Below are 72,089 nucleotides of genomic sequence, written 5' to 3' on the forward strand. Positions count from 1 at the left end.
GGTTTATTTGAATACTATTTATTTAAATATCCCTGCCATAAGTATCTGTTCTGCACCAAAAATGCTAAGAATTGATGAAGCTTCTGACAGAATAAAAATGCTCAGAAATGGAGGAAAAAACTGTTACACCTCTGAGCTATTCCCTGTAACTGAATCTGCAGTTCGGTGTTTAGGCACAAGATTGTAAAACAACATTAGCAGCCATTGGAAAACTGGGGCTGAAGCAATAAGCAGCATTTACAAGTATTATGTGCTCAGTAGAATTTCCCAGTATAGAATAGTATTTCAGTCCTCTTGGGCCTATTTCATGGAATTTGAGTTGATTACGTAGTCTTTATGGGTCTCATAGAGGCTATCAAAGAAATGTTTGAAAACCAAATTTTTGTATTAAACAGCAAAGGCAGGTTTATAGTATTTACATTATAGCATATTTTACTTATTAATGAAGTACTTTTTCAGGTTTATCTAACAGTTATAAGAAAAACTAAAGCATACTTTTATATTGATAATTTTAATAGAATGTATACTTTATTTACGATAGAAAAATATTCCCCCTAAAAAGAAACTAGGTTGTTCTGAACAAATACAAAGATGAATACTTTTCAAATAATACATATTTCAGTTTTCAAAGCAAAGAGCTAGTGAATATGTTTTAAAGTAGCTGCTTTCAAACCATTGTTGTTAAACAACTTTTCTTAAGTCAAGCATACAAACCATTACATTCAACATCTCACAATTACTTTTATAAGGCATTTCTACTGCCTATATATTTGAAAAGCTATCACAGTAATGTACAATGATATTAGAGTTTCCAGGTAAATGGATTACTGAGAAAAAGATAACCATTCTGAAAGAACAGAATGTTTCTATCTGGGCATCTGGACTAATATTAACACTGGAGTGACTATTTTTTCAGTTTAATTTTTACTGGTATGAAATTGAGCTTTGTCAATGATTTTCAACAAACTTAAAATCTCAGGATGACTTGACAGATGTTTCAGGTCAAGTCGCTCTTGTAAGTCAAGTTTTCAGTTGACAAACACAATGACTTTGAGAATATCTACATAGCTGAACAGTTTGCAGGTTTGCCATCCACCATTATGTAGTCAGGTTTAAGTTAAGAGGTCATCTGGAAATTGTAAAGGAAAGATTTTTGCGTTCATAAAATAATTCTAGAAGCTAAAGGAGAAAAATATTTTCTGTCTTGGCCTTAATGTTTCTTAACATAATACTTAGTAACAAATACAGCAGACTTGTGCTTTAGGCAAATACTTTAATAGTACTTTTGAACTCTTTTATGGTTTTAAAAGCGAAGTATATTAAACCTAATGTAACATATAAATACTTATGGTTATTGTAGTTGCCTGATATTAATAATTTATAACTTAAGATGCAAATCATGAATGAAACTGTTAATTATTTATTAACAGTAGTCTACTAATGAGAGGATAATGACAATGTTCAAAACAAGACAGAGTGTCTCTTAATAATCTGCAAAAAATATAAAAGTCACACTGCTAGCTATTTCTGCTTCAGAGATTAAAATTTTGTTTCATTACAATGTAAGGAGAAAATTGAGATGGTCTTTCTTAATTCTTAACACCTACGTTTTTCCCTATTGATTACTGACAGAAGATAAAACCAAGCTTCAGTTTAGAGAACTGCAGTTTACTTCTTTCCTCCTGACCAGTCCTAATAGAGTCATAATTTATATTGATGCAGACTTCATTTTTTCTAGTAATTATGACCTGAGTTAGCATTTTGCAAGAGCGTCTGCCAAAATCTGTTGACTTTGATGCTGATTGGTGTAAAATGTGGAATTTACAATCCATTGAGAAATCATTCAATGCCATGCCCTGCAATTAAGAAGAAGTCAAGCAATAATAAAATCCAATTAACTGTATGCCTACATTTAAAATTTTCATGCTATAGTCAGAAAAAAAGAATATAAAGTCGAGGGCAATAGTTTAGCAGGGCTGAGCTTGGGAACACTTAGGGGAATAAGAAAGCCCAAGCATAAGACAGCCTCTTTCTCTGTCTCTATATAATTTCTTATCTTCCTTAGCCATTTTAATTAAGATGTTAATAAATTTGCTCATAGATTTAATACTCAGTGACAATTATGGGTCATAAACTGAAATAAAATCCAATGCAATGGATTTGTAATTCGTAAAAAAAAACCCAACTCTGTTGCCTAGTCAACCAGACTAGGTTTTTTTTTGTGTGTGTGTGCTTTATTTTTTTCCTCCCTGAAGGGAAAGATTGCTGTTTAGAAAAAGATTTAAACTTTAGCCCCCACATATTAAGCGGAATTAATGATCTATTTGCTTAGACACCATATATTACTTCTAGTTTATCCATCCACTGGGTAAACGATAGGCACTACTTGGTCACAGTGATAGATTTGAATGCAGGCTGGGACATCAATCAGTGCTGGCAACTGATTAGTTGTTTGTGTCTTTGACAAGCTCTTCCATCTCACTGAATGAAAGCTTGCTGATTGCTCTCACTTCGCTCCACATTCATTGCCCTCCACCGCCACTATATTATATGGTTAATGCTGATGGTGGAAATACTCCTTGACAGTTAACACTGAATATCTTCCATTCCCTTATCATTACATATACACTATTCCGTGTTCCTTTGAGGACTAGAATTTCTAAGTGAGGTCATCCATGCCATTAGATATACAGAGGGCTGATTCAGTAAAGCTGGAACCTGCTGATGAGAGAGATTTTGTGTATGAGGAAAGCAAAAAAAAAGACATTGCCTAATAACAATAATGTGTGTTCATAATTTAAGATATAGTTATTGAATATGAGCAAATTGTGGGTAAGAAGGGAAAATTTTCAAGAATGGAAACAGCTGGAAGGATGTGCAGGAGGGTAGCTGCATGTGATGTTAAAGACACAATGAGAAATTCAGTCTCCTTCTGTGGACAATGGCAAAAAGCTGGAATCTTGCCTGAGACTTTGAAAGCTGTTCAGGAGACCTAGTTGATCCCTACCAACTAAAAGTATTTAAAAAGTTTCAACCTTTGGCAGTAATAGACTAGATTTATAAGATAACTTCAGCATCGCTGCATTATCATCATATTTGCTTTTCTGTAACAGATGGAGAGAATACATTAGCTGAAGTATTTGAGGAAGTACAGAAGATATGAATGTTGACTTTCATGACATCCAACATTGTCTGGCATATGTTTGACATGTGTGATTAGGCATCAGGAGGACTGGAACAGCAATAAAGAAGATCAGTGATGCTTTAATTGGTTCTAAAGTGAATACTGAGGACACGACAACAGCAACATGCTTTGAAGAGTCTTTTGGTTCTTCTAATAAGAGAAACAAAGGGAATATTTACACCTGCTTTAGACAATAACAAATTTTTTGATGAAAAATAAGTGGGGATTTTTAGTTCTGGTCAGGGTTTATTTTTGTTGGGTTTTTTTTTGTTTGTTTGGGTTTTTGGGGGGTTTTTTGTGGTTTTTCTGTTGTTTTTTGTTTCGTTTGGTGTTTTCATTATTATTAGTAGTAGTAGTAGTAGTATTAGTAGTATTATTATTACTACTACTATTACTACTATACTACTACTACTACCACTACTACTACTATTACTGCTATTACTACTACTACTATATTTTCCTAAGATAATCTTTCTAAATATTAATCAGATACAAAAACCTGAATATTGTTTTACATATGAAAAACTAGATTGCAATGATGGATATCTAATGGAAAAGAAATGCAGGTGTTATTATACCTGGTTGAGTATTTATGTAATGCCAATTGTTAAAAAAAAAAATAAAGTTTACAGTATCTCTTAGCTGCACATGTCAATTCTCTGGAGGCAAATACTATTTCATTTGTCAAAGTGGAAAACTGAAGGGGGAAATGAAGAGAGGATCACTCCATACAGCTAAAATCATGCAAATAAATGCATGAAATTTCAGTATCACTAAGTAATAATTTAATGCAAGATCACTATTATATGTGTATTCCTGCTTTAATTGGGAAGTTGATACACATGGAAAACACATCTGTGATTAATGGCCTTTCTTATTCCAGGCACATGTTGAAAACCAAGCCTAAGCCTCTGGTCACTTTTGCAGTGAGTGACCCCACCTCCTGCTTTGACTTTCCTTGCTTATATTCTGGTTGCCCAACTAGGTATGCTAGAAAGGATGGTCTCTGCAAAGAGAAAACTATTTGGTGGTGATTTCTGATTTGCCATGGTTCTTTTTGATATATTAGATCATTGAAGGCTATACAACCCTTCAGAGTAGATTTTCTAGTTAACAGATGGATTCATACAGACATTCAGTGTGATGAGATGGTTGGACAGAGTCATTTTCTCTGGTTCATGCAAGCTCTGACAGAGGGTCAGGAAAATAAACAGTATGAGTGCAAGAGCTTTGGAATATCAGACACCATTTGGTAAAGAAACAAAACAATAGCAACTGACAAGATCAGTACTGCAGCCAAGTGAGTTATGGCTCAAGAAACGTCAGCTCTTGTCCTGTATCCATTAAATGAACACCATTAAAAGCCCATGCCATTCATACTTGTTGTGCTTTATTACTCAGCTGCAGTCAAGGAATTCAAACATTGTGCATTACTCTTAGTTTGTAGATTTATCTTTAAAGAAATAATCACAATGTTTTTGTACCAGACATTATTTTCCACATTGTGTATTTCAGATATCCATCAACACTTCTATTTATGGGGAAAGGCCATGAAATCCTTTGCATCATGCAGCTTCAATTTCAACCTCTAGTTGTTACTTCTCCTATGTGTTTTGCCCAATTCTTGTGGACACTTGAATCCATTCAAGCTCAGGTTTCAGGTTTTCAAGTATTCTAAGACTTCAAAGTCATGCTAAATATTCCTATATTGCACTGCACTGTTCATCTTGAACATGGATGTCTAAGACTTACTATTCCAACTGTGGTGCAAAACAGACATGATGTTACAGAAAGGAGAGGCTCAGCATGCACCCCAAGGAATCTGCAATCTAAATTACAGGATTGTCGCAGTATACATAGAGTCATAGAACCAAAGAAATGTTGAGATTGGAAAAACCTCTAAGATCACAGAGTCCAAATATTAACTTAACACTGCTATGTTCACCCCAAACCATGTCCCCAACAACCTTTTGAACACTTCCAGGGATGGTCATTCTACCACTTCCCTGAGTAGCCTGTTTCAACATCTAATCACCTTTTCAGAGAAGCAATTTTTCCTCGTATATACCCCATATATTACGTTTCCTCTCTCCTATCATTTGCTACATGGGAAAAGAAACCAACCCTCATGTCACTACAGCCTCCTTTCAGGTATTTGTAGACAGTGGTAAGGTCATTCCACAGTGTCCTTTTCTCCAGGCTAAACACTCCCAGCTCTCTCAGCCACTCCTCACCAGCACCACTGTCCTTCTCTGGACACATTCCAGCACTTCAATGACCATCTTGTAATGAGAGACACAGAGCTGAACACAGGATTTGAGGTGTGGCCTCACCAGGGCTGAGTACAGGGGACAATCCCTGCCCTGCTCCTGCTGGCCACACCATTGCTGGTCCAGGCCAGGATGCCATTGGCCTTCTTGGCCACCTGGGCCCTGCTGGCTCATGTTCAGCTGCTGTCAGCAGCACCCCCAGCTCCTTTTCCTGTGGGCAGCTCTGCAGCCACTCTGCCCCAGCTTGTGGCACTGCCTGGGGGTGCTGTAGCCCCAAGGAAGATTTGGCACTTGGCATTGTTGTACTTCATCCCATTTGCCTCAGCCCATCAAAACTGAAAATTTTCCTGCTCTCTAGGAGCACTCCAATTTAACTTGGTGTAATCTGCAAAATTACTGATATCTCACATTTTTATAAATAATTGCTATTCCAATTTTGCATTTTGAGTTAAAACCCCTCCAAATTTAGTTTTTCGTAAAAAATTTAAAAAAAAACCCTGAAGCAATAATTATTATGCAAAGGGTCAGACTACCTATATTTTTGCACACTTCTTTAAAATGTCAGAGACATATTTATGTATATATAGAATGTGATTGTGTCTATGAAATAAAGTAATTACTGGAGCTATGTTGCAGCTCAATGTGTTTAATTTTAATGTTATTTCTAGACTACTGTTTGCAGATTAGTAATAACATTACATATCTGAGTAAGGAAAACACTACTACATCCTCTTTATTTCCATCTTTGTTTTAATTATCCTTTTTCTCTCTTCTCTTTTATCTAATGGGAATTTATGACCTTGAATTTAGATTTCCTGTTGGATTAAGCTGTAACAATGTTAATGATACTTACCAGCTCTTTTAAAGCCTGGCTAAGCTTTCAAAACTATTAGAACAAAGGACAGAAAACGCTTATTCCCTTCAGCAACACCTCATGGGCCCACTATTTAATAGCAGGTATTTATTAATATGGTTTTATTAGGTTTTCAGTGTTGTCATATTACTAAGTTTCTTTGGCATCATACTTTACACAAATGACTTAAAACTCAACTGTTTTTATGGAATATGATAGACTATTAAGTACTGGAAAACTACATTGGAATGGATCTTTTCCATGAAGTCATCTACCTTTTATCGCTTTTGTGCTCTGTGCAGAATACTCAGAAAAATTCTTATTGTTATAAAAAAAACAAATAATATACAGTTACTGCTGGAAAATAAGAGGAATGGAAATATTTTAAAGATTTAACACACAGAAACATGTAACTTTGGAGTGCAAATATACCTTTCATTAGCTAGTTATCAAACTAGTATTTTGTTTTTAGCTTGGAGTCTAAAAAAGAAGCATAGAGAAAACATTTTTCACTTATATATAAAACAAAAATGCATGAGAATCATGTTGAGTCTGTATTTTCACCTTGTGTTTCTGTTTACTCAATCAGTAAAAACAGAATGGAGGTAAAAAATATATGTCTATATAAATATATCTTCTCTACAGCACAAAAACAGCATCCATAGTTTAGGTCAAAAATGTTACAATGACAATTTTCTTTAAAAGTAGCAGTACACTGAAACTGTATAGCAGTTTTCAAGGTTATGACATTACTTTCTCTTTGGGAAGACTGGTGAAGATACGGATTTGGAAAATGAAACATGTTTTAATAGCTTCTCTCTTAGTCTATGCTTTGATTGAAACTGCTCACAGAGACAACCCCTCACAGTGACACACCCTTTAAAATACTGCTGTTGTAGAGACACAAGCATTGAAAAGCAATGAACCAGATCTTCCTGTAAAAGTCACTGGGAATGATGTCCCTGAGTTCGCTGAAAGTAACTTTATCCATCATGAATAGTCATATATGCCAATGAACACTGAAACTGGATTGCAGCACAAGTTATTTGGGATACTTTTTAAAAGAGTTGCAGCAGCTGAAACTCCCTACATTCTACTTTACAACTGAAATTAGCATGTCAGATAGGGTATGCCAGAAAGCAGCATAGCCAGCAGTACTCTTACAAGCTTTATACAGTAGATTTGAGCTATTTTGTGTCAATTACACATACTTTCTTTTAATGTTTTGATAAACAAAATAAACACAGTATGAAAATGCTTTCTGAAAGTTAACCAACTTTGCCATGAGCTACAGAAAAAGGCCAGTAGAAGTTTACTTTCCCATAGTGTAATCAGTAAGTTATTGTACATAATACATGTGAAAATCCAATGAAAATTTCCTTCTGTGTGTTTATTCAGGACACCAGCTTTGCTATATCTCTTCCTAATGAAAATCAACCTGATGGGATTACAGAAACTCTATTTATTGGCTTTGATCTTCAGCTAGATTCTGGAATATTCATTATAAGGAAATGTCCCAATTTCAATGGAATTAACTCTCTGAGTACAGTTTATTTTGATAAGGTATCTCATTTTTGTGTCATTTTCCTCAATGGAAACAAATCACAGAAAAGTACAGTACTCACCTTCTCCTCCTTCAAACACAGAGATACTTCATTTGCCATTGGTATGAGACATATTTTCAATCAAACACATTGCAGTACCCAAGCTTATATTTTTCTAAATTCTCCTGCTTGTCAGATATCCAGCTGTGCTGATGTCAGAATTTTCAGGAGCTGTCCTTAAGAAAGAGATTATCGTTCAGAAACATCTTTATATGCAAACTAACTGCACTTCATAAAGAAAAACAAAATAAGTGTCTATATTGCCCTTGTCTGTCTCCTCTGTGCTGCATATATATATCAAACCTTTATCCTGTATCATGAAACACATTAAAATTTCTGATATCATTAACAAAGGAAAAAGAGGTAAACATTTTTTTAAAAGGGCAAAATCACTAATTTTCTTCAAAAATATTTTCACTGGAAATTATTTCTCTTATAAAGACACCATAATCCAAATGTGATTGTAAACACTTTTAAAATTGAAGATAATTATCAAGGAGGATGTGGGAGATCAAAAATTATTAGCAAAAACTACATTCTTAAGGGCACATACTAGTGATTTTGAAAAGTTTAATGCATTCTAATATTTTCATAGCCTTAATTTATGGAAGGACAGATGGCAGATACCATTTGATGGGGGCATTTGAGGGGTTGTAAGGGATGGTATGGTTAAACATTTTTATATGTATGGTTGATAGTTTTATAAGCAGCGCACCAATCACCATACAGAAGAACAGTATGGGAAAAATCAGAGAAAAGAAAAAGGACTATAATGAAAACTGTTTTTATTTGTCTATCAGGAAAAACAGAGATAAATAGAAAAGCAAAACAGGTCCAAGAAATCACAGAGGGTTGTGAAATGCCTTGAAAAAACGAGCAAGGCACAAAACAATGAGCACATACAATGAACAGTCCGGAAGAAGTCACCCAAGACACACAGTCAAAATCATGGATTTTTTTTCTCCTCTTTTAATAGCATGGAAAATATTTAGCAATGGTCATTCAGTGTTGAAAGGAGATCAAAAGCTAATAAAATGTCTGATAAATTTCACAGGGCATCTTTCCTTTTATTGTTGAAGACAATCTTTTCTCCCTGATCTAGGTCAGAGACATGGCTAGCTCATACCACTGTTAAGAGAAGTGCCTGCTGATACCTAAGCTCAAGGTCAGGTTTCTATACAGATTAGCCATATGCAAATCACCTAATCAAAACTGCACAAGGAGCACACCTGAAACTGACAGCAATTAATGCTGCTTCAAAGAAAGCTACAAAATTCAAAGTAAGTTAGAGAGAGAGAGAGATAGAATTAACATGGTATGGAAGTCTGTGACTTTCTGTTGACTCAAAAGCTTCTGTATGCATTTAAATGCTACATAAGAGAAATGGTAAAGCAAGCTGATCCACTTCTTGACAAAGCGGTTCTCCGTGTAATACCAGCTTTTGGAACTATGAATTGTTGTTTTGGAATAGGCAAAGTGCAGATGTTTGATATTAGAGTTTAAATCATTACATTCTTTGAGAAAAAAAATTGGATTGGTAATGAGTAATTTAACTTAATTTTACAAATGTGACAGCTGTTCTCATTCATGCTTCTATAAAGAGTTCAATGTGGCTCTAGAGTTATTGTAAACCTCAGGCTGAGCAGGTTAAGATTAATCCAACTTAATATTCTATGTGAAAAGTGACATAGCTCCCTGATAAAACTAGCAGTATACATGACCAGCTATCTCTCTCAAATACAAATTCTGTATTCAGTGCATAGCTGCAGGCTCACTCTGTATTCTGGAGCCATTCTCTTGTCATGCTCCAATAGGAAGATAATGCTGCTTCTAGTAATGGATTCACAAAGTAATGGGTCACAAGGAACTTCCAGAGATCACCTAACCTAGTCTTTGTTCATCGCAGGTCTAATCAGATACAGAGCCTCCAGACCTCGGTGTTCTGAGTCATGAATACTTCCAGTGATTCACGTCTTACAGTGTCTCTGAGTACTAGTTCCCTTATTTGATTTATCATGGTAAAAGTGTTTTCCTTACAGCTCATTGGAATTTATCAGAAAGTCTCAGACTTCTCATTGTCTCTTGTTTAGTAGACTTGTACAGTGCCATTTGGAGTCTGGCTTCATCTTCTCTGTGTTCTCCAACTAGGTAGTAACAGATACCTATCAGGTATCCCAGAATCTATATTTTCTGCAAGGGGAACCAGCCCAGCTCCCTCAGACTTTGTCTTTGGATTCTGAGAGCATTAACAGACCTTACTAGCCCTGAACAGCTTAATCTGGGGCCCTTGGGATCCTTATCCAAGTGTTCCTTATGTGTACAAGAATGATTGCCTCATGTTTGTCACCTCTCAAATATGTATTCATCTCAGTCTTTCTTGAAGTTTCCCAAGACTGCTGATAGAGTACCTAAGATCCAGAAGAGGTGAAAGGTAGTGTAATAGTGGGAAAAATACGGAGAACAGTCTCTTACCACTTTCACCTTTGCTGAGAACGCACTATGGATTGTCTCGGTCTTTGATATAATTTTCTCCTTGTCGTCACTTGACATTTATTTAGATACTGTCAGTAATCAAACATATATTGAGACAATGGGAAAAGGTAAGGGAACTATGTGAAAACATTGCTTATCCAAACCTGTGACTAAAGGCCTCTATTTTCCAGTTGGTTTTACTCCTGCTGCAAGCTGCTGATGTGAAACTGATTTACAAAACAGCAGCTGAAATGCACTACAGAGAAAGATCCTAGTGTCTGTTGAAAACTCTCTTCTCTGACAAGAAGTGGAATTGAAATTTATCACACCGTAGCTAGTACCAGTGTTGAGTATTTATGATAGGCTGATGATAATTTGGACACTACAACTAGGGCTGAATCATTTGTGTTCCTTAGAAAACTGTGTGCTTGTCAGCATGCAGAAAATCAATGTTGCTGTCCATTGATTTCAGTCCTGTCACTTTAAACTAAGACAATATAGAGGAATTGGAAGGAATTACATAAGTAGAAAAAAAAGGCAGAAAATAATTTTTCTTTTAGAAAATTAATAGCTTACAATTATTTCTTGTGCAGGTTGAGGAGTAAATATGCAGTAACAAATGAGAGACATTCATATAAATTACAGAACAAGACAGCACAATCAGTTCCTCGTACCTGATTCTGAAGCACTAAAACAGCTGCACATTTTTGTTGTTTTGTACATTAGACAACTCCACCTGTACTATTATTTATGTGTAGCTTCATTAGGCTGTTACACAGCTCTGTGTCAGCAAACAGGCATTTATGTGAGTGCCCTGGGGCTCCTAGTGCCATCATGCTCCTGAGCTCCTCAGGCCTCTGCCAGCCGGTGCACTCAGGGGCACCTGCTGTGTTTCTGACAGGTCACTGCTACAAACAGGCTGAGCCTTATGATATTAGGGTATTGCTTCATGCAACAAATTTAAAAGTCTCTCTACGTGTACATATAAGTACATATATATACATGTAGATACCTTTTGTGTTCTTTCTTTCTTTTCCCAATATGTATCCCAATAAAGCAGCATTATTGGTGGGGTAACTGATGCATGATGGGGTGGGAGTGGGTGTTAGTGAAGCAGTAAAAATCATTCCCCTTCATCAGTTGGCATTCTGAAACTTCACTTTCTTTTATATTTTTTTTCTCTTCTTTGTCAAAAATAACCTAGAGCATACATATATGTATAAATGTACAGCTGCTCTCTCACAATCAGCTCAAGCTTCTGCTTAAAAAAAAATTCAGCTGGATCAAAATTTGCAATAGGAGTATTTACATTTTCAGATAATGACTTTAATGTTAATTTTCAATGGTGTGCATGCTAGAATATTTATCTCTTACAAATGAAAGTGGAAATGTGTCAGTATATTGGAAGCTGCCCTACTAGGGTTACAAGCATCAACACACAAGAGGTAAGGAACCACTTGTGAAACATCTATCTTCTTTTGGAGATAGAAAGGGATTTACTAGTAACTATACAGCAGAAGAGCAAATCGAGGATTAGGGCCCAGTTTTAAAGTTCTGTTCTATTTCCTTTGTCCTTTTTCTACTCTGTGTACCATTAAAGTCTCTGATATAAGAATGTAGAGAAATCAGCAGTTGCTATGAGACTTTTAAACATAAACTACCCCATGTATCTCTGCCTTCCTTAGATGTTAAGTCAAATGGAGTGAAACAGATGTATGCTGATGTAAAACGTAACCTTTGTTTTTTAACACTTTTCTTAGTTACTTTTGTGTCTTTAATTTTTAATTTTCTCATTAAAAAATTCCTACTGGGAATGTCAGTGCAAGATGGGTAAAGGCTGCTTTCATAGTTACTGTTTAGATGCCTTCTACTTAGATGAAGTATCATGATTTGTGCTTTTCTGTCCATTTCTTTTGTTAGAGCACCAGATCTAAAAGCACAAAATAATCCCTTCAGCTCCCTTTCCTGCCTCACCAATTAATTTTGTATTTGTAAATAAGACTCAGGAAGTGTGATACAATTTGGGAAAAGAGTTCCATCTTTAAATGCTGCTCCCTATTGACAGGAGACATAAAAACAGTATCACAAGATTAGGAGCTCAGTAAATTTATCCAGCAGCAGGCTGCTGTGCTCTCTCTTTTAAAAATGCAGCAATATTGTGAACCATTGTGGTTAAAAAAAAAAAAAGGAACAAAATTAAAGCAGGAAGATTCTTTCTGCTCTGAAAAGCATTCACTGAGAAAATTTCACTTGGGGAATAAGAAGCTAAGACAAAGCTTTCCTTTAATAGTTTTAGCTTAAGGAGAGGAGGAGATGTGTCTATATCCACCAGGAAAAATGTAGGACAATATAATAAGAAGATATCTATAATTAGCTCCTTGCTTCTGTAAGATCATAGATAACAGTGTAGTTATTTATGCATTTTCAGTGCCCTGGAGGCCTCATTCTACTGTAATTCAGTATATTACACTGTGTGTAAGGGAAGGCAGGTGGGAGTAATAAGGCAGGGAAGCTCTGGGGGAACACAGAACCTCTTGTCAAACAGATAGATACTCAGGAAGATCCTTAGGTCACAGTTTTCATAGTTTTGCAAAGTTTGCCTTTTTCTTCCCTGACAAAAGAGAAAGACAAAAAGATTGTGAGATAATCCCTCTTCCTTGGAAAACCTTTCCATAATTTTCTGTGCAGACACACTCTAGAAGACAGTACTTTTCCTTCTTTCTCCTTCCCACAGGAAGGTAAAGATAAAAAAAAAAATTAAATTTAGGAATTTGTGAAAGAAGAGTTCATCATATTTTTTTCATTTAACCTGTGATTTTCTGTCATTTTTATAAACTTCTATATTTTTCAAGCAAAGATCCCAATAAAATAAAGGTACCTATTTACATACCCTAGACTGTAGATTCACAGTATTAATGAAGAGCAATATGGCATTGATTCCAAATATAAATCAGCCAAAGGTTTTTCTGAGTCTTTCATGAGTCAGTAGAGAATTTTGATTGCACAATCTTTGTATCCCCAGTTCTGAGGCATGTGACAGCAGTCACATATTAACTGAACTCACACACTGACTTCTGGACTACAGCAAGAAAGTACCGATGGATTACTTTACATAACTATGTTCACTAAAATAATTATAATAATAAAAGACACAAAAGTTGGAATAGCACTTCAGATGGACACATATCAAATGTCTACAGCAATGATATGGAGGAATTTAATTTGACAAATACAAGATAACTCTCTCTTTTCAAAGAAAAAGGTAAACCAGAAGAGCACCTTCTTCCCTCTCCCCATGCTTCCTTTCTTTTTGTTTTCCTTATGACCTGAAATATTTTCTTTTTTTAACTATTACCCTAATGCATAAATTTATCCTCATAAATTTATCCTCATAAAGATCTCTCTGCTTATTCCTATTATAATTGTTTACTGTGTTAAAACAGTATTTGCATATAACAATAATCTCATATTCAGAATTATTGCCTTTACAAATTTGTATATAATTCTGTCTTAAAAGTGTCTATTTATGACAGTGGTAGAAGATTATCTATGACTTTAAAAATTAGAGCATTATTGTTAAAAATTTTCATATTGTTTAAATGGTATGTACTACTTGAGAGAACTCACTACAGTACTGTGAGTACATAATGATTAACAGCAGTCCTTTTCTTCAGACACTAGTATTTAAAGACGTTAGACTTTGAAAGGGAGTAAAAGTTCAGCATTCAGTTTTAGGCTAAGTGATCTTTAATATTGACCAAATATGACCAGATCTTTTGGATTAAAGAAAAGTGTTCTATCATACATGAAAAGAGAGGTAGCCTATTTCAAACTACTTTTAAAAATTAATATGTGTTTTTTACTTGAAATATAAGTGAATTCTTTACCAAGAAGAGACAAAAAATTTATTTATTTTTATATCTCTGTAAAATAGAATCTAAATCTAACTCCTATGTTATGTAAATTTTTTATTTGGTCTGTGCATTTGACTGCTGAACATGGTTGGTTTTGAAATCTGTCTCAAACAAGTAAAGTTGAACTTACTTCAACAGGTGCCTTGAAATAAATGTGCAACTGGATGCATACATACTTTTCCATACTGTTGTATAATGAAAATTATGTAATGGAATACGATCATGTGGTGAATCGATCCTGGGTGGACACCAGGTACACACCAAGCAACTGAATTAATCTACAGCTACTGAGTTAATCTCCTCAGCTGGAGAAAAGAGAAAAATACAAAGAAAGGCTTATGGGTCAAGATAAGGGCAGGGAGATCATTCACCAATTACCATCATGGGCAGAGCCAGCTTGGGGTAATTGATTTAGTGCCAGCTGGAATCGGAGTAGGATATGACAAATAATCCCAAATCTTAAAACCACCTTCCCTGAAATCCTCCTCTTCCCTGATTCTCTTTCATTTCTTGTTTTGTCTCTCTCCTCCCCCTGTGTGGTGCAGGGGAAGGTGTATGAGGGTTATGGTCAATTCATCACCTATTATCTCTGATGCTCATTTCTCCTCCTCTTCTGCTTCAGTGTGGGGCCCCTCCCACAGGGGAGAGTTCTCCATGAGCATCTTCAATATTGGTTGTTCCCACGTGCCTGCAGTTCTCTGCTCTATTGTGGGTCCTTTCAGGCATAGGCTGCTCTAGCCTGGGTCCCCTGTGGAGTCACAAGGCCTGCCAGCAAACCTGTCCCAGCCTGGGCTCCTCTCTCCTCAAGCCTACAACCTCTTCCAAGACCCTACTCTATCACAGGCTTCCCATGAGTTACAGTCTCCTTTGGGCATCCACCTGCTATGTGGGGTCCTCCAAAGGTTACAGGTGCATCCCTGCATCCCTGTGGCTCTCCATGAGAGACAGCACAGCTACTTCACCATGGGCTGCACCACTGATGGCAGGGGCTCCAGTGCCTGGAGCAACTTCTGTCCCTTCTTCTGCACCGACATTGGTGTCTGCAGAGGTGTTTCTGTCACAAAATCTTACTCCTTTTTTTCTCTTGTGTGAATTGTACAGATATTTTCCCCTTTTCTACAATACTTTGTCACAGAGTACCTACTTCCATTGCTGATGGGCTGGCCCCTGTTGCCAGTCACAGGTTCATCTCAGAGCCAGCTAAGATTGGCTCTGATGTGTGAAACTTCTAGAAGTCACACCTGTAGCTGAAAAAACCTCACCACACAAACCTAACTCAGATTATTTCTAAGATGTAATTCTTTGAAATAAGTTATTCTTAATTTTTAAAGAAACATGATTAATCACATGAAGATTTAATTGTACTTATATTGAAAGTTCTCTCCTTTTTTTTTCCCCCTTGGGGAATAAGATTAGTAGACTTAAAAATCACAAAGCAGAATAAGAAAACAGAAAGTATATGTGAAATATAAAAACACAATGACCTTGAAAAGATGTTGCACTTGACACTTCTCAGTGTGCAGAGGAGCACTGACAATTATTCATAGAAAGTAAATTATATTTTTGTTCTTGAGAAAAGTCATCATTCTTTCTACAATACTGTATTATCTTTGAGAAAACTGGCCTCCAGCTGGAGAACTGCATCCATGTCTGCAGTCCTCAATATAGGAAGGATATGGACCTCTTGGAAATGATCCGGAGTAGAACCATGAAAACAGTCATAGGCTAGGATACGCCTCCTATGAAGGAAGGCTGAGATCATTGGAGTTATTCAACCTGGAGAAAATAAATATCCAAAGAAAAATTATTGCAGCCTTCCATTTCTTAAAGAGATCTTATAGAAAAGATAAAGAGACATTTTTTACCATGACTTGTAGTGACAAGACAATGCACAATAGCTTTAAATTTGTAAGAAAGTAGATTTAGACTGAACCCAAGGAAGAAACATTCTATGATAACAGAGAGACACTGTAATATCCCACAACTGGAAGTGTTCAAGACAAGGTTGGAGGGGTCTTCAGGCAACCTAGTCTAGTGAAAGATGTCTGTAATTGTGGCACCAGACAGGATTAAATTATTTTTGATGATCCCCTTTCAATTCAAACCTTTCTATGATTCTATGACTTTCTATTTGACTTACATTTTTCTGTGCTGCTGAAAATCTTCAGGTGATTCTAATTTTCTTCAATATGTCTACATTTCACATTCTGCTTGAACTCTATAGTCACTTCTGTGGCACGTTTTTTCTGCAATTAGAATTAGTCTTTCTATACCTTGTTTTAAAACTAAATACATTGAACCTAGGAATTTAATTGAATGCCAAAAACTGCAGTCAGAGAATTTACTACAAAGAGGAATTAATTTGGAAGCTTCATGTTTTCAGTTTGGACTATCCAATCTGACCAGAAACCTTTGGGCTTTTGACTGTTTCTTTCATTTACAATAACACAGTTCTATCTTGGAATGATAAGCTTTTTCTTTCTTTTTTCTTTTTTCTTTTTTCTTTTTTCTTTTTTTCTTTTTTCTTTTTTCTTTTTTCTTTTTTTTCTTTTTCTTTTTTCTTTTTCTTTTTTCTTTTTTTTTTTTCTTTTTTCTTCATGAAAAAGTGTTGTCTGTAAAGAAGATTATTGTCTTCAACAAACTTGTGCTGGTGACTTCTGACCCTAACAATTTCTTCCATGAATAAAGTCTGTCACTCTTGACCGTAACTGAATGCTATTAACCTCCATCAGCTTTGCCATTTGAATATTAAAATAAAACCATAAACCATATTATATTTAAAATTAGGAGAAAACTGGAATGCATTGTAGGGTGTCACTACATATTAGCGTGAACACTTCATTAAATGCCATCCTGAATATTAATGTCCATTTTGCACTATGCATTTTTCATAATGCAAATAAATCTGAAAAATCTGATAATATTTCTCACTTTAAAACACCTTGATTATGTCTATCTAGTGACACAGTAATGTTTTGTTTGATCTTCTGTCACTGTTTCCATACCTGAAACAAGTAGTGCTTCCTAGTTAGGAATCATCTGAAGTCTGAGTAAAGTAGGAAAAATATGTTTTACTTCCATGAAGTTTGTGGAAATAGCATAAAAAATTCCTTGTAAATTACACTGGCTAATTATTATACTTTCAGCTTCGTGGATGAAATCTGTGTTAAAATAAAAGAATTCTGACTCCAAGAAGACATCATTTGCAGATACTCTGGAACTTCAGCTGCATTTTTTGGACAGTTCATCCTCAATTACACTTGATCCAGCCATCTCATAAATACCTTTTAATATAACTTTCTGTAACTTTCCTGCAACTTTTCTGCCACTTTCACTTTCTTCTCATTTTGTTCCCTTGTATCTAGGCATTCAGCAATTCATGGTAATTCTCTTTCTTCTCCATTCTGGTAGTTTTGTAATATCAGAGTGTTGGTCAACATCTGAAGTACTGAAAACATTCTGTTTTGTCCTGGACATTTTCTTTTCATTCCTAGGTAATTTAAACTACTAGTTACAGCAATCCTTCTGTGATTAGTGCCTTTATGTCACAATAGAGTATACTATTATTCTCATCTCTAAATTTATAAAAAATCTATGTTCTGATGATCTTTGAAACCCTTGGGGAAAATAGTCTTATTTCCCCTTGGATTTTGAAGATGTGTCTTCAGACAGCATCGTTTGCTAGAAAACTGGATTTGTGCATAGAAAAAAAAGTAGCTATACATCTTCAATTAAATAACAGATCTGTGGCCTTAAGGGAAAAAGATTGGAAAATAAGGCAAGGTAAGAACTCAGCTTCAAAAGCCTACACTGGATATATTCCATGACTTCTTTCGCAGACATAAATATGAAAGCAGGCATTTCTACTTTGTCCTAGCTATGCAGAGCCTAATAAAAGGATGTGAAATTAAATACAACACATTAGATAGAAACATAAATGTTGACTTCATTCTCATATTTTCAAAACCAATTAGACTTTTCCCAAGACAGATTATTAAAGCTACTTCAGATATACAAACAGTTCAAGGGAGCTAGTTCACAATGAAATCATATGAGTCATTGATTTTACTGAAAGATTTTGCAAAATACCTTTAGGGATTAATACATAGCTGCTGACCAGTGGGTAAAAATTCTAATTGAATGAACAAGGACAAGTTTGTAGATGCTCATTAGCAAGAAGTTTTATTTCATGTAGGATTCAACTAAGGTGACCTTTTCTTTAAAATCAGAGCAGAAACAGCTGTCGTGAATGCTATGTATTCTCTAGTCACTTTCAAACATTATCTAAGAACCTCTCACAAATAGTTATTTCAAAAATTTCTCCTTTATTTGCTCATACCTAAAATGTGTAGAATCCCACTGACTGTGGGAAGAAAATAATTCAAAATACCTTTTTCATTTTTTGTAAGTCAATGAAGTGCAGAAAAAAATTATGCTGTTGTATTCTAATGAAAATTAAATAAGGACCATTGAAAGCAACATTTGACATTAAAAAATTGGTTTAAATGAAGGCCACTAATAACAGAGAAAGTCAAAAATAACTGCCAGCATGATGTATAAAACTGGAAATATTTGTGCCATTGAAGACACAAATTTGGTACAAAAAACTCTCCAACATAAAAAACAACAAAAAGAAAAACCTTCCCCTCTCCTCCCACCCAGAAAACCCCAACAACCAACTGACAAAAACACTCCAAAACCCAGAAAAATCACAAAAAAGAAGTTGAATGAAAACTCTATGCATCATACTAACCCCAAATAGTCCATGGAAGAATGAACTCTCTTTAAAACTACGAAATCAGTAATTTCAAAGCAATTTTTTGACACTCCCAAAGCTTCAAGTTCCAGTTGTATTGAACCTGAAGTTCCTACTGCAGAACAGTAAATATCTGATAATAAGGCAGGGACTCCAAAGACTTCATGAACATATGAAACACTTTTCTTTTTCTTGTACAAATAAATTGGAAGGTTTTTTCAATCATTTGTAAAGAAAGGAAGTTTGTTATCAATTATTATAAGCCTTACAATGATGATTACTCCAGGCACACAATTAGTAGGGATAGGTAGTCAAGAACAGAAAAACTTGCTTTTCAGTAACGTGTATTGGAAGTTTTTAATTTACTTTTCTACTTCTTACCTGGCTTGCCATTTGTATTCTAGCAGTTTATTTAGAGAAATATTAAGATTCTTTGGGCTTTACACTTATGTACTCCCTCTATAATCTAATGATCCAGGTTGCATTATTCTGTATTTTTACAAGTTTATCAGTATAAATTATAAAAACTCATCTTCACTGTATTATGGTTATAAGACTGTAGATTTGGAAAAGCAGCACCAATATGCAATTAGGGCTATATTGACCTATTTCATCACCAATTTTATAGAAAGAATGCTACTGCTGACACTGTGTTTGATCATCACAAACTATTATAAGAATATGTTATTTGGGTTTTCTGCGTTTCTTTAATTGAAGCTAAATAGGAAATATACAAGACAAATACCTTCAAAATCTCTACATTTCAGTTTGAATCGCTGCACATAGTCACATTATCCAAAGGTTCTGATCTGAGCCAATGTGGTTTTTTCCTAAGCAAATTAAGTTTATCCTATACTTAATTTTGGTTTTCTGAATATGGGATTACCTTTAAACAAAACAATGAAGAATAGAAGAGTAGCACACTATGGAGTAGCTTTCCATATATAGTTTTGCTGAAAGGACAAAAATCTATGAGTATAAAATATTGGTTAATATGGAAAAGCACAATCTCTCTCCTTTGAATACAACCTGAAATTCTACAGTCTTCCTTATTTTTTCTTTTACATCCCTCTCACACAACTTTTTTTCAACAAAAACAAGCTCATTTGTAGATCTCAGACTTCAGAAGATCTTTGTTCTGTGTTATTTTCACCTTTTTCAAGTTTAAAAGGTGAAATTTAAAGTGTTGAACATCAAACCATGCAATTCAAAAAGAGGGGTCTTTAGAACAAGAAAGGATCTTTTAATAACTGTCACAGAATGGCAGTTCAGAAGTGTGACTCTCGCTTCCTAGTCAAATGGTGCTTTCTCTCCACGTTTCATGTGACATCTCTGTTAAGGGGAAATAATTACTTTGTAAGCTGATTCTCTTTGCAAGGAAGATGGATAAGTCAGTCCCTTCCAATGACAATGTATAGCTCTGATCCACTCTGTAGAATTCTTCATTTTTGAAATGTCTTACTAAAACAACTAGATTACAAAGCTGCTCACAAAACCTTTCTCGTGCTAGGTTCCTGAGAATATACATGCATTACAATACCAGTTTTTCTGAGATGATGGTCATGCCTCTTTCTACTTTTTGTTATTGAGTAAGGGAAAAGATGTTTTGGTTTCTTGGCCCTTTGACTTCTGCTCAGATAGACTGAACATTTTCAAACATCTGCAACTCAAAACTGAAGACTCTTATGTACCTAGCTGTCCTATAGGACTGTTAAGTAGAGTATAAAGCAGGTACTTATATGTATTTTAGAAAAGGCATTGTAAAACAAAACATTATGGAAATATTGGAGCAAAACAGGTGAAAATCGCATGCAGATCTGTGCAGATCAGTGTAGCACAAATAAATTCCTTTTTACATCTAAGGATATGTAATTCTCTAGACATTCAGGCTCTCACTCTTGAAAGATATCCAAGGTTATTTATAATGTTTTTTATCTAGCCAGAAATTTTCCATTGTAATTTATCATTTGGAAAGCTAAGTGCACTTGCTCAAGTAGGTTTTCAAAAACATAAAATTAAAACACTATCACTAAATATGTGGAACAAGAGATTATGCTTTTAGCATTGAAAGCACCACTTGCTTCCAAGATTTTTTAAAACATTTAAAGTTTAGATTTATTAATTCTTCTTTAAAAGATACTGAGTAGACACTATTCTTATTTTCCCAGACTACTTTTACTCTTATCCTTATCAACATTTCAATAGTAATATGAAAACATTTTGACACTTTTCAATTTCATATTACATAGTCTCTTCAGACATTGAATGCTTAGATGGAGATCTCAATGATTATGTCAGGAGAGAGACATAGTGTTCATACTGTTTGTGAAAAGTTATGCAGAACTGTAATAAAATATAGGGCAAAAGAGAAAAATAAAGTAAAATAGAATTCTAAATTAGAAAACAAGAAGGCATAATAAACCAGATTCTTAGACATTATAGAACACAGCTTCCTTACTAAAAGAAAATTACCTTTTCATCAGGTGCACATCCAGTTCCCCACCCCCAAAACATTGAGACAAACATGTATAAATTTTTAGAAGCACTTTTTTTTTTAAATGGTTCAATTAACAAGATTCTTTTTCAGTTCTTCATTCTTGCCACCAGGAAAGTTTCATAATCTAAAATTTTGACATTCTGTGTTCATATATCAGTCTGCATATTTATGAGAACATGTCTCACCAATGAAACATTGCTGAATACTAACAAATATACTAAAGCACTTAAATCTTTCCAGTTGTCCTTACTGACATACAACTCCACAACATTTCAAAGTCACAGAACTAGAGAGGGGTTGATGGTCTGACAACACTCCTGTTTATAGCTGGGCTTCTCACCAGGAAAGTTTAAAAATCACTAAAGAATGGGGACTATACAACCTCTCTGGGCAACCTGCCTATCTTTGGCCTTGCTCAATACTTTAAAAAAAAAAAAAAAAAGAAAAAAAAGAAAAAAAAGGTGTTTTGTGTTACTAATACAGAATTTTCTGCATCTCAGTTGTCACCCATTGACTTTTCTTGTGTCAATGGCATGACCAAGTTTGACATATGGGAAGCTTCTAGCAGTTTCTTACAAAAGTCACCGCAGCAGCCCCTGCCACTACCAAAGCCTTGCAGTGCAAATCAGCTTTCACCAACTGTATTAGTTTTGGGTAGGTCCTATAAATTAATTGTGTTTTTTCACACACAAATTCACACAATTTTTAGAGTTGTGATGATTTGGGAGAATTACAGTAGTCAAGCCTTTGAGGCTGGGATGTTGAGTTTAGGGGTAGTTTTTCTGGTTGGGTTTTTTGTTTGTTGGTTCATTGGTTTTGTGGGATTTTTTGATTGCTTGTTTTGTCTTTCTTCTCAATTCAATCATAATAAAACAACTTAATAAAATTTTAGAAGAAAAAGAATACATATAGTGGCCCAGGAAATTATAACTAGCGTCACGGTGTGAGGATCTCTCACACCATGACATCAGTTATAATTTGTGTCTGCTGTTAAATCCAACAGACAGTCACATCTTGAAACTTTGTTTTCTTTGTGAGGTTTGGAGTTAGCTATACTATGAAACAACAAAACTTTCAGTCTCACATTGTCACTAGATGTAATATCAGCATGTGAAAGTAAGATGGAATAAGCAGAGAGGGAGGCCTGTGGCAGAAAATACCAAAAAAAAAATTGTTGAAGGAAAAAAAATGCAGCAAGCCAAACACCATAGCTTCCCTTGTAAATCACCCATTTAGGTTTGTTTTCTTGTCAAGGAACATTTGAAAATGGCATGGGTCATACTAAAGTATGTCATTAGAATATCTAGTTGTTTAGTAGTTATTCACATCTTTAGATAACCACAAAATATTCAGAACTGTTTAGATTGGCTGTGCAGTAACTTCTCCAAACGTTTACTCAGTAAACAGATGGTGAATATGCTTATGCTAGACAACAAAACCAGCCAATCAACCAACAAACCAACCAAAGTCTCAATATTGTTATCACAATGTTATTTCTTTTCTATAACCCTTGACAGTCTGAAAATTTCTGAACAAAGATGTAGTGTCCTGTAGGTTAAGGCAAAAAATTGTGTGTTCTTAAATCTAACTGCTACTTTCTAAGCTCTGTCTAATTATGTGTTATTTTTCAGGGAGGATTGATAAGACATAATTACAGATTTTCAATCAAACTCATAGACAGCAAGCCCCTATAACTCACAAGACAAAATGGTTCAGACATTGGTGAGTTATACCACTACTTTATGAGTGGGATTAAAAAAAATTACAAATTTAATTATAAATTAAAAATAAGATATCAGTCACTCCCACTGGAAATCATAAATTAACAGAAAACATACATATTGCATTTTAATAAAGTTATGAGCTATGGATTTTATTTTTTTTTGCTGAATTTAAATCATGTGTTAAAATGGAGTACATAATCTATCAGGAGTTTTATGGGTGGATGAAAGGTTCTTGTTAGCATCAACCCTGACTACATCAGTGTTAATTTAAAAATTATTAGATATATTGCCTGATTTGAAGTAACATCTCCAATCTTCTGGTTCAAAACTTCTACCTTGTAATTTATGACTTCCAACTATTTAACCTAATATCAATTAGACAAAATGTTTTAATATCAAAACTATCCCTGAGAAATACATGTGTATATCTTAGTACATATATGTACTTCTATTTATGTAAGCGTAGGATATAACATGCAGATATATATTTGACATTGTAGAAAATGTGTCATTACTAGATATACATTTCTTTGATTGAACTATTGCAATTTTTCTGTCTAAAATGAACATTAATAATTCTGAATACCATAATATTATAATATGAAATAATGTACCATGCTAGTCTGGATACTTTCCATACAAATTAGAGCTTTCCATATATTTTTTCACTTACTAAAATAGGTTTTGAGTATGAAGCATGAGTATAATGAAAAAACTCAAAGTAATATTAATCTAAATGAATGCATTTTTTTCTCATCTAGGGTGATTAAAAAGGCCACGTAAAATGGTGTAAGATGTCCTTCCCTTCTGTATTCTGGTGTTAATTCATACCAGATTTGGATTGGCAACAGAATAAACCCACCAATTTATTTGACTGGGAGAGGAGATGGGAGAAATGTCCATGAGTCAATTGCTTCTTACAAACCACAAATCACAGTCCTGTTACAAGAATATTCAGCCACTTGCTGGGCAACCTTTGAATCTGTTTCTAACTCCTTTAAAGAAGAATAAATCTAGGAGGGAGGTACAATGCAATACATGATGTCTCTGAGAACTCAGCTAAAATTAAGGAAGGTCATGTCAGAGACAGTCAGTACTAGGGATTTCACTTTATGTGGGGAGAGTAGGTGCAATATTGAGTATTTACCTGTGGTAGCCCTGGGTAACAAGGCACTCAGCACTTTCTCATAATTGCTGTTCATAGGCAGGTAAGACCCTGAGACCCTCTGTGAACATTAAGCACTCCAGACTGAAGAATTTTGCAAGTGTTTTTGAGGATCAGATTCCGTTCTCACTATTATAAATTCCTATATTTGAAGCACAGATTGCCATTTGGGAAGAGACCATGGGCTAAAGTGAGGCTGTTCCAAGAGAGGAACATTTCTGTGAGTTGTCAGAATTCAAGATTAACTTGTGTTTATGTTTTAAAGACTGCAAAATGTGGCACAGACTTTCTAGAAGAGCTAAGAGATAGGTTGCAGCACATCTGTATCTAGCTGCCATCCCATGTTATCTTCTTGAATATATGTTTCATTGATTCATTGATTCATTGATACATATCAGTTGATTTACTTAAAATATCACGAGCAAAGACTCAGTACACAGGTATGACAATATGTTTATACGTCAAATGTGTCTATATGAAAATATAATTTAATGCCTGTATCCTGACCAGTTACAAATATTTATTTCGGTACTGTGTTGAAAAAAATACCTACAATTATACCTGTCTCTAAAGAGGAAGATGAAATGTAAAGAGATAATTACATAAAATCACGAGATTTTGCTGTAAAGATAAAATAAACTAAAAGACTAAAAACATTAAAATTGAGAAGTTGAAGTTGGTCAAGATTTTGTGGCACTCTCAATGGGAATGATCAAAAGCCATACAAAAGCCCTTGAGCATTTTAATCATAATTTGACACAGGCTAGGTACACTACAATCTGAAATCAACCTGATTTCAAATAACCATATTAAAGAATTATTGTTTCTGAGATATAATGTGAGTAATAGCAAATTTTATGCAATCTTTTCCTTTAAGTTATTCATGTATTATCAAAGAAAATTTATGAGGATCCTTCCAGTTGAAACCAAGAAATGTTGCCTTACTTCTGGAAGTTGAAGTGCGAAACTTCCTTGGAAGGAAATGGTCTTAATGTCTATTTCTAAGCAGTTCTAGAAATATGGCTCGTATAATTTTCTTCTCTGCTATAATGATCTGAACTAATATATACATTTTCAAGGCAATATCTTTAATTCATATGTCTTCAGTCAAAGCTAGACTCAACTGCATAACTTGGTTTTGGTAAACAAATATTAGAAAAAAATTTTTAAGACATTCCTTACATAAGAAATTAAGGCCCTAAAAGATAAAGATATTTAAAAATATATCTTTATGGCTCATCCAGTCAACAACAACATATATTCAATATAATATTTTGCTCTGTTATTCCTCTTGATGTAGCATTTGCTCTACACTTATAAAAATGCACAGTCAAAATTTTTTGAAAGAACCTTCCTGCTTTTACAGCCTTTTGAGTTCTCCAAGTCTGCTGGGAAAAGAATAGGGCAATAATGGCATGTTATCTGGGATATCCAACCACGAAGTTTGTCATCCTGGAATCTCTTTACCTTCTTTCTCAACTCCTACTTTCTGATGAGAAGGTCTCCATTCAAATTGCTATTTTTCTGTGTCAAGGTACTAATGACTAAATCATACAGTACTGGTGAGGGTCCTCAGTTCTTCATATTAAAGATCATTTATCACAAAATATTTAAAATCTAGATTTCCGTATCCTTAGGGGCATTTCATTCCTCAATATACTAATTGAAATGTTTTCAAGTTTGTGAGTATATAATTTGCACACTAAATTGACCATCATCTTATTTGGTGTAAGTATTTTCTAAAAAGATGCATGATCTCTTTAATGTGTGAATTACAATGTGCCTGGAGGGGAAGAAAAAGAAAATTAAAGATTACAGATTATGATTAATGGATTATACTAAGACTTTGTCCATGTTTTTTCTTTATTATTGTAAGTCAAATATTTTTTCCAATAACAGGCAGTAACAGCTTGCGTATAAATTCTATATTTCAGCTTAAACACATTGAAAGGGACAGTAATCACATCCATAATAATCAGGTGCTAAGACAAACTACCTGTGCAAGGAGAACATTGCAAGAACAAGGACTTCATATTGCTGTGCAGAAGCGTGCACCTTTCTAATTTTAAAGGATTGAAAATATGGTTTTTGTCACACCTCTTAGTGCAAGACTCAGTTTGGGAACACGGCAAGTCATCACGCATAGATTGTGTCCCCTGTGTTGCTCTCCTAATAATGCATCGAAGGATCTCTGCCCTGTGCTTGGGATAATCTGCAGTAAAAGGCACAGAGTCTGACAAATACAGACTTAACCAGGGAAATTTTTTTTCTAAACAATTTACACATTGTCCTTTTGAAAGAGTAATCAGTGTTCATGCAGTAAAATGAAGATTGTGTCTAGCTGAAAAGCTGGAGATCATTCAAGAGCAGTGCAACTAGCTTTCTAGAACACCATTAATGGAAATTTGCCTTTATATAGGCTGCCCCTCAAGCCACTTGGAATATGTTACATAATTTCAAGGGAAAAAGGTAGGTAGCTATGTTTTCCCATAAAAGTCTTATTTATTTTTAGTTAGCTGAGGCATGAAAAAAAGAGTTAATACTGAAAATACAAATGTTTATTATTTATTTTTTGTCATAATTGGAAAGAAATTTTAGTAATAAGAATGGCAATGCAAATTTGATAATCTGATTTATTACAGTTAGTTTGGAGTCAAAAATATTTCTGATCAAACAATAATGAATTTAGATACATCTATCTAAATGCAATGGATAATGCATTTAGAAAATAAAATCTTATGCTTCCATTTTATTTGCAAATTATTGTTTAGATTTCCCACATTCTCCCAATCTGTTGCAATTATATTTTAACAACTAATCCACAAGAACAGAATCATCACATTATTTGTTCAGTTTATCTGCATTAAAGAAAAAACCTTAAGCAAGAAGACAAGAGTTCAGTGTGAGTCAAACTATAGTCTTAACAGCTTGAAAATTATTTGTTTAGAAATGATACCATGAGTTGTAGTCAACAGTTTCCAATTATGGAATCTCATTTATACTTTTTACTATTTGTTTGGTTCTAATGCCAATAGGCAATCAGTCTTTTTCAGGAAGAAGTATGGGAAGCAGAAGGTGAGATCAGCACATTTCAGAAATGTGAGTTCTCTGTTGGGGGAATGTGATGCTGGTGGGGTGTCTTCTTCCTCCTCTTTTTGGGATCACTTCATATGTTTCCCAACATGGTCTTCTAACCAGGAATTTCTTCAATGGTGCTCAGTTCCACATTATATTCAAATTTGATTGTGAAGGAGACTTATTCTTTTGGATTTTTCTTACATTTGAAGTTGGTTGCACACAGATTCAAAGGTTATTCTCCTTTAATAAACCACTAATTACCATCTGTGCATTGCACTTATAGGCCTGCTGTTTCTCCTAGTATTTCCGAACCTTAGCTTTCAGCTCACGCTTGTATTTTGAGATCTCTGTTACCATGCCCTTTCTCTCTAATAACGCCAAGATATGGCGCCTCAGTGAATGGTTTCAATATAAAAACTTTTATGACAATTCTGTTTTAATTTAGTGTAAATTGACAGTTAGTATATCTTGGATTTATAATACCTTTATTTCAGAATAATTATTTTTTATTACAGATTGGCACTGGAGAACAGATTTTACCTTAAGATAAATTGTTGTTACTATTATGCTGACTGAAATTCAGTTCCGAATTTTATTATACATTTGGCATTTACTGTCTGATAAAGTATCAATCTCATTTAAGATTGTCTTATTGACAAGCATATTTTAAAAAACTTTAAACACCAAAACCAAAACATAACGGAGGAAAAGGAAAATGCAATTTAAAGCAAATTAAAAAAAATAAATTTAAACCACTTTCTTTTTTTTTTCAGTTGTGAGATCATAGCTCCTGCCAAAACCTTAGCCCAGGTCAGGAATGTTTTAGGTCCTTTGAAGCATCAACATTTCAATACTTCTTTTACCTAAACGAAATAAGAGAATATATTTCTCACATAATCTGTTTAAATATTTAAAGAAGTATTGTTTTTTTCTGGATAATTTTTCACTGTACATATCTTATGTAGAATTAAGGATTCAATCTAACTTGTTTTATGTGCAGTCAGAAGAAAAACATGAAAAGAAGGTCTCAAAGCATGTGTTAAAAACATAAGACACCCCACAGCTTTAAAAGTGAAAGTGAGTCCATTATTTTTGCACTGACTGAAATATCTTTCTACTGATCTATATTAAAATTTTCTTCACTCTTACAGGTGATAATCAGTTTCTTTAGCTATTTCCCATATGTTTGTGTATAATTTCTTTCTGTTTGTGATTCAGTGTGTTACTTGACTCTTTACATAATCTTAACTATCTAAATTTTCACTAACCATGTAATCTTGCCTAGACAATAATTTCACATTAATTCATGATAATGTATGCATATTCAGAACTTGAATTTAGAGGGATTTGAACTGTTATACTAATTATATGGGACTTGGATCCTAAATCATGAACTGTTCACATTCTGCACTCACATTATTTGCATACCATGTCTATGTAAATGCTGTGGGTTTAGAGCAGCACAAAAAAGGGCTAAGACTTTTTTAAAATAAGTGACTTCTTCCTTCTTTAAATATAAAAAATTATAATTAATATAATTATTATTCCTGCTTAACCATATGAAAATATTAATGTCATTTAGTGTTAATAATATGGGCTTAGTAGACTCATATAATTGCCTTAGTCACAGATTTTTCCCCCCACAGGTAATTAAAATTGGCTTGGTTGTAATTTGCTCACAATAGTAAGATTCAACCTGGAGTAGATTATAAGAGCCCTCTTTTAAATACAACCCAACTGTCACAGACATGAATGAAATTTAAATATAGTCTCCCACATGGTCTCAAGATTGAAAGAATATGTGGTTAATTTATTCTTTGATTGGTGCATGGCATGACCAGTAATTAAAAAATCTTGGCCATATGGCTGGGATTTAAAGTTTTATAATATAAGTCAACTTTGAAGTAAATGAGGAAAGGACTTTTCAGGCTGAATAAAAGGTGTCTGTTTTATCTACTCTGTGAGGCTGGAAGCATCAACTACCATTAGCAATTCCTCTTTGTCAGAACTTTTGATGTCTAAAGAGATCCTCTTACCCTTGTAGTAGAAACTGAAAATAAGCAAAAAGTGAAAAAATATTTTATAGAAAATATAATTTACTTTAGCAAAACATTTAAAATTAAAATCTCCCCCTGAGTTAGAACACAATACTATTAACCATTCTACTGTTCAATGCAACTACACACATTAAAAAAATTAAAAGTAAGCTATCATATAGTATTTTTTAAAAATTCCATCATAGTTAAGTGCTTTGACACTACTAAAAACCAAAGGAATTTGCCTCCTAATTTGTCTGGAATCCTTTGCTGGTTTGCGGGAAACCTTAATTTTTCATAGGAGGGAGTGAACTCTAGTATATATCAATGGCAGGATTTGTGCAATTTAGTGTGGTACTCAAATGAGGCAGCATCTGTACAAAAGGCAGAATACATACATTTCACATTTGTTCATCACTTAGTGCTTACCAAAGTCTTGAAGAATAATATTAAATATCTTTTGTTTCATAAATTGTAGTATTCAGTAACAAGTCCAATACTATATTTAATTTTAGCATTCCCAACATGAAATAAGAAAATTATATATCATGCATTCATTAAAATTCTATAAATTCAGACTAAATCATACTTTATCTCTCTTTGATAAATTAGCTAGATAATCATATATTTGAGAGGAAAAATTGCTCTAAAACTGTGAATAAGGAAATACATATTATGGTCATGCTGGAGAATTCAACCAGGAAAGACAGCTGTAAATGTAGATCCTTCATTTTTTTGAATTATGAAAGAAACATAATTTATTATGATCATAATCATGGAAAGATTTAAGTCAAAAAGACTAAATATATCTTAGCTATGCAATGAGAAAGGGAAGGTACCCAATGTGACTAACCTGTAAAAAGAAATACCAGCAATCGTGCAAAGCATTTGACACTTGTCTCAGGCAAGATCCTTGTTTCTAAGCTGGAGACACAGAGATTTAATGGGTAGACTAAACATCAGTGGGTAAAACACTGCCTGTATCACCACATTCAAAGAGTTTTGGTCAACAAGCCAATATCCAACAGGGGAGCAGTGACAAGTGATGTTCTTCATCAGTATAGGGACCAGCACCTTTTAACATCTTTGTTTTCTATGTGCCCTATACAAGTTTATTACTGGCACCAAGCTGTTTAGCACGGTCAGAATGCTGGAGGGCAGTGATGCCATCCAGAGGGACCTTGACAGACTTGGAAGGTGGGTTTGTGTGAAACTCTTGAAGTTCATCAAGACCAAGTGCAAAGGGCTGAACCTGGCTTAGGGCAAACCCAAGCACAAATACAGGCTGGGTGGAGAATGAATAGAGAGCTGCCCTGGGAAGAAGGACTTGGCCGGCCATGTTCATGAGCAAGAAGCTCCACATCATCCAGCAATGTGAGCTTACAGCCTGGAAAGCCAGTTGTATCCTGAGTGGCATGAAAGGAAAAATTCCCAGTAGGTCGAGGGAGGTTACTCTGCCCCACCACTCCACTGTTCTTAGACTCCCACCTGGAGCCCAGCTCTGGAGCCCTCAACATAAGAAACTTATTGACCTCTTGGAGTGAGTCCATAGAGAGCCAAGAAGATCACAGGGCTGGATCACCTCTTCTGTGAAAACACATTAAGGCAGCTGAGATTCTTCAGTATGGAGAAGAGAAAGCTTTGGGAAAACCTTATATCAACCTTCCAGCACCTTATGAGGGCTTGTAAGAAGGGAGTCCCTTGGAGAGGGACTTTTCACAAGACCAGGTGGTATATGACAAAGCAGAGTGGTATTTGGCTGTAGGAGAGGAGGTTTAGATTAGATACTAGGAAGAAGTTCTTTACTGTGACAATGGTGAGGAACTGGAGCAGGCTGACCAATAAATTTGTGAGCTCCTCTCTCCTGAAGGTGCTCAAGACTAGTCTGGATGAGACTCTGAGAAATCTAGTCTAGTGGAAGGGAGATTGGAACAAGATGATCTTTAAAATTGTTCCATGATTTTATGATTTAAAACTCACTTTCTAATTAAGGGAAAGAAAAGGGGGAAAGTATTGATACACATACATATCTACTTGTATATATGTTTCTACTAGTACCTGGAACCTAGATGATAGATATATACACATACATAACCATATATGTGCATATACCCTATATATAAAAACATGTAATGAAAATTGCACAAACACGTGTGAGTACAGATATACATGGAAGTATATGTATATGTATGCATTTATTTGCATTGCATACATATAGTTTTGCATGTACACACATTGGCTTAATGCTCTTCTTTTTCAGACTAAGACACTTATTTCATTATTTTACTGTTGAGTGAATACACTAAATTACTGTAGGTCTAAGGACTCAGATCTCATTTCCAACAGGACCACAGTTTTCTTTGGTTGGACGTGTTTGGGGTGTGTTGGTTTCTTTGTTTTGTTTTTTTCTTGTTGCTTTAAACTCCATTTTGATGTACATCTATAGTATAGCGTTTTTCTGCATAAGCTTTTTTGAAATATCTTTAACTTAACACTTATTTTGCATTACCATATATTGACTGTTAGGAAAGCCCTTTCTTCTCAGGATAAAATTGAATAACTGCTTAAAAAGGCATGCAATATGATTTATTGTCGCAGAGCTTCAAGATGTTGTGTATTGGGTTTTTACTCTTTTTCCACCCTTCCATCCTTCTTTGTGAAGTCATTCTTATATGGTGACCTATTTATACTTAACTCAAGAGCTTGTTCCTCCCTGCTTCCAGACCATTCTTTGAGAAATACAGCCTTTAACTGATTATTAATATGATCACATTTTCTTCTTTCAGGTTTTGGATAATAGGTTTGAATATTACATCCTGAGAATTCTTATATGGTAGAAAATAAGGTGTTTCAACCTTTACATACAATTCTTCCGACTACATGTGTATTTAATAAGCAGGTACCTGGGTCTTAAATTTGGACCTGGTGGAGACTTCTCTGCATGAAGAAATTTGATATTGAAATTGCAAGAAGTGAGTCTTTACAAAGCTAATTTTCCATAGCAAATTTTTAAGATAGTAAAGAGACCACATGGCATTTTTTCAGCATAAGAATAACTACAATTCCTTCTTTAGCAAGAATAGATGAAGACATGTTACTTTTGAGAAACAAGAGCACCTATTACTGTGAACTGGTAGTACTCTGAATGTACTTTTACCTCAGTGATTAGCTCTTTCTTCTACAATACTGAGGAGACAAAATCTTCCCAAATATCTGATAACTCTGAAATCTTGCAAACTTCAAGTTTAATGCAGATTTTGTGGACTTGGATGTTTTGTTGGCTTCTTTTTCACTGTAACTCACAATGGCATTGGTTTCTAAAAGCTTTCTTAACTTCTCACAAGCTCTGTAAAAGAAGTTGCATTAGTAACAGACATTAATATCAATGAATTTCCTCAAGTCAGCTACTGAGACAGTAACACTGCTAGTGCCAGAAGATGCCGATTTTCTCTGTGAACTTCAGGATCAATATCACCAAAAATATTTGCCAATTAAATTATTCTAAACTAAAGAGCACATTGCACATTGTTAGGCACCTTGGTAACTTTAGAGGCATGTTAAACGTGTGATAAACTCGAAGGAAAAACAGTAGAAAGTCACTCATTAAATCTCCATCAAAAACTCACACTTGAAAGACTACAAGTTAAGTTTTTTCTTGTTTATTAAGATGTTTGAAGGGATCATTAAGAATAGGATTTCTCCTAAAGAGAGGGATCAATAAGAGCTGGTCTGGCATAAGATATAAACTTATTAGACCACAAGTACTTTCTTCCTTTGCAAGTGCTTGCTGAGAGAATTATTCACTGTATACAGCACCATAGTGACTCCAGAAAATTTAAAAGGTCTGAAGAGTGAAAATTACCAGATTGTATAACAAGATGTTATTTTTTTTTCTATCCTATCCTTAATGCTTCATGTGTCATTTTTCTTTTCATAAAATGTCCATTGCATATGAAAATTATTGTTGTATATAAACCTAAACAATAGATGAAACCAGAAATTTCTCTTTTAAAAGAAAGATCAACCCAGAATTTCCTACATAAATTGTTTCTGAATGAAATCTATTTTACATATAATAATCAAATGTTTCCATATGGAAAATAAGATTTTCATCAATTTGCTGGATGGCAAAAGTACTGCATGGGTACATTGGTAAAAGGTCAAGTTTTCAAGTCTCTCTGGTATTCAGCATAGTTTTGCTTTCCCATTCCCCTACCAATTCCTCACCACCCAAATAGTATTTTTAAAAAAGTAAGAACATTTTATGTTTGACAAAACTATCTGTCTCTAGCTTGGAACTAGAGCTAGGTAGTTTTTCTGGTTTATTTTCCCAAATAGCTCAGCCTGACGCAGGCAAGAAGCAAAGAAATTTTCACATCAAGTGATTAAAGCTTAGAAAAATTGGAAAGAGTAAGAAACAGGATTTTTCATGGAAAGCATTAGGTAATTTAAAGGTATATATTAGTGACAGTTGTCTCATATTAAAGTATTTATTCTGTCTCAGATTATATATTTTTAAGTTTCTTCTGAACAGTTTTATTAGATGACAGAAAACTTTTGTGTCAGAGAACTATTATTTCTTTTGAAAAGTTTCATGCTCTATATATAGTAATCAAAAGCATGGTTCTTTCCACATTTCAATGTTACTTCTAAAGCAAAGATTATGCCAGGGGCCATATAAACTGAATTTCCTGTGGATTTACTGTCAATGTAACTTCAAAGACTGTTTACATGCAGGTCATTGGGCAACACTAAGTATCTTTCAAATGGTAGTTAAGAAATATTTTCCTGAGAAAGCACTGCTATTGGCTATTGGAATGCTCTCCCCAGCCAAAAGACACATATATTCCTAACTACTTACATGCCTGCTGCAGAAAGACCATAGTGAAATAGACAAATAAGAGGTGTAAAAAAATTGGGCAGATTCTCTGAGTGATTATCAGTTTAAATTTGAAATTTTACTGATTTTCAAAGATACTTGAGGTATCCTAGGATGAAAAATTTTGTTCATGTCTGGTCTATCACACCTGGGTTTTGTCATGCATTCTGCACGGGGAAATATATTTTATGCTACCGCAGTCTCCATTGAAAAATGCTCATCACTTTAGTTTACAAAAAATATTTGTGTGGATGATACATAGTAATCTGCCTTTATTGACAATGTGGCATTCAAAGATTGGAATAGATAACCTTGGAGGTCTTCTGAACTTTAATGATTCTATGAATAAGATCAATGAATACTCAGTGATTGGCCAATATTTTAACTTCTGTTATGCATGACCATGATGAAAATTCTTTACAGCTTATGTAAGTTTCCTTTCTAGACTTCAAGAATAAACCTTCTTGAGGTCAGACTATACTGTGATATTTGGTATTCATTCAGTTTCTGACAGACCCAAGGAACATCATCAAAATAAAAGGCTTTTTCTTCAGTATTTTCAGCAGATTGCTGTTCAGTTTTTGCAATGGGAATGAAATTTAGTATTCACTTTTATCCTCTTACTAGCTTTCTTTTAAATAAAAAAAAAATCTTGATTTTATTTGTGACTGATTAAACTGATTTTCCTTTATCTTCAGAAAGGCCTTCCAGTGAGACCTAAACAAACAAGAGCACTGGACTGTCACCAACTGTATGAAGTTTGACAAAAACAAGAGCCAGATTCTGCACCTTGGATGGGGAAATCCTGGATGTATGGACAGACTGAGGATGAGAGGCTGAACAGCAGCCTTGCAAAATGGGACCCTGGGGTCCTGGTTGATGGCAAGTTGAACATGGTCAGCAGTGCCCTGGCAGCCAGGAGGGCCAGCCCTGTCCTGGGTGGCACCGGGCCCAGCATTGCCAGCCAGGCAAGGGAGGGGATTGTCCTGCTCTGCTGTGAGCTGGGGCAGCCTCACCTTGACTACAGTTTTGGGCACCAGAATAAAATACTGATATAAAGCCCCAGAAAAAGGCTATGAAGGGAATGAAGGTCTGTAAGGGAAGGTTGACAAAGAGCTGAGGGCAGCCCTCATCATGGTGCACAGTTTCCTCATGAAGGGAATTGCATGAGAGTGTCAGTGGAGGTTTAAGTTGGATATTAGTAAAAAGTTCTACACTCAAAGGCTGGTTGGGCACTGGTACAGGCTCCCCAGAGAAGTGATCACCGCTCCAAACTGAGACAGTTCAAGGACTGTGTGCAATGTTCTCAGTCACAATGTGGGCTTCTTGGGGTCATCATGCGCAGAGCCAGGAGCTGGACTTCAGTAATCCTTGTAGGCCCCTAACAGCTCAGCATATTCCACTACTTTGTCTTAAGAGTTCTCTTCTACAGAAACAAAAAAAAAAAAAAAAACCAAAAAAAAAAAAGAAACAAAAGAATTTGCTGTGCACAAGGAAGTGAGAACTCATCTCTTAGAGTAAATAAGAAAATAGTTTAAAGGAATGAAACAATCTCTGCAGTGATTATTTTAGATAGTGATTTAAAGTGTAATGTCTGCCATTATCTTTATGTGTCTGTATTGTTTTTACTGACAAGAGATGAACTGTGATGAGCAAAAATTCACCCGTAAATCACTAAATCTTAAAATATTACCACTTTTATTTAACATACCCATATTTTCTTATTTCACAGCAGTTGTCTTTCAACTGGGATTGAACACCTCACTATTTTTAAAACAAGCTAAAATAACCACAGGAAATGCGTAGATTAAATTTTTTCACTTGTGACAGTATGATACACGGTCTTCGACATTCTCCCAAGGGCAAGTGGAGGGGCAGGTACCAATCTCTATACCCTTGTAACTTGTCACAAGACTGGAGGAAGCAGCACAAAGCTGATTTGCGGGAGGTTTAGTTTGGATATCAGGGCTGGGCAGTGACAGTACTCTCAGGCTCATGGTGTGACTCTTGGGGATGGTGCTATGCAGGGACAGATGCTGGATTCAATGATCCCTGTGGGTCTCTTCCAACTCAGTATATTCTGCAACTATGATTTGATGATATGTTTTCTGAATTTTAGCAAAGAATTCAGCAGCACCTGGAAACCTCCATGCTTTTTATTTAAAATTTTTCCATAAGGCTTTCTGCTTAAATTTCCAGGTTATGTGAAACCTTAAGCAAGAACTTGCTTAGAAACTGCATCAAAGTACTGTTTTTTCCCAGGAGTCAGAGTTAACAAGCATATATTTTAGTCTATTTTACTTTCTTTCCTTGTCATTCTCAGGAAGTAGAAATGGATTGCTCTACCACTATGGTACATTCCGTCAATAAATTGTTGTTCTTCAACTGAATATTAAAACAGATGTTACTAAGCAACTCAGAATGATGACAATGGTAATCAAGGTTTTGCCCATTGTCTACCCACTCCCCACTCAGAGAAGAGTATAGATAGGGAGTTGGCTCTGGTCTCAAAGTCTCACTTTTAACAATATGCTTCCTGTACTTTGTATCCTATACTAAGTATTTTTTAAATTTCAGGTATTTTTATATTCCTTAACCATGTGATTCACTGCAAAGGAACAAAAATTATTATTTTCTGTGTATTTTCAATGATTTTTTAAGGTACAGTAAAATTAGAAACAAAAGTGGGATGAGGGGGATGTGTGCTTACAGGTAAAGAGTACCTACTTCCTGTGAGCTGTGGTTTTATAGGGAGAGGTAAAAGAGTGAACAGAAGGTAGTAAAATTATGGGATCATTTCTATTAAATTCAATTCAAATGAAGAGGACCAAGTGCAGTATCAAAATATAACAGAGCTGATTGAGTTTATTTCAGTTAATGAGTTTAATTTTCTTGTAGATTTTGAGATTATTGAACATAGCCATTTATCTGCTGAGCAGTGCTTGAAATTATTTAAATTTGCCATGTGGAAATAGCCAATACAAAAGTATACTGTGTATGCAGTTTGCTGAAGAGTGTATGTATGAAATGTATTATTAACACATTGAAAGGAGTTGCTGTAGAACAAATTGTAGGCATATCCTAAAAAAATACATAGATGGAATTTTTTTCATCCCTATACAAAATGTGATGAAAGAAGGCATATGAGCTGTGTGAAAATATCTACTCTTATACATCTTGTTGCAAGTCATCTGAGAGCTAGGTGTTCCGGCACTTTTGAGTTGGAAAAATATATGAGCTGCAACATGCTGTTTATATCACCATCAAGCTTGAGAGAATAAGTCCCTCTGGGCTTCTTTGTTGCAGATCAGAAGGTGTCATTTAATAGCAGACTTTTACCTTCAAATTGAAAATGAGAAGGAAAAAGACAGATGACATCAGTGAGAAAAACAAAGGTAAAAGATGTAGTGTGTACTTCACTGTTCTTCTTACATTACTTTAGCACCCTAAGGCATTAATAAGAAGAGGTTCCTGTTCTGCCAGCTCTGTGCAAACATTTTAGGAAGTGTCCACACAACTTATGGAAGTTTCCACAAAGGAAGCTTCTTCTCTCATTCTTTGACTCTCATTGTTTCTCTTTTAGTCTTCCTTTGTTAAACATATTTACTTAGAAAACCCAATAAATGCTGGTTGGGGTTTTTTTCGTATCTTACTGAGAAGAAATTTTAGCACGGAGAATAAGTATATAGCTGAAATTCTGCTAATCAGTCTTGAAGAATTCTTTGTGTCTTCAACTCCTATCTGCTAAGACAGTGATTAAGTAAAACAGGTCATTTCAGGCTTCAAGAAAGCAAAATAAGGAAATCCCAAGAAGTTTCCATTTTGCACTGATTTGCATAACTGACTAGGTGGATTCCAGGAATTGCTCTTAGGAATTTTTCCCAAAAGCTTTTTCAACTCCAATACACTGGAATGAATACTGACTCAGCTTTACTTATTAATTTCTTATTTTCAATAATTTAAATTTCAAATTATTGAAGAAAACAGTCATGTAGGTTCTCTAAAATCAATAGAGGGAAATGGGCTTTTCATGTGCTCTGTTCTAGTTAGTGGTCTAAAGTCCATTTATTGGCAATAAAGAGAAAGAGGCACTTCAGGACTGCAATTCATTTAATCCTGATGTAGATATCTGACAAAGATAAATTACTTCCTCAGACTGTGTTACTCTATACTTAGAGTTTTATTACTCTATCCTGACTAAAAAGACATACTGCTTTCAGTTGTGGTATCAAATTTGTAGATTTTGAATTTTAGGAGATATCAAGATATTTTTAGTTTTGTGAATCAAATATTTTTCCACTTAACATACCACCATAAAACATAATATTGCACTTTTTCTTGTTTCACAGAAAACATTTTCTTCAGTGATATTGCTGTTGGTAAAGAAAAAGATGAAGATTTCATGAATAGTTTTCAATATAAGCAGTTTTAAAAAGCATTAAATCCTACATATATCTAATAAAAGTCTCACATGGCAAGGGAAGCTCACTACTGAAGAACCTTTCCCTTCAGCATTATCTCACCATGTTTCTCTCTGTGAAAGTGTATTCAGCTTCTGTGCTTAATTGATTTCTAATAAAGACAGAAGGAACACAGAAGAAACTTGTGGATTCAAGTATTGAATGTGGTTCCTGAATATACCCACATTGTTTCCAGCTCATTTGTAGCATACAAATTTCTCAGTTCCCTCTCCTTAAGTATTTCTGTGTTTTCTTTTTCTGCTGGATTTCTCTATCAAATTTGCATTGACCACTTTGGTAAAATGCTAACTCTGTTAAAGAATTTCATTTTGGAGACAAAATAGACAGACTCTGATGAGTCAGATCAGCTGTTTGTGTGTTTGTTGTGCCATTTCCATCAAAACGCACTCCATTAGAGAAGTTATACAGTTTCAGATTTTTAGGCTAAGCCAGTTTGTTTTGACATACATGGGTTTGTAAGTGATATATAAGCAACACAGATCAGAGATTGGAAGACAGAACAGATAAGAAGACAAATCAGATCCTGAGGAACAACGGGGGCATTAACTGTTTCAAATATGAATGTTCAGTTGCTGTCTCACATTAGAAAACAGTAACAATCAATGCCAGAGAGAACAAAGAAATTTTTTCATCAATTACATTTGTCTGTAACAATTTCTATATCCTCAACATAGTTTCCAGTACATACCCATTCAAAATTCTTCTCTCTAAGCAGTATTTTTCTAAGGTTTTTTTCAGCCAGACTAAGGATTTTCAGCCATAATTTCTTCTTTCAGTGCTTCACTGGAAATGGGAGCACAGTCTCAGCACACTGCCTCACACAGAGGCTGCCCCACCACACAGCAAGTTGAGCTAGACCAGACTGCAGCCATCAGACAGCTCCAAGGTCTGACAAAGGGTGCTGCTCAGCCAGTGGCTGGCTGATGGTCGGGGCACAGACACCAGGCAGGGCTCTGGGCCTCAAAGCAGCTCTCGAGTCCCAGGGAAGGCTTTTCATGCAGCTCTGTCTCACAACTCCACTGTTCTGAAAGAAGTCTCATCTAAAATTAACAGGCTTCACTGTATCAGAGGTGACCTTAAGTTTAGGTAGTCACACCCTCAGTGTGTGGAGGACATTGTAGGGGTTATTCATGTAAACAAAGCTCTGACACAGATAATTTAAAAACATTCTAGTACTCTTCTCAGGAGCTCCCTGTCTTCTGGAGTCCTCTCCTTCACCCTCTCTGGTGTATACTACATATACATGTATACAGGTACAATGGAAAAAAAATTACTTTGATAAATGGAGACAGTAGATTACCAGGGAAAGCTGTATCTGCAAGATGTTTCATGAAAAGAAAAAAAAAAAAAAACAGACTTAATGCATTTGTATATTTTCTTCTTATTTTCCTATAAGCTGCTCAATTTTTCCACAAGATTAACTTTTCTTACATAAAAAAAACATTGCAGCCACTGACAGTCATAATGGCGTTTCTTAGGTCAAATACCAAAATTTCTGCAATAGCAATGACAGTAGGTTAAAAAGGTTATAACTCAGGATCACTTTGGTAAGAAACCTGAAGATATGACTTATGGACAAGATATAGTGAATACCTCAGTTAGATGTCACTTTTCATAAATGTTGCACTGTCACACATAGTGCTTTAAGCCCAGACAAAGTTAACAAAGAAAATTAACTAAGAAAGTTGACTAACAAAATTAACAAACTGAGGCATCTTAATTCAAATAAAAGAAAAGGAATTTTTTTTTATGTACAGACATTGAGAGAGTATCAGCTGAAAATATATTTCCACACAAGCAATACAGATGAGAGAAAGCGTATGTAGCACACACATACTAAACTTCTCATTAGATGATTTCCACTGTCACAATAAAGTGGAACCAATGGGTGTCTCTTGTATTTTGCTGAAGGCATGAAATCTACAACTATAATAAAACTTCAACCAAGAATGTGTCTTAATGAATGGCCTTTGATGTCATAAGAGGGAGAATTTTAAACACTTGATGCAAAATGTTATTAGGACAAGATTTTAGCACAAGTTCCTAACTATACCTGAGTGGCATTCACAGCATTTACTGGGAATTGACACCATTTTTTCACAGCATTTTTTGCACTGGCATAAGTGCAGCTATACTGTTGAGAGCTTTGTGCAAACAGCATATCTAAAAATTTCTAGTTCAGATAAGTTACTTTCAGGCCTTTTCTCCACATCAGGAAACAAGAATGGGTCTATACCAGCCACAACCACTCTTAGCTGCAGAAGCAGCTTCTGTTTTTATATCTATGAGTGTATATGTACATATATGAGTCTACATACATTATAAAAACATTTCCTCAGAAAAATATGACAATAATAGTGGTTACACCTTGTCATTTACACACTGTGTTGAAGAAAACAGGGCATGATTGAACTGAAAGCACTGTTCATACAAGAAGCTAAAATGTCTGTGTGCAAAGTGGATACTTACGTTAAATCAGCATTTAAACATCACAGGCTATCAGAGAACCAGCTGAAGGTGTAATAATTTGTTGGTTACTGCTGTTTTTGTCAAATCTGTTGTGCCATGTTTTAGCTTCTACTTAAACAGACCATGCATCACAAATTTATTCTAAATTATTGTAAATTAAAAACATGTAATAATACTCCTGAAATAATATATGTTTAGGTCTTATATATTTGATGCCTAGCAGGGTCCAGAGCAATTGTCTACAAGGATTAATTTTAATTTTCATGTCTGCAAATCTTTATTCATCATCCATGCAATTAGAAAGAAAAAGAATATCTGTATTACAATAAGTTCTTTACTTATAAGGATAGTTACAACCCCAAAAGTTAACTGCTTTTCTGGAAGCAAACTACTTTCTCTGGATCTACCCAGCATGTACTTTAGTAGACAGACAATGATCTAATCTATTGAGAAGTTTGGTCAGCAAGAGTATTTCTTTTCAACTATTCATCTTATGTAGCTGTTAACTATCCCATAAACACAAAGCCCATTATCAGAATGTTAAAGTAGGTTATGCCAATTGCCTCTTAAATTCCAACAAGCAAAAATTATGCCCTTTTAAAGAAAAAAACTCAAAATATCGGTAGGGTTTGATTCTGTTTTCTTCAGTCACAGAAAGACACCAATATACAGGAGGTTAAAGCAGTTTCTCAAAATCAGACTTTTGATATTTCACTCCACAGCACTGTGAACCTGTTTCTTCAATAAGTGTTGGAGGAAAGTGAGAAGACTGTGGGGAATGTGCCTGTAGAAATGTGTGTTTTTGGGGGAAGGAAAGAAACCATAACCTGTGCATTAGCATAAATAAGCTTAGAAGAAATATGCAACGCTCTTTTTGAAACATGCAACACTCTTCTCTCACTCCTGCCAGCATGGGGCTAGGAGCTGCCACTCAGGAGAGTCAGGAAGAAGCTCAAGCTGCTGACAGGATAGAACAACTCATAGCAACTGCTGAGCTCTTAGTGTCTTCAAGGAATTAATGTGGGCTTCTGCCTTTTGCAAAGGAGTCAATAAATTGCAGCCACCCACCAAGGAACATTTGAAGTAAAGAGTATTTGAATTAACTAAATTTAATTCTCTTTTAATTTGCTAGGGTTGAAGAAGAATAGCGTGGTAACAGAGAAGCTTTAAAGCTGCAGAAATGCAACTGAACAGTGGCGATTAATCTTAAATGAGTTGCTCTGTTATGCTGACTTTCATGTACCTCAAACCATAACATGCTTTTCAGTATTATTTGGACATACTCTAATTGCAGTTGATTATTTAAAGATTAAAAAATTCAGAAGTCAGGCCATTACACTCCTAGATAGTCAAAGCTAGACTTAATTTTGGTGAAGCATATGAATTCATGATTCTAAAATATTATTACAATGTAGATTACATTCTCTGTTATTCCAAGTGAAGCCATACGCTACATAGACATATTGTAAAACTCCCAATATTCTATCCTCAAATATAATTTTGATGTTTGAACTACAAAGCACTTTGCATATAAATTAATTGTTATTGCACAGGGACACAACATGGTCCTTCTGGGTCCCTCCCAACTCAGACTAAACTGATATTCTGTGAAAATTTCTGGTTTATCCTGGTAGAACTATTAAGGTTATGTTACAAAACAGCATATATCCATAAGAAAAGAGGAGCACAAAGAAAAAAATAATTAGGAAACCCACATAATATCCCTTCCACCCATAAAAAGGACCCCAGAGACACTAAGGGTTGAGGATAGGGTGTGTTGGTACCCAAGGCAGTACCTCCAGCACTCACCAGGTACCTCCCCAGGAAGTCCCAGGGAGTGTCAGTTCCTGGACCAGGTTACTTCCAACACTGTGAGGCTGGTGTCCTCTCCAGATCTCCCCACAAACTGAGATATCCCTACCCATATGTGGGAGGTAGTTCATGAGGTGCAGAAGAACAAGGCTTATGGGGATGTGCAGTGGAAGGACCAGAGGAAGAAGACTTGGGGATCAGTGTGATCTAAGGCAGAGAAAGCATAGGAAAAGAGGTTTAAAATGTGATACAAAGGACCAGAAAGGTGTGAGCAGAAGATCACCAGTGTGTTTATGGGGTCATGCCCAGCACCTATTCCATCCCTCTCTTCTCTCTCATCTCCACTTCTATTTCCTGGGCAAGGAGCTTTGTGGGAGAAGACTGTGGGTCAGGGTCCATGAGTCCATGGTGGCAGCCCTGGAGCCATCACAGCTTCATATGACATTCTGTGATCACCAGAAAATGTGTAACTTGACCTGACAGGAAGGGACCAAGTGCCCCAGGATAGAACTGTGGCTATCTCCAAGCAGGAGGCACCTGGAGGGCTTGGCTCCTGAAGGCAGTAGGGTTCCAAGCCTAGCACTAGAGGTACTATGGAGGTGCAGGTCATGTGAGAGATTTGCCAGTGAGTGTGTGGGCATGCATGCATGCATGTGTGTGTACATGCAAGGGTGTGAGAGAAACACAGGAGGATGCAGGGGTAGTTTGCTGACAGACCTCATGTTGAAGCACCAGTGCCAGGAGGTTCACGCTTGTGTATGTGTCTGTAAATGGAATTCTATACCTATGGCAAGGGTAAGTATGTGTCCTTGGTGTTTGCATGTCCTGGAAGAAGCCACTGGGGGAACTGAAACCCAAGGGAGGCAACAGGAAAGACCATGGCTGAGCCCTGCTGCTGGAGAGACCACCTTGAGGTTTTATGTACATATATGTATTCCCACTATACAGCCTTTTTCTTTACTGTCAGAGAGGGAAATGGTGTGAGGCCATAAGTACTATTTTTGTGTGTCTGCAAGAGTGCTATGGCTTTTGTCAGTGCTGATCAGTGTATGTGCATAAACATGTATTGTATATGTGTGTTTTTGTATGTGCTTACTGGGAGTAGGTGCCCAGACTCATCAACAACCATCCACCAAATTTGGCATGTCCTCACAAAAATCACAGGCACATAAACTCTACTGGTAGATTGTTGCATCTGGAATCTACATAAAAGTGATATGACTGACCAATGTTTTGCATTTTCATTTGTTTAGTTACATCAGATTTTAGGTGGTCAAATTCCTTGACTACCACAAGCCTCACAGTATGTCTAGTTTCACAAGTGCCACTGTGGCTGTAGGTACAACAGAAAATGCAGCTGCCCTTAGGAACATCAGATGCAGATGAGATTATCATATTCTAGTGTCATGTTGGGACAAAGTAAGGGTATGCCCTTAACTCTTTGAAAGGCTATGAAATTCATAAAAATAGGATTTGTCTGTATGTTGTACATAGAAAGAGTCACAAACTCCTGACACTCAGAGTGTAAGGACAGAACACTCTAACACATGCATAAAACAGTGTTACATTCAACTTACAGCAGAATCTTTCTTTCAAGAGTGTCACAGGCTACTTGATCTTATAATACAGTGGGGGAAAAAAAGAGTCCCAAGGGACCCCAAATCTTCATTTTTAAAAATGCTTTTGTTTTGTTTTTGTTTGTTTGTTTGTTTTTGTTTTTTGTTTTAAATTCCCTATTTGGTGAAGAAGGAAGAGAATTATAGAAATAAAGAAAATGGCATACTCTAAAATACATTTCATCTGTGAAAGCATTCAATAGAAGAACAGCACTGGACTTCCAGAGGGCAGCCTTTGGCATATTCAGGACACTGGTTTAGAGACTCTTTTAGGAAACAGTCCAGAAAGACTGGACATGTTTAAGAAAGAAATTGTGAAGGAGTAGAACATTCTCATGTGCCAAAAGGCAAACAAGTTGGGTAGAAGGCCATCCGGACTGAACAGGGAGCTTTACCAGGAGCTCAGCAGAAAAAGAAGGTGTATGACCTTGGAAAGAGAAAAAGACAACTCAGGAGTACAAGATGTTGTTAGGTCATGTAGAGAGATTAGAAAGATGAAATCTCAGCAAGAACTCAATCTGGCCACTTTTTTAAAAGACACAAGTGTTTTTATAAATACATTAATAACAAAAGTAGAGCCAAGGAAAATTTCCATTCTTTATTGGACACTGTGGAGCACGCTGCCAGCAAAGAAGCAGAAAAGGCCGACGTACTTAATACCTTCTTTTCCTTAGTCTTTATTATAAAGATTGTTTACACTCAAGGGTAACTGACGTCCTGAGCTAGTAGACATGGAGAGAAAGCAAAATAGACCCCATAAAATCCAGGAGGAAGAAGTTTGTGACCTACTGTGTCACTTAGACTGTTACAAATATATGGGATCAGATGGTATTCATCCAAGAATACTAGGGGAGCTAGTGGAAGAGCTTGCTAAGCCTCTTTCAATAATTTACTATCAGTTCTGGCTAAATGGTGACGTCCCAGACAGTGGTTGATGTTATTCCTATGCACAAGAAGGGCCAGAAGGAGGATCCAGGGAACTACAGGCCTTTCAGCCTGATCTCAATGCCTGGCAAGATTACGGAACAGATCATCTTGAGAGTGATAGCATGGGACATACAGAGTAACCAATGGATCAGACCTGGCCAGAATGGCAAAGGCAGGTCCAGCCTTACCAGTCTGATCTCCTTTTATGACCAGCTGACCTGTCTGGATGAGGGGAAGGCTCTGTCTACCTGTACTTCAGCAAGGCCTTTGACACTGTCTCCCACAGCACTCTCCTGGAAAAGCTGACAGCCCACAGCTTGGACAGGAGAACCCTTCTCTGGGTTGAGAACTGGCTGGATGCCAGGCCCAGAGAGTGGAGGGGAATGGTGCTGCATCCAGCTGGTGGCTGTTCACTAGTGGTGTCCCGCAGGCACCAGTGTTGGGCCCAGTCCCGTTAAATATCTTCATTGATGGCCTGGATGAGGGGATTAAGAGTGGCTGAAGGAGCTAGGGCTGTTTATCATGGGGAAAAGAAGTCTCAGAGGGCATCTCATTATGCTCTATGACTCCCTTAAAGAAGGTTGTAGACCAGGTCGGTCTCTTCTCCCAGGCAACTACTGACAAGACAAGAAGACACCTCAAGCTGTTCTAGGGGAGGTTCAAGTTGGCCATCAGGTGTAATTTCTATGCAGAAAAGATTGTTAAACATTGGAATGGAGTGCTCAGAAAGGTGGTGGAGTCACCATGCCCAGAGGTATTCAAGAAACAACTGGATGTGGTACTTACTGCTGTGGTCAAGTTGAAAAGGTGGTGATCAGTCAAAGGTTGGAGTCAATGGTCTCAGAGGCCTTTTCCAACCTTAATAATTATGTGATTCTGTGCAAAGTAGCGAAATAATCACTCATCTTCCGGGAACTAAATGTGGTACCAAGAATGGTATTGATGATCACACCCTTAATTTATTTTGTAGGAAAAATTTAGACTGAGAATAGAAGATGTTTCTATTTTCATTGCATCACCCACCAACAAAATATTGCAACAAGCATGCAATTAATGGTTTTAGCTTGTTTCTTTTGGTCACACCCAACTTTCAGTCAGGTTTACTTAGGTGATTTATCTTCCATATCTAATATAGGTTTATGTATATATTTATGAATACTTATGCACTTTTGAGGAATACATTCAACATAGTGCACAAGCTGAAGTGTGAACGGCAGGGTGAGTTGTGTGGGGCAGGAGCCCAAGCAGGAGTTTGAGTCTGAAGCAAGAGGATGTGAACTGCCAAATCCATTCCATAAAAAATGCGCCCAGGGACCTGGGGCTGGCCAGGAGGCTGGCCACTCAGAGCAGCAGCCAGTTACTCCAGACTTTCCTGTGCTTAGAATCCCAGGGAATCCTTTATTTGGAGTCTGTCCTTGGAGGCACCCAGCTTATGCTGCTATTGTGCTGTATTCTTGTTTAGTTATGTCATCATAAGATCTAGATGTCTGAGACTCTGCTATGGGAAACTTAGGGTAGATCCAGTAGGGAAAACCTGATCTGATTTTCTGAGTAGGGTGAATGTGCACCTCGGTCCCAGCTCAGGTGGTGTGAGAGTGACTGCCAGATTGGTTCCTGAATGGCTGGACAGGGAAGTCCCCTAAAAGCAAAATATATGTCTGTGTGTGTGTGCATCTACATCTACATCTATATCTAATCTCTATCTATCTATAGCTATAGCTATAGCTATATCTAATCTATATATCTATATCTATATCTATATCTATATCTATATCTATATCTATATCATCTATATCTATCATCCATATCTATATCATCTATATCTATATCATCTATATCTAGATCTTGATCTATATTTATATATGCAACTTATACATACAGTGCTACAAAGATGTGTTTACATCTACAAATATGTAAGCATGTGCATAAGGTCCTTTGTACAATTGTCAAAATTTAGCTGTGTACAGCAAACCTATCATCCAAGAAGCAATACTACAGTTAAGGCAATGCACAAAATATTTGTTCTGCATTACATTTGGACAATTTGATATGATGATCGTACGCTGAGTGGTCTTTCATTAGAAACACAATGAGAAAAATCTAGAGGAATTTTTCTTTATTTCCTCTGTAATGCTTACATTACTAACAGCTTTACTGTTAGTAATGGACCTCAGTCTGTTTGCCTTATTTGAGATTACAACCATTATGCCTCTATGCTCACATTGTGCATTCCCCTCAGTTTGAAAATAACTTCCAGAACTGCGATTCCTAAGTCTTGTTTTCAGGGAGGGGTGGAGCTTAGCACCAGGGTGTGGCTAGGTTGTGGTTCTACACCACCCACATTAATGATGGGGGTCATGGTTTCAGGAAGAAAGCACAAGTGCACCCCAATCAGTCAATCATTTTCCTTCCCTCTCTGGAGTGGAGAGATGTGAGGATCAGCCTTTGCAGACCCAGTCTTCTGCTGTAATTGCTGGTCCCCTTCCTTTCTCTTCAAGCTGCACTTTCAAGACTTGTGCTGAAGGAAAGAAGCAACAAGCCCAAGATGCTGCTCTGAGAAAAGCGGCAAGCCTGAGCCAACTGGAGTGCATGCCTCACTTAAAGGGAAAAAAAATAACCACCACTGGCCGTGTGTCCAAACCCCCTGTGTGTGCCCCACAGCCAGTGGAGTTGAAGCACTTGAGGGGGAAAAGTGGACGACCAGTGACATGTTGGGAGTGAAATACCGGCAGACCAAAGTACAAAGTACAAAGAGATGAGCTGAGCCGAGTACTTAGAACCACAACTGAGCACAGCGGTTCGGAAAAGTGGGCAGCATGATGTAGACAATGGAGCTTTTGGGGGTTTGTCCATCATTGTTTTACATTGTCTGAGGCTCAGGTATGGGAACCGCTAGCCACAGGATCCCCTTTGCCCCATCTTGCCTTTGTCCTCGCAGCCATGTTGCACAGCATGCAGGAACAGCCTCCATCTAATTTTTGTCTGTGGAAACCACATGGAGCAGGTGGCACAGGAATGGCTGCCACGTTGTCTTTGTCTCAGCAGCCATGTGGAAAGAAATAAGGGTGGTAAACACCTTTTTTGTAGGTAAAGCACCTTCTCTCTGTGTATACTTTTGTAATTAGGTAACTGCTGCTACTGTGAATTTCTTATTCCACTGCTTTTTTCTTTCATTAAATTGTTATCACAACCCATAGTCTCTGCCTTTGTCCCTCTCTTACTGGAAGGAGTGAGGAATGGGGAGCAGTAGGAGTTTAATTTGCAGCTGGTGTTAAACCACCACAACTGCTTTCAGTCTAGACAATTGACAACTAACTTACCAATTCCATCTAAATCAGGTCTAGTTTTCTCCACAATTGTCTACATAGGTGGTTTGAGAAAATTTGCAAAACCAAGTACCACAACAGTATTGTTGGAATTGTCCTTTTTTTTTTTTGCGTAGCCAGCAAATTCATGTCATGCCAAATAAATTTGCAGTGGTCTCTATCACAAGGAATTCTGAAAAGCAGATTCTGAAAGCAGCAGGCTTGAGAAGAGCTAAACAGAAATAATTTCAGTACAGATTAAAACAGTTTATCACAGGCAGCACAGCAGAATTCCACATTCTATAAATAGAGAAGTATTGTATTTTATAATACATACTTGAATTACATGTCTGGGTCAGAAAACCCACCATGAGTTTCCTACCTGCCTTCCCTTGTAGATACTGTTACCATCTGCCTAAGACTGCTCTTGATATATGGCAAGTATATGTAAGTCCTGTCTACTTAAAAGACTATGTGACCTATATATCAATAAAGTTCAATGTTAGCATAAGTAAAAGACTGCACTTACTGGAGAGGTCTTTTGGATTTCACACTTATAAGATTTAATCTAATAAATATTACTGTGTGAAACATTTTAAATCCTAAACTCTTGCCAACATCTTTCATATTCTACATAGTTTATATGGATAGAGAATGTAAAAATATATGAGTCAGTATGTGATTTTTAATGCCAAAATATACTGGAAGCTCAGAGATGGCCTATAAAACTTAGTGATGTAAGTTCTCACTTACTTGAAAGGAGGGGCTTTAATGGAACTGCTTGCGTCAGTAGGTGCTTATCAGCATGAGCTAGGCCTCCACAATCTGGTGTTTTAAAGAAAATTGCTTCTGTGAGTTTCAGGTGGCACATTATGCAACCTTGTACTGCAGCACCTGCAGTGCATGATATAGAACAACATATGCTTGTCTTATGGCACCATTTATTTAGAAATAGCACACCACACATCTCAAGCTAAAAAGAATAACAAAATAAATCAACACATTTGTTTTCAGAACAACCAAGTGTTTTAAGCCTATGATTTTGAGGTTTTTTTTAGTTTGGCTTGTTTGATTTTTGGGGGACATGGGAGAGCCAGTTTGGGAATAGAATATGCTCCTTAAAAATTTTTAGTACATCTGCTACGAAGTGATGTTTTAATCAAATGAAAGAAAGCATTTGGGAAAAAATAAGATTCTCTGAAAATTCTCAGCACATAATTAATGGTTATAAAAGTAGAACTATATGTTTCCCTAGGTGTTAACATCAAAATTAGCAGCAGAAAATACTCTGTGCCTCTGCTTGAAGTGCTGCTTGTGACTATCTTTTCTGAAATTAATTGGTGATGAAATTCAATCCATTCTGTTTTGTGATCTCAATGGCGTCCTGTGATAAACATCAGTGTATAGACTCTTTAGAACTACTAGGCATATTGCCAGCATGAAATTCAAGAGTAAAAAAATCTGTATGTGAATTATTTAAAATCAGATGGAGGAGGGCCAGAAATTCTTGTTAACGCTGTTTATGAAAAAAATCTTAAGCCATGTAAAGGCCAGGTGAGTTGGCAGTAGAAGGCCCTAAACATATAATTAAATATCTAAATATTGAGATGTCTGTGAAGAAAAGAGGAGTGCGTCTGTAGTAGTGAAGCTGGTGACATCCACTACCTGATTTTTCTCCTGGGCATAAACCATAAGATTCATATGTGCAATGAGATGAAGCAGGGTAGTGTTACCATGCAGCCCAATAATCAATGAAACAACTTTATCAATTCTTACCTGGAAATGCTATAAAGAGCAGATTAAGCATGGCAGAAATGTGGTCTGGCTAATTACTACAGAGTTAGAGCAAAGGTAATAATTGAAGGGCTGGAGATGAAGATCTGCAGGGTCAAACTAATATTGATCAATTTCCCCCTTTTTATTTCCCCGAAAGCCAAGTGTTCAGGTGACAAGGCCTAAAAGTTGGTTTTGCAGACCACAGCCATCTGAGTTTGGGTTTGCTAAGAAAAAATTTAGCTTTTCCCAAGTAGACAAGAAATATCGGAAAAGGAACAAAGGACTGGAACAATTCAGTAAACAGTAGGTCGAATATGAAAGAGTATAAAAACGTGAAATGTCAGAAAAAGTTCAAAGCTGGAAGGCAGAAACACAGACAAATAGGGATAGAGCTCATTATGTCCTCAAGAGGTCATAACTACTCCAGATGTCTTGTAAATTCCTGTCCAACAGGTTATGTCACTAAGTTCCTCCATGAGGAATTGTAAGCTTTCTCAGGCTAGATTCAATGATACAAGGCTAGCATAAAAAAGCTTAAAGTAATCCGACGTACACATTGGCTTCAGAGTTTCTACACATAATAAAAGATATCCAGACACAATCATTTACTAGAGAAAATGTTAACCCTACTCCCAAACACTAGCACCAAATATTATTCAACACTTACAGTGTATTATCTAATGCATGTAAAACATCTGCAACCAGCATTCAGCTAAGTGTTGCTTTGGGGTGAAGAGCAAACCTGAATATTTTGCTCCATTATTATTTCCTGGAAATCAGTAGTCTGTATATATTCTGTCACATCATGGTCTGACACGCAGCAGTGCTAGTATTTTTAGGTAATAAGGCCATCCTTCTATTCCTTGTGTACCTTTTTATGCAGTGTCAGAGGGCTTCATCTATGCAGTACACTCACCTAAGGAAATATTCTTGCATACACATGAAATGACAAAACTTACTATGCTTTGTGACAACTTTTCCTCCATTTCTGCTATATTCTTTACAATTTTCATGAATGGTAGATCTTAGAAGTTTCAAATACATTGCTTTTTTCTTCGTGTTGATAACTTCTACAATTATTCAGAATGTTATGTTACATGCTTTTCAATGACCTTCTCCTACCAGTTACAATTCCAGCATCATCTTAAAAAAGTTGTTAAGACAGCTGCATTATCTAAGAAATTTTCTTATTTCTTAGAATATTAGGGAGGGAATGACCACACAAATTGTGGTAGTAAATGTTTTAAAACTGTATTTTAAAAAATCCTCTGTTCTCAGATGAAAGATTTATAAATTTTAATATACAGACTCTGCTGTGGTAAGACTCTCAGAGAAAGGCATGAAAATAATGCTGAAAAAAAAGAAAAAAGAAAAGAAAAGAAAAGAAAAGAAAAGAAAAGAAAAGAAAAGAAAAGAAAAGAAAAGAAAAGAAAAGAAAAGAAAAGAAAAGAAAAGAAAAGAAAAGAAAAGAAAAGAAAAGAAAAGAAAAGAAAAGAAAAGGTATGTAAATGGCATTAGGCAGATTCCTCAAATATGCAAAATGATGCTTTGATTTATAAGCACTCTTCAGACCTTAGAGTCTGTAGAATTTAAGCTAAAGTAAAACTGTGTTTTACATTTTTCAGAATACTCTTAATGGGGAATCAGTTTTTTACCTGAAGACTTGCCTATAAAATTTGTTCTTCTACCAAACCAGATTAATTTGTAAACAGCAGAATCTAAGACCCTATTCCTCCACACTAATATTATTTCACAAGATGGGTTTGGATTCTGACAGTGTCTACATAATTCAATATAGTAGGCCTCCTACAGTCAAAAATGAATAAAGCAAATATCTTGCCCAAATACAGCCTGTACTGATTGGTAATCCAGTGCCTAAAATTGTGTTCAGAAACAGTTTTCCTTTAGTTCACCCAGCAAATGCAGCAATATTGAAGAATGACATGGAAAAGTTTGAGTTACAGGAAGTCCTTTAGCACTAATCACTTCCAGCCCACAGATCAAAAGTATAGAATACTCTAATTTAAGAAATTTAAATTTCATTACATTTTAAACCACATATTTAGAACAGGTATAAAAAAATATTATGATTACTTGAATATTTAAAGGATAAGAAATTTTCTGTAAAATAAGATAACAATAATCAATTTTTAATGAAATTTATTTCTTATATATACATTGACAATTATTTGATATTTCATTTATAATATTGTGTGGAATATAATATGGAGAAATAAATTGATGTAATCTCCTGCATATCTAAGGAAGGCATGAAAATGCTCTGATACAGAGCATTTTTCCAGACTAAATGGATCATAGTACAAATAAGACACAGATTATAGGTATATCAAGTTAATGTTTCACTGTAGGAAACCCTAGAAGCAATGCCAATATGTCAGAAAATGAGAAAAATAGATGGAAGATAATCAAGAAGGGTGATCTGAACATTCAGAACGCAGTTTCCTGCTAAATGCAGATCCCTGGTCTAATATAGAGCATTTTCTTCCCATTTTGTTTCAATACCACAGGCAGGATGAAGATCAAGGATTTAGAAAACAAATCTTATTTAGAGTTTAGGAATGAATCAGGGATAATGCAAATTTGATGCTGAGTACTTTTGAGTTTTACCTCCAAAGAGATGGAATTTCCTATCAAAACCCATTCCCACTACATTTTCAGCAGTTTGGGGAACTTCTGATGAATATATTGAGACTACCAAACTCACCATTTCTAGTGAATATGCTTTCTGGTCACTAAAGATGGGAGGTGTTAGCCTTGCAGAAGACCTTTGATCTCTCTACGCATGGTATCACATCTCACCTTTTGAGTTCTTTTGAATGACCTAAGCTAACAATTTATCATGCACTTCATTAGTGTAATGAATAATGCTTTCCTATCATGTATTGAAGTATTTGATTGTCTTTAATGAAAAAGGATCCTCATTTTTCATATTCAGAATTCTCATGAATCTTTACAGCAATGGTCAAGCTATCTGGCATCATTAATTCTGTAGGCCTCCCTGTAGCATTTGCACAGAATTAAAATGTTCTAGGTACAGGGGAAAGAGGCAGGGCTACACTTTGTGGAGCAGCCGAGACCATATTTTGATGTAACACTGTTTAAGGGCTGGAACAGTTCAATAACACCTAATGATGTCGCTAGTCTGAATTGGTGTCCCCTGTAGTACACTGACAAATGACATCGGTCTTTACAGCGATATCTTGTAGTAGTTGTTTATACCTGTTTTTAAAGTTCCACAAAATGAACAAATAGATATAGATTCTTATCTGAATCTGACAGATGAAGTTCTCTTTTAATGCTAACTGTGTGCAGCCTGCCACCAGGTGATGGATTAGCTGAGGTTCAGAAGCAGTATACCATATCAAAGTTCCCTGTGTGGTGCAGTGTGAGATGACCTCCTGAAAAGTTTAAAGTATGCAGTAGTGAATAGCAAATTCTGGTCTTTCTTTTCTCCTGTCCTTCAAGTTAAAGAAGACCCTGAAAAAAGTAGGCAGTGAACCACATGTGGAAAACTTATACAGTAATTGGAAAAAGAAAATTACTTTGTTTTTGCAATTTTATACCCTTCTACAGCTCCTCAGCATTTCCCAAAAGAGCAAATGGATGATCACAGTATAAATAAGAAACAAATGATAGGCATAGAAACTTAACTTTTCATTTGTTAATGACCCTGAAAGTAATGCCAATGCATCAAAAGATGAGAAAAATAGTTGGAAAATACTTTGTGTGTTTTGAGCTGTCAAAAGGGAGTGTGTGTTTTGAGCTGTCAAAAGGGAGATTCCTGCCAAATAATACACTAGTATAAAGAGGAATGAGGAGCAAAGAGTTTGCTAATGCCTTGCTACTCTTCCGTTGACTTTTCTCTGAGATGGTAACTGCAAGATTACCCTCTGGAAACTAAGAAAAGCTTCACAATTAGAAAATTTCTTAGCATTATTATCTCCTTTCTCTGAACCTTTCAAGTTTAATTTTATTTTTCTATGCGATACTACTTTATTTTATTATATTCTAATCTTCCTGAGCTGCTTACCACAAATGAAGGAGACAAGGCTATATATTTCATTTGTAATCTGCATCATTGTAGGATTTGCTTCCTAAGATCTGGCAATATTATCACATCCTTCTGTAGCTTGTTTCATGTCTGAGATGCCTTTGCTTGGCTAAAAGCAACTCTGAATAGAAGTGCCTCAAAAAAGAAAAAGGTATGTCTTTTCTCGCCTGAAACTAAGTTTTCCTGGAATATTGTGTTCTCAGATTTATGGGTTGTTTTCTTCCTTTCTTTTCCCTCTTCTGTGATAAGAAAAAAAAAATGAGACCAGAATTCTGGGAGAAAAGAAAATAAAAGAAAGGAAAAGGTAGGAAAAGGTAGGAAAAGAAAAGAAAAGAAAAGAAAAGAAAAGAAAAGAAAAGAAAAGAAAAGAAAAGAAAAGAAAAGAAAAGAAAAGAAAAGAAAAGAAAAGAAAAGAAAAGAAAAGAAAAGAAAAGAAAAGAAAAGAAAAGAAAAGAAAAGAAAAGAAAAGAAAAGAAGACACACAAAAAACCCCCCAAAACAACCAAAAAAACCCCACCCAAGATGAATACCTAACTATTTGTCTCCTTGCTTTCAGTCTGTAGAAAAGAACACTACAGATTCTTAATAAAGCTTGTGCCTCCAGAGCTGCAGAATGGCAAAACACTGTCGCATTATTACAATGACCTCTTTATATCCTGCCTGTCAACTGGCGTACGTGAATTTTCAAAAAAACCCCAAAACTGCTTTTTCCTTGCAGTTTGTTTCCAGAAGCTAATAACCCATGTTACATGAGCACCACCAATTCTCTAACATTTATTTGATGCTACTTTTTATCTGCCCTCTCTTTAATGCTAGAACTCTTAAGGAATATTTTATAGGACACATATTTTTCTTCCACAACAGAAATATCACTAACCTACATATCCTCTGTGGTGGCTAAGTACTTGCTTTATGCTTCTGTGTGTTCTTCAGCTGTCAGCTAGATTCATAGCTCTTGATAAACTTTATTTAAAATCTTGTTCTATCTTTCTTCAATATAAAACAAAAACCCTGTAGAAAAGCAGTCATTTGATGAGGTGATAGTCATCTGACCATGTAAAAAATATCATTTTGGGGGAATTTCTCAGGAGTTCTTGTTTGGAAGTGTGAGTTCCCAGATCCACAAAAAGTAAAGTATTTATAAAAAATAAGTGTTGTTTTTTTTTTTTTATTTTAATGTATCCCTCATTGTGTGCTGCCCTGAAAATTTTGTATTCCACATATCTAAATTTTATTTGTATTGGTGTTATTGAACCTTTTGCCAAAGATCTATATATCTGAGAAGTGAAATGCACATGCACACACATGAACAATCACACAATGCGTTGTCACCTAGATCTCTGGCAACTATTATAAAATTGATAGCATCCTAGAATGTTGTGTACTGCAACACAGAGAATAAGATTACACTTCTTTGAGTACTGTAGCAATGTAAATTAACTAGAATACAATAAATGTTTCGCAAATATCTCAGACCTTCCAAACTCATTAAGCAGTCATTGAGCAGAGTTTCTTTGCTTTGAATTGCCTAAAGAGATAGTTCTAGAAAGTCATAACAGGTTGTAGTTCAGAGCGCTAGATGTGAAAGTTGAAATCATCACAGAGCCACAGAATCGCTGAGAAGTTAGGGTTGGAAGAGACCTCTGGAGATCCAGTCCAACACTCTTGCCAGGGCAAGGTTGTCTACAGCAGGTGACACAAGATTGCATTCAGGTTTTAAATATGTCTAAAATGGGAGATGCCACAACCTCCCTAGGCAGCTGATTTCAGTGCTCTGCTGCCCTCAGTGTAAAACAGTTTTTCCTCATATTTACATGAAACTTCTTATGTTTTACTTTATGGCTGTTGCTTTTCATCCTATCTCTGGGCACCACTGAATAGAGTTTGGCACCATGCTCTTGGCACCTGCCTTCCATCTTCATACAAAGAGGCCATGATTTTTTCTATTAGCAAGACCAGATTTCTTCATTAGGTACATTAGTCAAAGCACTTGACTAAACACCACACTAGTGGTTTTACAAAGAAATGTAGACAGGCCAAATTAATAGGTCAAGACAGTGGCATGAGGTTCAGCAAGTGCTGGGTCTGGTACTTTGTTCACAACAACCTCACGCAGCACTCAGGGAAGAGTGCATACAGAGTGCATACTGGATATCTGCCAGTGGAAAAGGACCTGGGGATGCTGGTTAACAATGGCTGAACATGAGCCAGTATGTGGCCAGGTAGCCAAGAAGGCCCATGACATCCTGGCTGGTGTCAGAAATAATGTGGGCAGCAGGATCAGGACAGGGGTTTCCCCTGTGCTGGGAACTGGTGAGGTTGCCCCTCACCAAAGAGCACTGGACAGCACAAGCTGGAAATCTACATATTGAATACTGTCAAATAAACCTGGAGGAAGGCACAGTATTCATTTCTGATTGCCCTAAGGCACTTTATATTCCTATGCATCTGTAGGTGTGCAAATAAACTTGATTTATAAATAAAAGCCAAGACATTTGAAGCCAAAAGGGCATGTAAAATTTTGTAAATCACTAAATATTCTAAAGTCAACTTTAATGAATTTTCCTCATGTCGTGGTTTGACCTGGAAGTGAGTTTCTGGGAAAGTTTGGTCAAACCAATCAGTGGCCAGATTTGAAAATTGGCACCTGGTGTGGCCACTGGGGAGCTGGATACGCCTTTGAGAACACACAGGGGTTAAAAGCAGAGGGTTCTCAGAGGAACTTTCTCTTTTGAGTCCAGTAGATGAGTCGATCTGACCTCTCCCCTGCCCAGCTGCGTCTGGGTGGGGGAGGCCATGCGGTCTGTGGGAAGGAGGCCAGAGCCCTGCAAGGTGCAGGGGTGGAGGAGATCTGGGATGTTTTGGGCAGGCCCCCCCCGGAGAGATTGATAGAGAGTCTGTGCTGGCTTGAAATTTGATATCTTGTGCCAGCACCATGGCCAGGAGAGGGGGTGGCGGGGGGAAGCAAGGTGCCCAGCCGCGGGCAGACCACGGCTGAGGTTTTAATTGGTGCTGAGACAATGGAAAAAACACTGATCCTCCCTAGCTGAGAATTGAGAGGGGACAGAGGATGGGCAAGAAGAAGGCTTGAGTAGGTGAAGAAATGTCAGCAGATGAGAAGTGCCCTGGATGGAGGAGATGATGGAGTGGCCTTCTGGGCTGGACTTTCTTCTTACATGGCCAGGGGACGGAATTTCTTCCTGTAATGTAGAGACTGCACCTTGGGGGAAGCAGTTGGCCAGAAGCCAGGAGTGACAAAACCTTTATGAGAAGTAGAGGGAACAGAGACTGATGGGGGAGGGTGTGGTGGAGCCCTCTGCCTTCAGCGGAGAAGGATCTCTGTTCATGTGTCCCCCAGGCCCCAGGGGGTGAAATATGGGGGGACAGGTGTCCCAAATGGTGAGAGGTGGCCACTTCTTGGAACTGGGCAAGGCATTCTTAAAAGTACCTAAGAAGCAGTTTGGACCCATGGACAGTGGTGAGACCACTGGACATGGAAAGAAGATGGTCACCATGGCAGATTCTCTTTGGGCGGCTGCCACGTGTGACACAGAAGCACAGGAGGTTCCAACTGTGTTTCCTGGGGAGGCCCATATTGCAAGAGGGAGACTCCTCTCTCCTGGTGAACTGGGGGGAGGTTGTGTGAAGGATGGTATTGGACTGAGAATTGAGTGTTAGAGGGGATTGCATGTTAGAGGGGTGGGGGGAGGAGGAGGTGTTCCATTGTGGATTGTTGTGTGTGGTTTTTTTTCTTTTTTTCCCTTTTGTCTCCATGTTGTAGATTAATAAAATGTTGGGTTATTTTCCCCTCCATTTCCAAGTTGGAGCCTGTTTTGTTCTGTTTCCAGGTCACATCTCACAGTAACCATTTTGGAAATATACCTTTCACGGGGACACTGGCATTGTGCCAGGGTCAAACAATGACACCTCATTGTCAAAAGAATGCACTTTGCCTGCGCCATAAAGTACCATAAAGGTTTCCAGTTTTTTTTCAAACAAACAGTTCTTCTCACTCTTCTTGCCAGAAAGTGCTTTGCTTTAGTAACAAGTTAAGCAATCTTCTGTGTATACTTGTAATGGACTTCGGGTGCTTAAAGCTGAGATATGATTGAAAATATCAGGTATTATTTGTATAATACAGGAAAACAAGGTGTCTTTCACCTCATTCTTGTACACAGTGATGTGTTACAAAAATTAATGTTTTAGCATTTTATTTTCAAGTTGTTACTTATGTTTGGTGTCATTCCTCATAATTTATGCTGTGTATTGCATAATTTATTTCTTTATGTTACTTCAAGTTTTTTTCCTTCTGAAAATCATAATTTCTGATATATTTGAGGGGACTAAAAGTTTTTTATTTTGTGTAGAGAAGAATGCACTCCATTCTTTTATCATCGTGCATTATAAGCACTGTTCTTATCTAAATGCAAACATTCTTCAAATAATATGATTGCTACAGTTAATAAGGGTGTACTACTCCTCTCTTTAGTCTACGTAACTGAGAAAATACCATCCATTTGTGGTGTGTTACCTGATTTTTGGCTGTTACTTTTCACCTTGTTGGGATACAAAACAATCTCTTTGAGGCAATACAAGATGTCATTTTCAGTTACTGTGGGTGAGTATGATATGGCATGCAAAATTGCACACCATGTTGTTACAGCCTGAAAAATAATGGGTGTCACCACTGTAATTGTTGATAAAAATTTGGTCTTTGATACTTAAATCAATTATCTACCTAAAAGGTCTTATGTCGGAGTCCTTTCTAGGAAGAATCCAATATAGCCCACTGACCCACAGTCAATCAACCTGTATAATAAATGATGAGTCTGCAAGGAGACATATTATACAATCACAGTATTTTTGAGTTTCAATCCTTACAATGACTTTTAAGGAGTGAAAATTATGTTCAAAATTCATAGTGAATAATAAATGTAATAAGTGTCTTTCCCTAAGTATGTGGTGATTACATATTGCATTGATAACCAGTCATTGCAAGAAGAGGAAAATAGTGCTACTTGTAAAAAATGGAAATGGATAGAAAAATTTGCATTAGAGAAAAGTATTGAAAATCCCAGAGAAAAAATAATTTATGCAATATATAATTTTAAAAATTCCAGAAGGTCATAGTCAGCCTGACTGAGAACATCAAAGAGAAAATAGAACAAGAACAGAATCAGCTATATGGACTATTTGGTGGTGAGAAGAGAAGGTACTAACCCAGGAACAGCTTAGTACATTTAGGGCAGTACTGAGCTCTGTGTGGGAAGCTGAGTGAAATGGCAGAAAACTGTTATAGCAGATGAGATCATGAGGATGTTTTTTATTTATTTCTTAACCTTCTTTTGGGCCAAACCCAGAAAAGCTGATTCAAGATGCAATTTGCACATGGTAGAAATAATGAAGAACTAATAGTATAGTGAACAGCAATGAGTAAGTGGTATAATTACCCAGAAATGGTATAATTAAATTAATAAATTTAATTTTATGACTTTGAAATGGTGGGGTACAAAAAGAGTCCACCTGGAGAAACTGCTGAACTTTTTTCGAGCCTATACAAAAAAATATAATCAGTGAGTCAGAGTAAGTGGCACAGCCTAATTTCTCTAGGAAAATTTTATACCCGACATAGAGATGGGAAAAGATAGGAGAGACATTTTTGTGTGGTTTATAACAGCCCCTACCCTGGAGGAAAGTTCTAGTTTTGTGGCCTGCGAGCAGAACTCTAAATTCTCATCATGACCACCTGTGTTCTATTCATAACACCATAGTGACAGCCCTTCTTGGTGGTCTTCTGACTCACTATAACCTTATCAGGCTATCTTTCTAATATGGACTGCTTAACTCTGAATTTAAGTGGATAACCTGTCTCACCTCTGCAGACACTTCCAGGGGAGGCAGGGCTGGATTCTAGCAGACTTCACCTCACACAAGATTTTGTTTTCAGACAATATTGTTCTTCAGAGAAAATAGACAAAATAAAAGTGTTAGATTAAGCTGAATTGAGGGTGACCTTGAAAACCTAGCTGAAAATAAATCACCTTCACCAAAGCTATGGCAAAGGTCCTTGAATACGTGCAGATTGATTTATCAGTTAATTTAAAAAAAGGTGCAATGGCAAACACAAAATTTTTATACAAATATGATCACACTATAAATGAGCAACAGTACAAGAGATAACAACAACAGCACAATATTGGAACATTGTATAGCTACAGAAGAGATACTGCAATGAAGAGATGCAGAACACAACTATTGTACGAGAGAAAGTATTATGACACTATACTGAAAAGCACTTATTTGAAAGTGTAGGTACAATTAAATTTAATTACCTAACCAATATTTAATATTTTCCTGTATTTTTGTAGCACATAATTATTTGTCAAATAAAAAGAGTAAATTTGCAGATTCTTTTTAGTTTCCTTTTTTGACCTGATATAAATTGTCAGGTAATGCCAATTTTCCAGTATACTCTTCTTCTTGATAGTCATGCTTGCACTGTATTTGAAGAGAACTAACAATGTTTCTTTTAACTTATAATGGAGAATAAGATCATTTTGGACTACACTAATTTAAAAATGGAATATCATACAAATGTCTACCTTATTTCATAAAAAAAAAAAAAAACCAAAAAAAAAAACAAAAAACAAACAGCAAACAAGCAAACAAAGAAAAGAAATAAAGGAGCAAAGTATCCAGTTTGGAGGTCATTATTAAGTTTCTTTTCCTGCACTATCATACAAAGGATGCTAGAGAAAAACAAACCAATAAATCACCCATACTTATATATCTAACATATATAAAGATTCAGCCAGCTGTCAGTGCAGTAGGGAACCTCAGCTGAATTGGCCTATTTCATGCCTAGTATAAAATTCCTGTCTTCTTCTCTAGTAATTATACCTTTAGAGACTATTCATATTTGCTAAATATAGGTGTGTGTGGGTGTGGGTGTGGGTGTGTGTGTGTGTGGGTGCACACAGCCACTTTTTTTTTTAACTTTACAGGTTTTATAATTTCAGATTTATTTATTTTTTTCTGTAAAGACAGGTATTTAGGCATCATCCAGAAAATAGTTTGTTTAGTTTACTAGTTAGTTTAATATTTTTTAAATATTTTTTTCAGTTCATGATTAGACCATGATTAATCAACTTTTAGTCCATGAGGATGTGAGGCATCCCCACATCCTCTAAAGCAGGAAGAAGAGCTAATATAACACCTGAAGAATCTAAGATTAAAAATTAGATTCTTTTGTTATAATCAGCTTTTTCACTGACTTCAGTCTTACAGCTCTTATCCATACTGTTTTATTTCACATGGATAAAATAAGTTCATTTTTGAAAAATGCTTTGTGAAGTATTCAGTCTTACCCAGAATGATAAGTCTTTAATGGTTATTTTAGCTTCAGAATAGCTGTGTTTGAGCACAATGCACCACAGAGGTGAAATGGAGGAGACAGAGAATGAGCAGGAAATATGGTATTCTTTATAAAAGTGAATGTTCTCAGGTCACAGTATCTCTGGCTTTGTATAGAAGCATTTTTTCCTTCTTTCTTTCTTCTTGTCCCATTTTAGGGATAAAATCCATGGGACACAGTGAAGCAAGAAAAGTAATTTTTTTTTTTAATTTTGCTTTAAAGAAGGACAATATATTTGTACCTGGTTCTGCAAAGAGGATGTGGGTGTGGGTTCAAACAGGCCCAACCTCATTTAAAAAAAGATCTAGGGCAATCATATTCTTTACACTCCCTGTGGTCTAAAAGCCATCCTCTTTGTCAGAAGATGCCTTTTCAGGGGAGACAGATGGCATGAGCTGAACTGCGTGGAAAAAGTGTTTGTGTTTTCTCACCACACCTAGAAGCATTGCATCTAAGGTACAATGCTGCTGAATATTTTTGAGGGGGCAGAATCTATAGAAACCTGAATAGGGCCATGATTATGCTTGTTTGGCTTGACAAGTGCCAACTGAAATTTGTACTGCAGCTCCTTTGCTTCTGCTTGCTAATGGAACAAATTTTTTTACAATAATTTCATTGATGTAAGTGATTTTATAAATACCTTCATAAATACCTTCTGGTGGCTTACAAGTTCCTCAGAAACCTACAAGAAACATACCTAGGTTCAACCAAGGGTGAACTTTCACGGGCCTTTCTCTAACTGGTAACTTCCACCAGACTCAGTGGAAAGAGCACAGGGACACGACACACAAAGAAGTGCTTTATTGTCTTCAAGTTTCCCTCCAGTAGTGCCTGTGTTTGCTGAGCAGATAAGAAAACAGGGGTCCTGCCAAGGTGCTAGCATTTGTACAAAAACACCAACTGAATTCTTGCAGCTTCTGGAACAGGAAGTGCATATGGCATTTGCTTGCATTTTGCTATCTGCAGAGGACATGGTGTGTTTGTAAACAAGACAATTTTTGCTGTAAGATTAATTATGTTCACTCAGTTAGGTGGAAATTTCTTCCTGGAAACCAAGACCCCATCTTCTTAGACAGACAAGCAGAGCTGAAGGAAGGGGAAGTGGGGGGCAGCTTCAGGCATGAACAAAGAGTATAAAACCCACTATGCACCCACAGTGACAGAAGTTTATTTTCCTGATGACTAAGCTTCAGCTCATGAAGATACAAGAGCTGTTGAACTTGAAAGCATGAGTAGACAAAGCTCAGAAAAATTCTGCTAGGACAAAATCTATCATGCCCTTTTTATGTTAATATATATGAGACAATAAATCTTATATTTTTCATAGAAAATTATCCCTTCTGTAAATTTATCCTAATAGCATGTATCTTCGCTGTTTGAAAGCCATTTCTGTGCCCTTGGAGTGCCCGTTTTTAGGAAAAATTCCAAGCAAATGTTGAAAACATTTGGAAAATGCTGAAAATCTGTGCCTATCCAGAGTCCCACCTGCACTTGAGACTACTCATTGTCTTTAAGTTTTCTAAGTATAATTTTACCTTCTTCTCTTCACTGACACTTTGCCTATTCCATTGATCTTCTATTGTGAAGCAGTATCAATAGCAGTGTCACACTGAAATTAGGATCTTACTCCATTGCTAAAGCTGATTCTTTGTTACTCACGCTGTAAAGCCTAGTCTTTTCTAAAATAATAGTTGAGATACAGATAATATCTCTTTCAAGGAGACCAGTAAAATTAATCGTGCTTACAAAAATATATTAATGCTCCCATGGAAAAGCAAATGCCAAAATATTATAGGGTCAATGCTTTTCTTTCTCATTACACTTACAGGCTATAGATCCATTTTGTCATAAGAAAAAAAAAATTACCTTAAAGCTGAGGAACTTTTTTAACCTACTTAATTAGATCAGCAGCATCTGTTTTCTGCATCTCCAAAGAGAACTAGAAAGAAGCCAAGAAAAAAGAGCTCTAGTTGTGATCATCACAGTAACAGCAAGTTTGTAAGGTCTGGTGCAAGGTTACATAGTGCCTCATGAAAATTCCTACATCCTTTTCACATGATTGATTTTCTGTAAAAAATGAGAAAGCATGATTTGAAGTGATTCATACATTAACTTGGGCCCTAAGTTTATTTAATCCAAACAAGCTTTTTAACCTGTGCCTTTACTTAGCACCAGCATGCTGAAAGTTCTCCATGCCTGACTAAGCAGTTCTCCATGTTGCAATATAGTGAGAGATTTACATCTTGAAATTACAGAGAAGATTGTCTAGAATACAGTATCTTTTTATCTCAGAAAGTGACAGTCTTAATAAGAAGTACATTCCATTGTCAATATTTTAACGTTTATCTTACTTAATGTAAAATCAATATTTTAACTTTAGCTAATTACTTCCAGTGATAAGTTACAAATGTACTCCTCTTTTGGCTTGTAAACAAAAGAAAACACAAGACAAAGCAGCTTTTTACTAACATAATTTTTATCCAATTCTCCCCCTTCCTGAATTTAAAACATCCTTTTAGATTATTTGTATGGGTGTCTGGAGACTTTTAGGAAAGGAACCAACTTAAATAATTATAATAGTAATTGCTTAAAGTTACATAAAGCCTGTCATCACTTGAGTTAACACTAGTCTGTCATTTATGAATACACATATTTTTATTATTATCCAGTGACCATTAGGGTTTCTGCAATCTTTTCTGGTTTTATAGCTGAACTTAAAATAATTAATGTTGCTTTAAATCTACAAACAGTCACATGTGTTCCTAGCTTATATCTGTGAGGCATGCACATATCATTTTTCAGAAGTTAAAAGAGAAAATATGTGTAGACAACAAAAAATCTCCTAGAAAAAATTATGAATTAGGAATGCTGAAAAAATATTTTATTTTAAATATGAAATAGAAAGATCTTATAAATGAAGACAAAAAACATTTCCTCTAGCTGCCAGTATCTTATCTCATTCTGCTAAACAGCATTAATAGGATGCCCTTTACTGGTCACCATTAGAAGCAATTACAACAAGGAAGCAAAAGAACCCTGCCAAATGAAAAACTTGTCATTTTCATATAATGAGATAATATTTTGTTTTTAATTTGTGCTACAATCTCCAGCCAAGATGGAAATTAAATTGTGCTAGGAATATAAAAGCACGAGGAATACACAGTCACTGCCCTAGATAGAAAACATAGCAGCCTAAACAGAGAAGTCAGACAAAGAAAGAGAAAACCTGCATACTCAGATGCTTCTTCCTGTGTATTTTTTCCCTAACCCCTTCCCCGCCCATTTCTTTTTAAATAGAAGCTGGATTGATGTTGACAATATGCCTTTGAAATACAGAAAGCAGTGTGATGAAACAGTGAACTACTCAAGAGTGTGAACTGAAAGAAAGACAGGATTGCCACTTACCATAGCAATAAGCAGTCAGTGTCACAGCAAAATAATATTTCTTCACTTACATGCAGCATTTTTTTATTTGGTTATATGAAAATAAGGATGCACGTATGTTCAAAGGCTAAGAGCACAGGCTTCAGTTACTGTAGCAAAAAAGATGGTCCTTCTGCCTCAAGAATTTTTTTTCTCTGGTAAATACAGTTTTACCTCTGCATTCTTCTTTCTTTCCTTATGATTAAGTCCAAGCACACCTGAAAAAAAAAGAAGAAATTAATTGCACTCCTTGTTTCTTTTATTTTTTTTCTTTCCTATTTCAAAGCACTGAGACATCCAAAAAGCATCTTGCTGATAGCATCTTCTTCATTATAGAAATTTTAACTGTCTCTATTACATGTGTTTTGAGGAAGGGCTGAGAATATTGATCTCTCCATTCCATTGGTGAGTTGTTAATCACAGGAATACTCCTGAATTCATGACTGAGTGCCCACTAATGGAAATAAAGGATTTACTATCTGGCTTTGTAAAAGTAGTATTACTGTAGATTACTACAAATGCGTGCAAGCAGAGAATATAATAAATCTTAGACAGACATTTTGCAAAATATTTATAACTGCAGTAGTTTTCAATTAGCATACTTTGTGTGGCACTCCGCTCTAGAGCTACAAGAAAGTTAAATTTACACATTTACACAATTAGAACTGTGTAAATCTAATGCAACTGCCATTGCATTCTGAGCAAAATCAACATATAGAAGAGCAAAATGATGCTATGTTGTTACTAATGCACCCTATCAAATGATCCTGTTTAATTCACAGGCAGAGTGTGAAATTCTTGTGAAAAAAATGATGCAAAGGATATGTGTGCCTGTTGTGGGTAACATTACAGGCTGAACACTTAGAATTACTCTGTTGATTTAGATCATGGTAAACACACTCTCAAAAATATCAAACTTAAATTACAAAAGGTGCCTGGCTGGACTGATGAAATGGTTTTATGCCTCTACAAAAGCTAGGGAATTTTAATCAATCACTGGGAAAAGCAAATAGATCAAGTGAGCACCTTCCCATTAGCTCTGCAATGCTTGACAGAAATAGGACAGCAGAGAACAGTTTTCCTGGTGCACGTAGGGTTCTGTTTATGTCATCTGAATTTTATTCTGCACTGCTTATGCACTGTTGCCTGGAGGAACCCTGCAGTCTTGAGGTAAATACAGTAACTTAAAGCTTTATCACTGAACATATTCCTGCCAGTCTATTATCAAGATAATGGGCTCTTTTTCAGGAATTGGAATAAAGTTCTATTCACATACTATCACAAAATTAACAAAATAAATAAATAATAAGCACTGGGACTGTTGAGTCCACTTAATGTAAAATCATAGAGTCACAGAATATCTCAGTTTGGAAGCAAGCCATAAGGATCATTAAGTTCAACTCCTGTTCCTTGTAGGACTACCTAAAATTAAATCATATGACCAGGAGTATCATCCAGACACTTTGTGAATGAAGCTTCATTTCATTCCCTCATGCTGTACTGTGGTCACCTGAGGGAGGAGACATTTCTTTCTGCAGGGCTGTTCCCCAGCCTCTCAGTCCCTAATTATTACATATAACCAGGATTACCCTCTCCCAGGTGGAGAATCTGGCCCTGGCTCTTCTGCAAGTCATGCAGTTGGTGATTGCTCAGCTCTCTGGACTATCCACAACTCTCCACCCTCAAGGAGGGTTCCTCCTAATTCAGTATATCTTTTCAAAACTATTAAAATTCAGTTATAGTAATACCAAATGAGAAAAGTATTTCTGTATTCACATTCACTTTATCTATCTCATTAGCAGCTCTATGCCATTTATAACCAGATCTTACCTGATGGTAAACTGAATTAATGCCTACCAAAATGTGTTGAATACATGCCATATAGTTCCTTGCTAGAAGCAGCAAACAATTTAAGAACTTACAGATCTTTTGGAAGCAGCACTAAATTCACCTTACTCTACATGTTTCCATTTTCATATAGTTGCTGTTTTTAAGGGTTTTTCCTAGATTTTTGTTCTTAATCCTGTTTTCCATTGATTTTAGTCTTTTAATTTAGGATACCAACCTGTTAATATTGCAAATGTAGTACCTGGATGTCACTGGCCTGTGTAAGGGAGGGTGTAAAAGAAGGTTTGCTTGATCTAAGTCAACTTATTTCTGAGGTCACCTAGACAATCTGGAGATTTTTGTGCTAGGCTCATACAACGAGAGCTGTGCAGAAGCTCTGGATTGTTATTTTTATTCTGGCAAGTAGCAAAGTGTCAGCAAATTCTGAGATCCACACATAAATTTTCAGAAGTATGATAAAAAAATTGCTGAGAAATTACAGATCTCCTTGTCTCACATGTCTTTCCTAAATCATATCTTCAACACAGTTCTATGCTTTCATAATAGTTTCTTCCATCTATTCTTTCTATGATGCATTTTTAGCTCTCACTAACTTTTGTCTCAATCTTTGGCAGACTTCAATCTCCATGAATCATTCATTCTCTTTGGCTAAATGATGCTTATGTCCTAATTTGGAAATTATATCCTGTTGTATCCTTTTAACTGGGTGTGAGCAGCTGTCATAGAGAATGTTCAGAATTATTTTTTTAATACAAAATGTTCCCAAAGGATACAGAGTATGTCCAGTGAGAGTGATGATCTGCTGAGCTCAACCATGTATTCATTCATTGTTATTCTCTTCAAATTAAAAAAAAAAAGTTGGCTTCCTACCCAATTTTTTTTTTTTTTAATTTTATAAGATACCAGTGTCAGTGCAGCTTTTGCTCTGTTATTAAGGTGGCTTGTGTCAAGTCCAACTCTCTTTCCCTTTAAATAATTTGCAAAACGTGACTGAAATGAGAAGAGTGTAAAGAAAGCTGTGGTTAATTTCACTATATGTGACAAAATAAAAAATAGTTTGATCAGTCTTTTGTGTGTGTGAAGTGACTATGAAGAAAACCAAAGCCTCAGAAAATGCCCAGAGAATACTTGAATTTACCTCAAGGTCCTTCAGCATGGCATAATTCAGTAATTCAGTAACACATATTCATTAAGGACAGTTTTAGACCTAAAATTCTTGTAAAGGTTTGCCTTCCTGAGTCTGTGCTTCAATATCACATCCAGAACAGCAATGAAGCAGGGCCTGTTTTGAATATTAGGAGCCAAAATTTTCCTTGAAAACTGTAACCCAATAAATTGAAATCTTTCCTCCATAATTTTTTTCATTTCATAAATAATAATTGCTAAAAGAGTAAGGGACACAATCCAAAGTTTTAATTGCTTAAATGCCAACAAATGAAGTGACAAATAAGTTCACTTCTTTAAAGCCCCATGTCTTTCGAATGCTTTTCCAGGAAACTCCCCAGCCCTAAACTTTCCTCAGAGCCATATTCTCAGTTCGCCTGTTCAAGAGGTTCCTTAATTTCTGTTTCTTTGATTCTTTTCAGTGATGCTTTTTTAGTTCCTTTCTCTTTCTTACATGCAGACACATGTCTCTCTATGGAAAAAAAAAAAAAAAAACAAAAAAACAAACAAAAAAAACCCTAAAAAACCCAAACAACAAACAAAAAAACCCCAACAACAACAACAGAAAAAAGCAAATTTCCCCAATTAAAAGAAACCCCAAACCAAACAAAAAGACCCAACAAGCCAAAACACACACCAGCAAAGTCTTATCACCCAAATATGTTTTTATTGTAGAAAAGTATGTGCTTTCAGTGATGGCTACTCCTTTTTTCTAGAGCAATTCACAAGTGGCTTGTTACAGCTCAATAAAGGTGACAGTTATTACCTACCACAGTGACATATATCCAGCCACAGTTTTGCATAAAGCTAATATTCATTGTAAAGATATTGTGCCACACCTTTTTCTGGTTAATTTTGTTTGCTTTCATGTTTGTTTGTTTGTTTGTTTTTCTGCAGTTGCTTTCACAGGTAACATCAGAAGGGTTTTTTAGGCTTGTGGGTTTTGTCCTCTGTTCATGTACATATGTTTTAGTAATTTGTACTCAAGAAAACAATGAGATTTACTGTACTTGATTTATGACATTTATTCAAGAAATTGAAAGGTCTCTAGACAGGGACAAATTTGAAAAATTGATACTTAGTCTGTGCTGGGTAAGTATAAGTGGCAGTCACTTGGAGATACACATTTAGTAAAATGTGCACTGACACAATAGAGCTAAGAGAAACAAGGGAGCTCAAGAAACAGAATGTTTTCCTTTTATCTGAATATTAAAGGATAAAGAGGACACAAATTTTTATATACAAAGAAGCTACACAAGAAATGTTTCACACGTTTACTAAGAAAGAGACTTACATACTTAGATTTCAAATCTAATCTATGTTCCTCTTTCAGTATTATTTCTTGTGTTTCAGTGAAATGAAGCTATGACAACTAAGAATCCCACTGCCATAAATGCTACTATTCATAGGTAAACATTCCCTGCTCTGACCCATATATAGCATTAAGGAAAACATATTTTTTTGTGATGAGTTTAGGATGTAAATGAACAGGGAAGTCAAATAATGGAGACAATAAAAGCATTGTCTGCATTTTACAGTCAGTAAACCGGAGCAGAAAGATTTGCTGACATTTGTCTACTCTGCATGCAGATGCTACTTCCTTTGACATGGGGATTCAGAGTGAAAAAATCTCACAGTAATGTAAAAAAGGTTGTTTCCCAACATACACCAGGGCTTGAAACAGAGCAACCATTTAGTTGACTAGGCTTCTATTGAATGTTTAATAATGAGGATTTTGTAAGAGATGCCCTCTAAAACAAAACAGGAACAAAGACTACAGAATTTCTTCATATACTCTTTCTAACTACCATCAAAGAGCTGTGATTCAAACCCTGCCAGTCATGGCTGCACTTGAACTAATGACTTAGCACTGAAAAGGTTCTACAGTCTATTACTAATCTCCTGATTCATCTGGGCTTTCAACTCTTTTTTAAAGCTATATTTACTGGGATCAGAACAGTTGCCCTTCTTAGAATAGATTTTATGCTACAGCTCACAGTCCAGAGTTCAAGAGTCTTCCATTTGAAAAAGAATAAGTCATAGTGTCTCTGTATAGTCACTTTCTGACAGCAGGGCAAAAACTTGCCCATCCTAATAACAGGATGTAATTAAAAATGTCTTTCTCCCTTAGGTATCTTACCTTCATGAATGAATGTATAAATACAAGTGCTTACTATTTTATCTTATCTCTTTCTTTTTCACATTAATTTATCTTCATAGAAAATAGACAAGTCTAAGTAAATTATTAAAAAAAAATATCCAAATCAAATCCGACCAACTATTTTTATGTTCTTATGTTAGCTGCTGGAACCAATGAAAAAAACTGTAACATGAGAGAAATAAAGACATATAAGAGAGGAAAAATAAATTTAAATAATACATCATGTTTAATTATGTCAATAAATTATAATTATTGTATATCACCCATTTTAGAAAATTAACTACAATTTCACAGGACATATGGAATGTATTTTTCCATTGTCTGTCTTCTACAGTTCAGAACTATTATTTATTCTCTTGAAGTATTTGAAATTGAGTGTTACATCCAGATTTGAAATATATATAAAGATTTTCCTATCTGTTTTGAAGATCATGCTGTACCTTTTCAAGTGGATAGATATGTACCAGTGTAGTGCATATGCACAAGGCAGATTTCTGATTTCTGCTGTGGAAATTCAGCACTGAACCTGAAGTGGAATAGAGCACAGGTGCAGGGGTCATTTGTACATCTTCGGACATATTTCCAGAAGAGAAATACGTAGAGAAGCAGTGAACAGAAGCAGTTTTGCTGCACTGTGCTTCATGCAGCACATGCCAGATGTAGATTTTTTGTGCTGATACAGAAAGACGAATGAATTCTAGTCCCTACCAGTTATAATGGAGAATATGCTGTCGTGCTGAAAAGTTCCATGCAGAGGAAAAATAACTTTGCCTACTCACTTGACATCAGCCTGCCCCTGCTTCTTGAGATACCAAATTCTTTCTAGGCATGGAGTATACTGTAGTCTCAGCTCAGAACACAGCAGTTTTGTATCATACTAACATGCTGTCATTTGATTTGTATGAACATGATCTTTTCCATGGTCATAACTGATATCTATCCCTGTATAAGTTTGACAGACACCTAGGAAAAAGCTGCACAGTTGCTAAGTGCTATTGCAGCACTTGGTCTTCTCTTCTCTTAAGTATACTAACATATTGTGTTAGAGCAGTGCTCCTTTTCGGGTTGGAGAAAGTGGCTGAAATGCAGAGAAAAAATTTTGTTTGCATTTGTGTTTCCCACTGTTTTCAGCAACACAGGTATTTGCTGTATTTTAGATTGTCACATGCACTATGCAAGTATTTCCGGG

General features: G+C 36.0%; 1 long non-coding RNA gene across 1 annotated transcript; it reads left to right on the plus strand.

The window, feature by feature from the left end:
• The first annotated feature begins 13,450 nt into the window (after positions 1-13,450).
• Positions 13,451-37,821, plus strand: LOC135289992 (uncharacterized). The gene is made up of 3 exons (XR_010352743.1): positions 13,451-13,645; positions 35,131-35,328; positions 36,168-37,821. It is a non-coding gene; the product is annotated as an uncharacterized LOC135289992 (long non-coding RNA).
• The last annotated feature ends 34,268 nt before the right edge of the window (positions 37,822-72,089 follow it).

This window comes from Passer domesticus, chromosome Z, assembly GCF_036417665.1.
Source record: "Passer domesticus isolate bPasDom1 chromosome Z, bPasDom1.hap1, whole genome shotgun sequence".
NCBI classification, from domain to species: domain Eukaryota; kingdom Metazoa; phylum Chordata; class Aves; order Passeriformes; family Passeridae; genus Passer; species Passer domesticus.